Raw genomic sequence first — 72,089 nt, 5'->3', positions numbered from 1 at the left:
GATCACAGATCGCCTCATGAAAATAGAGAATAATGTTTGGCCTTTCCTTTGCCCCAAAACATTTCATTACCTCAACATACTGGAACATGATTGAGAGTATGCTGCACTCAAAATTAGGTGCCACTTCTCATCAGGTGTGTGAGTGTGTTTATAAAAATTTTTTTTTAAAAAAGCTTTTTTTTGGGGAAACAGTCCTTGAGTTTGAGAAGGTGCTATATAAATGCAAACTAATAATAATAATAATAATATATTATTATTCTTATTATTATTATTATTAATAATAACATTCAGACAGGGGTAAGTCTGTAACAAAATCTACAGCTATATGAGACAAGGTCTCTGGTACTGGAATGGGCATGAGCTTACCAGAAGTGCAGGGAGCCTTAGATTCTGCACAATCTGAACATAATGATATAAAATCATGTATGTCCTTATTCATTGTCTCCCACCAATACTTACATGACAACAACTGTTGCGTCTTGACCTCCCATGGATGACCTGAAATAAGTGATGAATGCAACCAGGTCATTAGTCTGTCCCAGAAAGCCAGCAGCATGTACAGTTCTCCTTTGGCTTGGATGGAGGTATGGTAGCAGTCCGCAGTTCGCCACTTTTCAGGTAAAATGGGTAAGGGTAAGTGTCTTTTTTCCTCATTACTCACGTCATAGATCCGGGACAGGACACCCGCCTTAGCATTCTTTGAGCCTGGTCTGAAAGTAATCAAGAAATGTAATCTTCTGAAGAATAATGACCATCTGGCTTGACAAGACACAAGTCTTTTAGCACTCTTAATGTATTTGAAGTTCTTATGATCCATTACCACAGTGAACAGATGTTTATCCCCCTCCAACCAATTCCTCCCCTCCTCCAGCACCAGCTTATCTGCCAGTAGTTCCCCATTACCCACATTGTAATTCCTCTCTGCTGGCATCAATGTCCATGAGAAGCAAAAAATACAGGTGCAGATTTAATGGCTTACCACTTCTCTGATGTGTCTACCCCTACGAAAAATGGTTCCTCTGGATCTGGATGTTGTAGCACAGGAGCTTTGGTAAATGTCTTCCTTAGAGACAGGCCTGTTCCACTTTGTGAGTCCAGTATAGTTTCTTGGGTCCCCCCCTTTAACATGGAAATCAGAGGAGAAGCCATAGTACTGAAATTGTGGATGAAACTCCTGTAAAAATGCAAAAGGTGTTCTTATTGGAAATGGAGGCCTGAATCTCCATGCTGTCACGGAATGCTCCTCTCCCCATGAGTCACGTGGAATGGCTCGCCGTGTGCAGGGGGATTCACATGTGTGTTATGTAACCACGCCCTCGGGGATTGCACACACCTGCACAGGGTTTACTGTTGTATGTTTGTCTGTCTATTTAAACCCCTGTCAGTTTGTGCACTGGTGTTGGTCATTGTCGCTACGTGTGTGTTCAATTAGATCTTTGTAGCTGTAACGTTAGTTTGTATAGTCCCATGTTAAAGTGTATGTGTTCTCCATTTAATGTTAATTGTATAGTCATGTTCATTGTAAATGTTGTATGTGAGTGCCATCTTTGTCATTCACGTTTAATGTCAATAAATGTTCTGCACTGTTGAGGAAGTCTGTACGTCTTTGCACCGCGCCCTGTGGCACTTGGCCAAAAAATGTTAGATATGCACAACTGCAAAGGCAAAGGCAGTCATCTTTCCTGCCAAGTATTACTCATCCATCTGTGTATGAAAATCATTCATATTTCTAAAATCAGATATGCTACATAATCTATCTGAACTGAGCTGAAACGCAGCAAATTGCTTAATATCTCTGGAACAATTTGATTTACAAAGCATATTAATGATGTAACATATAAGTGCAAGATACACATATAACAATGTGCATACCATTTGCATTGTAGACCAAGAACCGTCCTGCTGGTCCATCAAAAATGGCTGATCTTTTAGAAGATTCAGTAGTAAAGAAACTCTTGTCTTGGTCCACCTGCATTATTTCCATCTCAAAAAACTCCTGCATGATCAGTAAATCTGACCAGCATGTTACAGATTTCTGAATAGGTTGCACACTGGAAACATCATAAACATAGTACTCTATCCCAAACATTTGACCTTGAAATATTGAACTGGCTGACTCTTCCATGATCAATAGAATGTGACAGGTTTGTGATGATATTGGGTATATATCCCCATATTTACACAAGAGTGACCTACATTGGTGGAAATTCCAGACAGTACACAATTTGCTATTTTGCACTAAACTGATGTGCAGTACAAGGCTACTTTCACACATTATTATATAAGTAATTAAATGCTTAATCAGTAAGTGTAAAGAGAAAATCTGAGCTACCACAGTCAATAACTTATCTTACATGGTTGTGTTTGGTACTTTTAAATTTTACAGGATCAGGCTCTTTATCCACTTCAACATGAGGTGCATAAAAGTCTGTGTATTTACTGTAGCGAAATGACCATTCCTAAAGGGCTACTCCACCCATTTTACATAAAACATGATTTTTTAAAGTGTTTTGCAAAATGAGTCATCACATTTTGTCGTTTTCTTTGTGTGTGTTGTGTCCAACACCAAAGTGAAAGCAAAAAAATTTAAGTAACAATACCTGTCCGGAATTTATTGTAGAAGAATATCTCATTTAATCTAATTTAGTGCAACAGGGTATTATGGAAATAGTAAGGAAATGTTATGGTATGGTAAGCCATAATATAGATAATTTTGTAGATTTCACATTATTCTTCCTTCCTCATTTAGTCAGAAGAAAACTGGTCTCAACACAAATTCAAGCATCTGCTCCAAGCATGTAACCTCACCACATTACCATCTTATAGAAAAATTACTTACATTTACATGTTAGCACTTATACGTCATCTTTTGTTTTGTTTTTGGGCATACTTTGGTTCTTGATTATAAAAACCTGAAAGTAAAAACATAAAATTCTCAACAAATTTCTATAGCCTGTATTTTGCTTACCTTATGACATATTTACTCAGCCAGTTCATTAAAACTACCCCCATTAAAACCACCTCTCCTCTCTGGCCATCTTATCAGCTGACCAGAGGTACACTTTGTAGTTCTATAGTTACAGACTAGTCTATTTCTCTGCATACTTTGTTAGCTCCCATTTACATTGTTCTACATTGCATACATAATATGGAATATAAGTGTAATATAGTGCAAAGTGAGATGTAGTAGTACAATATAGAGTATAATACAGCAGTATAGCATATTTGCCATTGGCTAAAGTGAAAGAAAAAAATTAAAAACAACTTGAACAGGACTAAGAATCTCACAGTGTAATATACAATACATCATTAACAAAGAGCAGCACCAACAAAAACATTTTAAGTGAAGAGTGACATTGACTATCTATCAAATCCTGTATTGCCTATGACACACTTACTCATTGGGAAACTGAAGACAGAAGATTTAGCTCCATCTTAATCCTGACAGTCTCACCTGTCCTGTCAAAGTCCTCTGGCTTGAAGTATTCACTTTAGAACATGTAGGACTCACTGATGCAAAAAACCTTCACTTCTTAAAACTAGGTAGCCTCAACTCTCCTTCAGGAAATCTTCAGTTTGAGAAAAGTTAGCTAGCTGCTATTGTTACGACCCTATTACCTGCACCTTTCAAGAGTTCCAAATCTAGGTCCACAAAAGGGCACAACATAAAAAAACAAACAAACATGGAGATGCCCTCTGTACGGGATTTTCAGTGTTGTATTATTGGTTTTCTTGTTGTATGGACACACACACACACACACACACACACACACACACACACACACACACACACACACAGCATAAACTAAACCTAAACAGTAGCGTTTCTTCAGGGTGGGCTTTAGCTAGCCAGCCCTGGACGAGCATTCCTGTGGCCTTAAATAGATAAGAAACAGGTAAGGCAAACAAGGGACAGTTGAAAATGATCAGGAGATCAGGAAAAAGGAAGGTGCTGAGTGTGTGTGGCACTGTGCATATCTCTCAGGCTGTGTGCCTGGTGCACTATGAGAGTCTTATAGTTTTGTTATGGTTCTGGCTATTTATGTGGTTTTCATATTAAATTTCCATTGCTTGTATTGTTACATTTACTTTTTTGCATCTGAATAAATATCTGAACAAATCCTGTAGCTCAGAAATGGGTGGTCTAGCTAAAAATTAGATTTAGAAATGGCTTTGATATTTGAGGTATTCCATACTGAATCCATAGAGCATTAGGAAATCTCACAAAATCCAGTATATTAAAGACATCAGTCAGGAATCACTTCAAACTGTAGGCTACCATAACAAAGGAGGCTTTTAAGCACTTTTACTATGATGGTAACTTCTGATAATATATGCTGATGTTCCAAGAGCTCTGAAAACTCTCAGACACGGTGTTGGCTCATACGAGAGATTATATATCTACCTTAAGTCTACTTTGGTGTTTCAGTCACTGTCCCAGATTGCTGTATTATAAGTTGCTGCATTTATGACATCAAAAAGCTGTCGTGAGCGGCAGCTTAGGTAGGTGCAAGTTGCCAACACACTTGATTTTGGTGTTAGGCAGAATTGCACTCCATTGACAGGAAGAATGTCAGGCAAATCCAAAGAGAACTTGAAAACCAGAAACACAGAGGTGGCAAACACAAGAGGCTTCACTTGGAAAGCAGGTGTGTCAGGAGATTAAATAGGGAGGATAAAATGGGGTACAGGTGAGGGGTGTGGCTGATCAGTAAGATGAGCACTGAAGGGCAGGAGGAGCCAAGGTAGACGGTGTGACGCCAAGGATTGTTTTTACGCCTCGGTTTTGCAAATAAATAAGTCACAAGGATTACACCAAGTATGTTTGTAAATTAAATAATTTCTTATGGTTAAGTTTTTTTTTATTTAAGTTTTTTTTTTTTTTTTTTTACATTTTAGAAACACTACAAACAAAATACAAGTGAAATCCCATACCCTCCTCCATTGTGGAAATTGGCTTATTTATGTAGGGTGTGTAATTACATTAAAAATATGCTCCGATTCACTAACGTGGCAGGCAAAGTAGAATATGAACAGTGAGACTGATGGGCACCTGAAGGGGGCAATAACAAGGCATCTATATGTTGAGCTGGAGAAGTTAATGGTAAGCAGGATTAAAACACAGCTGTCTCACTATACTACCAGGTTATTGCCATGATAGTAACCCATAATAACTATGCCATTTATCTAGCCAGAAACAATCATATCAACTACTGAACACTAAATTATACAAACAGATCAATGGCGATAGCCCTGAAAGTTGGCTGAAGTTACAATTGCACTTAGTGGTGCAGTTATGCTTGTTCATAAAAGATTACTGCAGTTTAGCTGAATGTGTAATCCTAATGCAACTACACCTTGTATAGCACTGAATGAGGCAGAACAACTATGATGTCAAGGAATACATGACAATGATACAAAGGCCAGAGTAAAGGGAAGGCTCCACAAGAATGCAGGTGATGTACTCAGGCAGAGGAGTAAAGAACTAAGTCTACTCTCTTCTCAATACTACTGACTGCATCTTAAAAAATTAGAAACTGCAACCGAATTAGATTAAGATCAATCCATGATAATGATAATTCCAAAGAAATATGAAGATTTCATTCCAAACTGTTATTACTTACAACTAAAGCGGGTCTAGTAATGACATGTGGCAATCAGTCCTCTCCCAAAACTGTTAATTTGGCACTGATAGTGAGGGGACCGAAACTGGCCAGAGGCTCGCAGATAAAAGCGGTTTTATTACCCATGGGGTAATCCTAGATCATAGAGAGTACACAGGAAAAGGTCAGAATCATAACCATAACCATGATGTATCCTCAATGGAACAGCCTCTGGGGCAACAACCAGAATGACTCCATCTGGGATGGCCTCTTGGACATGATGCAGGCTTTTCTGGATGGAGCTAATGGAAGTCCACCACCAACTCAGAACCTAGGATGTCCTGTTCTAGAACCCAGCTCCTCCCCTCATGGCCATAGCCTTCCCAGTCAACCAAGTACTGCAGTCTTCCCATTATCCTCCTGGACAGACAGTGTAAACTGGGGTGCTTTCAACATTAACTGGTGTGGGTGGCACTATTTGGTGTGGCCTCATCCAATAGACCTAGGACAATAGACCTCAGAAGGAACACATGGAAGTATTGAAGATTCTAGATATTTATTGTTATAATCTTATTAGCACAGTAAAACATGCAGTCACACTGTAAAATGACATTTTTATTTTTTCTAGTCCTCCATTGACAAATATTTATAAAATGTCACCAGTGAAAAATATTTATAAAAAGTCCTAGTTAGAAAAAAAAAGGAAAAAGATATGACATATGTAATGATATCTGTATTGCAAATAGCAAACTAGACTGTTGTATTAGGAATGAGTACAACAGTGAGTTAGAGACAATAGTGACTAGGCTCATCTCATTGATCTGCTTAATAATCTTTAATGGACCAATGTACTTGGAGCTCAACTTATTATTCCCCTCAGCAGATCTGAAATCCCCAAGCGACAGCAAAACCCCGTCTCCAGGCTGGTAAATAGGAGGGTTCCCCCATGATAGCAGACAGCTTGGGCACTTTTGGGCACATTCAATATGCTGACAGACTGAGTAACAATCTTAAACAACTGCTAATTCTGCCACAGAAGTTGTCCTTGATTGCTAATCACCGTGTTCACTAGCTCCAGATCCAACTTCTACATTTTGGCAAATTATTCTGTAAAGGGACAGAAACTGACCAGATATTCGCAGATAAAAGTTGTTTTGTTAACCAAGGGGTAATCCAATATCACAGTCAAGGCACAAGCAACAATCACAGAATCACAACAAGAGGCAAGTACAGGATACATACAGGACAAGCAAATTATATGTAAGCAAATACATACAATCCAACAGCAAACGATACCAAAAGTGATTAAAAAACAAAGATGGGAGGGAAAACAGGTTGGTACACTTGCTTTGGTGTAGGTAAACACTTAAGAGACCGATCAGTACACACTGGTAAACTATGGCAATACACTGCAAAGAACCAACAGATAAGGGGCTTGGATTTAGACATTTGTAAAGCTGCTTTGTGACATCTGTTGTAGAAAGCGCTATACAAATAAATTTAGATTTGGATAAGCAGAGTATATGTAACTCAACCAAGACTGAGAACAAGTGGAAACAGTACTCGTGTTAGGGTTAAGAACTCAAACTTACAACTTTTAATTTCACCCACAACATTATACTCATACTCTGCCTGGGAGTACACATAACCTACTGTACAGTGAGAAGAGTCACACACCAGGATGGAATCACACCAGTTGCAGCTGTCGCTTCCTGATCGTCAACACCACATACAGCTGTTTCCCACAGTCATTAAGCCAGCAGTTTTTCAGCGTTGTGGGATCCTTGATCCACTCAGTGTACTTCAATAGCACAGCTGCTGTGGGACTGCGATCCCTCTGCTCACAAACCACTTCCTCTCATTCCTTCACTGGTGTACTGTTGGTTTGTTTCTCACTGGTTGCTGCACTGTCAGTTCACTCCCCAGTTACCTTGCTCACGTCATTGAGCTAGGAGCCACTATTTATCTAAAATAATCTAGGGAAACTCTACCCTCCAATGGCCAACACTGGCCTGGAGCGCTATCAAAGCAACAAGTCTAAATGAGAGTCCCTCCTAACTGGTACAAAGAGAAAGAGAAAAATCACATAAATCCAACCAGAACAAAGAGAAAACCAGACTGCCCAACTGCATACCTCTGACAATAGTTCTCTCCATTTGGTTGCTGAAGGACATGAACATATATTTCTCCATATTCCAATATCAGTCCCCTTCTGTTTCAGTGGGTTGTTAAATAATCACTGTAGGTTATTCCTATTATCTTAGATAATCTATATGTAGTCTATATAAAGATTTATTGGCCAAAATGTCACTTGCCTAACAGCCGAGTCATTATGAAAGACTATCCATGATGTTTGTGTGATGTTAGTCTACAAGCTGTGAACAGTTACAACAAAAAAACAACTAAGGGTCTAAAGTTGAAAACCTACCGGATATTTCTGCTAACAATTTGACTTAACATCTGTTACTTTGCAGCCAATAATCAGACGAATGGGGTATGTATTTTAAAACAATGGGTCTGGGTGCTATGGAGTTTTATAGTTATTCCATTCCTCAAACACACAAAAAAATGGACTTTGATAAATATCTAGAAAGCCCTAAAGATAGCTGTGGGGTTTAAGCATGGCCTCAGATTAGTGATATTTTCTTTATTTTTAAAAAATATTTGCCCTAGTGTCATCTTAGTAAATCTTAAATGAAGAGCCAGGAATACTTTATTGAAAATCACTGTGCTCTTGTTCAGAACATACATAATGTCCCACAGGGACATAAACAGCCTAAGTCCAAATGAAGATTCAAGTGACAACATAATTTTTAGTAGTTTTTCCTACACCTAACCTGTTTATAGTAAGCTATTGCTTTCTTTAAAGCTCTATTTGAGTAGGTACTAGTTAGAAATGTGTAACCATGACATACAGTATTCCTTACCTATAGCTATTTTGTTATCCTTCTCTTTAACATTATAAGTCTTTTTGTGATGGATTTATATATACTGTTATTTCTTCATGTTTACACTTTCAAGGTACCAGAGAATTGTATTGCTGTGGTTTCTTCAATTAAAGGCCTAGAAAATGTAACATTAGTGTATTTAACCTTATTCAACAACTCAGGCTGAGCAATCGGAATATGTTTTTGTTAGTCTAGTAATGTCTAATAATGATAAAATAAAAGTGTTGAATAAACAGTCCATGAAGGTGAATGAATGTTACATTAATACTTCATCACACATAGCTGTATGTGCATAATATAAAAATCACTGCAGGTCTATGTATGAATTATATGTAAATGAAGAGATGAAACAAATTTTTAAACAGCTTCAAACTCTGTTCTGTCACTGAGGACCACGGGCTGTATTCACAGCAATGACAGGCTGAAAGAAGGAACATAACACAGCAAAGTTAAGAAGCGTCACCACTGATCTTAAACTGCTGAGAAGTCTGGAATTGCACGTGAACTTTTACTGGGTTCTTACCACGCTGGTCCGTGGGGAGCAGCACTGAATGACTTTGCAGCAGAACGCAGCCAAGGTGGCTGAGAGAGCAATCTGAGCTGCCTGTGCCAGCAATTTCACTCCTATGACATGTTCATACATGTCCTGTGGAAAAACAATTAAATTAAGAAATGTATCTGTATTGTTATGTTTCTGGATATAATTATGTGCCTTAGTCTACTTCCCTCTAACCTTCCTCTCCAAAATATACACATTGTGGGTGTAGCCAGGTCTTGATTGGTTGTAAGAAACTGTGACACAACAAAAAAAATGTTCCCTACAAAAGCAGGTACCCAGGGTGGTCCTACACTCTGCATTTTTCTGAAACGATGCTCTATTTACCATTTATCTCACAAAACAGCCTAACCTGTGTTTTTGAAAGTGCAACCTGGACTGTGTCAGTAAATTAGCCCTCTTATATGTTAATGTACAGATTCACTGTATGTCTCTGTATTTATGTGATTTAGCTTCTTGAAATCACTTGGTATAACTAATTAAGAGGGTTGCAAAGAGCCAAGGAATGCTCATGACAGCGAGGCAATACTGAGCAACCAAGATTTTTCACAGATTAATAGAAAAATAAGAGCATCAGGTAATGAGATATCCAGACCACACTAAAATTAACCCTTTTTGAACCCTTTTTGCATAAATACTCTAGCCACAGTGACTAAGTATGTATGTTAAATAATGAATTATGCTTCATATTAAGAATTACAATCTGTTAGTTTTAAAAGTTTCAGAAACACAGTATGCCAAAACCCACATCATCCTGTAAATTGTTCGACTTTGTCAGTGTGTATATAATGTTGCCCAGATCACACAGACCAAATTTCCAGTAACTTAACTGGAGCATATACATTTGAAAGGGTCTACAGAGAATGTTCGAGCCAGACAATTTCTTTTCTTCTAGTACCAGGGTCAAATTTGCAGAGTACATCCTTTTTTTATGTCAGAAGTGGCATTGTGATGAATGTAAACTACTGAGCAATAGCAAAGCTATATCAATGAGCAATATCAATGATCGTGTTCTATAGCTGAAAGGGTAAGCGACAGACTGTAAGTAAAAATAAAAGTGTAGCAAGGGAACAAAATGCAATATTACCAGGAGTTTTCCACACAGGATTCTTCCCGAGGTGCTGTTTTGAGAGTCACGCCAGCAAAACCGAAAGCCTGGGCTTTCAAATTCGGTCCCAAGATTGGTGATCATGCAGAACACTGACACTACACACATCACAACCTGCACTCCCAAACAGGCCTTCAGCTGTGAGGAGACAAAACAGGCATGCACACAGACAGAGACACACACTTTTAAAACATTGCTATGACATAATCGTGTATGAGCTGTGACTGTATTCTGAATAACGGCAGCTATTGGGCAAGATGTCCAGGTGGTGTGTCAGTGCTTCCTTGCTTACTGTAGGAAGATGCAGGTTCTGAGCACCTACTGCCACACCACCAGCTATTAAGCCCTGCAGGATTGAAAACAAATACCCACTAGAAATCAGATATCAGACAGTGCATTAAAAAAATAACCAACTGCATCATATTAGGCTAGTAATGATAATGATTTAATGATTTTATTATAAAGAGATCAACTTACAAATAAAGAAAGACCTCCAAATATCAGGTGTGCCATTGACTCATTTCCCGAAATGGCATATCTGATGCTCATGAGAAAGAGACTCAGCATAATTTGCGTAATCTTTGGAGAAAGAAATAACATAGATATCATCTCTGCCTTGTGAAGAAACAGTCAAAAGATTAAAAGTAGGTCTAAAGTGAAGCGACCCACAAAGGTAGGTTCCATCTACAAACCCCTAAAGCTTTAGGTTCTGCCTCCAGGTACTTGTTTTTTTGATAGGGGTCTTTCTGAAAGGCAACCTCCACTAGGGCTCCTGTTTCAGTCATGGAGTTTTGTTTTGGGGGACCAGCATTCTGAACACCAGAGTCAATAATCTCCACCTCACCTTCTTCTATTAAACATAAAATCAAAGTAGCAGTCATTAGTGCAGCACGCACGTAGAAATATTCTTATTCCAGAAAAATTATTAAGTAGAAGTAAGCGGAAGTAAAACAGGAAACAACAGCATTACAACCATTCATAAAATAAGCACTTATCATTAGTAGAGGCCCACACTACTTTTGCTAGTATTGAACGTGAAATACGTCTTTTAGGCGAGTGTGTGTGAAAATGACCTTTGAGAGAATGTTTATTTTACTGACAGCCTCGAGTCATATAGGACATAGATATGCAGTTTTAAATGATACATGTCATCTCTGGAAGGCTTTGGTATCAATTATTACTTTTTTGTTGATTAAGGAAATTAACTTTACTGGAATTATTGTCTTATTAACGAATTCACTCAACATTCCAGCATGCCGCCTTCTAATTCGCGCAGGAATAACACCAGACAAAATTAATAGCATATGCTAAATCGTTTATTTGTCCAAAATTACGAAAATATTTGATTTACATAACTGTCTGAATTGCAGATGAGGCAAGTGATAACGTAAATCTAATGCACTTTTTTGGGGGGTCAGTCTAGCTGCTACGAATTCCGTTTTTCCGAAAAGCGCATACATGATTAGGTATCTAAAGTTGAAAAACAGTTAACATACCTGCCATGTTCCTGTCCTTGAGTCTAAACGTTGATTACCGTGTCGTAAAATATAAAAGAATAAAGAATTGTTTATGTCCGTGAAGTGGGTTTTCTTGCATGTGTTTTGCTATTTTTCAGTCCCACCCCTCACGGTGAAATTTGACGCCGATTACATCTGGAACTGCCAAGGGGATTCAAATCCGGCCCGAGCCACAGCGCCATGTCATCTTCTTATTCATACATTAATTATTTCCAGATTGGTATTACGGGAGTTTTAAAAGATTATGTTACTACTGTAAAAATAATACTCATCTGGATTACGGTTGCTATTGTTCCTTGACACTAATTTGATGCTATGAAAGTGGTGTAACTTTTACAACAATAATTGCACATTATAGTACAAGTCCATTAGAGGCTAAACAAAACACACTTACCTTGCTTACCAAGATTATGTTGCTGGAAATTCGTATGAGCAACTTAATAACGAATCTGTTCCGCAGACTGTATATAAAGTCTATGATCTGCTCGTACAAGTGGTTCTTACATGATGCTTACTGACGATGGGCTCCGTTGTCATTTGTATGTCCGTTTCAAAGCGTGTAATTAAGCCATAACTATGACTTTGTAGCGAGATGTGACGAACGTGACAGAAATATAAACTGAAATTAAATTAAATGTTAATTTATATTTTTGAATATTTGTTTCACCTAACGAGGAGGCATTAGCGTACTTGTAAACCCTTTAACTTCAACCAGTGGGCAGATAATTAGGCCACCTTTTCATGTGCAAAGATTGCTTAGATAAAGAATGCGCACAAGGCCGGGCTAAAACTGCCCGACAAAAGTCCATTTGCCCTTTTTGGCACATCTGCTTGTGTGGGTCATAGAGACGGTCAAATGCACCTGACACGTCAGACTGCAGCTAGAGCCAAACTTGACGTTGCTGACGTTGTGCAAGAGCCCCGCTGCGTTATTCTGAAGTTATGGAAATGATTAATGACAAATAACCAGTGGGATTCCTTGTGAATAAAAATCTCCACAGATGCATCAGAACAGTTCGCAGCTTGTCCCGTCAGTATCGCCTTAAATTATCACATGAACCAATGTTAGCTAGGTTAGCTAGCACAGATGACTAACATATAGGAAGCTTCATTGGCTTTTCTGATAATCATAAGATAACGCGGACGTTAGCTTAGCAGGAACCGAACACCGAACAGAAGACTGAGAACGACAAAAGGGCCGGAAGGGAGGACGAGGAGATACAACAAAAGACGACAGTTGACGAGGGACGACCGGAGGCGCAAAAGGACGAAGAAATCAAAAACGCAACACAGGCCAGAACAGGGACAAAGCGACAAGAACAAAAACAAACAGAACGGACACGCAGATGGGCACAGGGACAGAAACAAAGGGGGACACAGGAACTGGAATGGGCACAAAAACAGGCACAGGGACGGACAACACAACAGGGGTAAAAACAAAACCAGGCATGGGTGAAGGCAAAAAAAACCCCAAAGGGGCAGCAGGAACAGGCAACAAAGGAGACATGAGAGGCCCATGGGGAACAGGAGACACAGGCCAAGGCGGGACGGGTGGGAACCCCGGGACAGAGGCAGCAGGTGACGCAGACGGGGGCAGAATGAGCGGGAACGTGCATGAGACTGGCAATGAATCCAGGGAGTCCAGAGGTGCGGCTGCTGTGTCCAGCGGCGGGTCCGGGGACAGGCTGAGTAGCATCCAGTATGACGGGAACAGGAATTAGAACTGGCAGGGTGGAGTCCTTCTCGCTGGAAACTGGAACTGGAACTGGGCAGAGTCCTTCGTGCCAGGAACAGGAAGTGGCAGGGAAGCCACTTGTGGGTCAGCCACTGGTACAGGTGGGGTGACCCTGGAGGAACACACTGAAACCGAACCCTCTTGGTGCTTTTCAAAGTGCACATGGGCTATGTGGAGCACACACCAAGTACTGTAAAATGGGTTATATGAGCCTTCACTCTGCCTACTCATGTCTTGCGCTGCAGTCTGCTCCCCCCTGTAGCGATGGTCAAGACAGGCAAACTCACCTGGGACTTAACTGGGATGTCATCATCGTCGTAATATACAGGATCCTGTTTTTTCTGCGAAGGACGAGATGCCTGTGTACCTGTACCACCAGAAGATTTGCTTTCTCTGGCTTGGTGGTGCAGAGGCATAACAGGCTTGGACTGCATGGAAACAGCCAGAGTCTCATCCCAGCAGAACAAGGAAGGTGCTGTTTGTCTGTGTGGCAGGTGGCATATCAACTCAGGTTGTGTGCCTGGCACACTATGCTTATTGTTTTGTTATGGTTGTGGCTATTTATGTGGTTTCTTATGAAATTTCCATTGCTTGTATTGTGTACATTTACTTTTTTTGCAACTATCTGAATAACTCCTGTAGCTCATGAATGGGTGGTCTAGATAAAAATCAGCTTTAGAAATGGCTTTAATATTTGAGAAATTCCACAGTGAATCCATAGAGCATTAAGAAAGTTAACAAAATCCAATATATTAAAGACATCAGTCAGGAATCACTTCAAACTGTAGGTTACAACACCAAAAGAGGCTTTTAAGCACCGTTACTATGATGGTAACGTCTGATAATCTATGCTGATGTTCCAAGAGCTCCGTAAAACTCTCAGACACAGTGCTGGCTCAAGCGAGAGATTATATATCTAAATTTAAGTCTGCTTTGCTGTTTCGATCACTGTCCCACACTGCTGTATTATAAAGTATCTGGATTTAAGCTATCAGATGAGCTATCATGAACGACAAGTTATGTAGGTGCAGTTGCACACAGACTTCATTTTAACGTTAGGCAGAACTGCACTCTTTTGAGAGGAAGAAAGTCAGGTAAGCCAAAGAGAATTTGAAAAACAGAAGAGGTGGCAAACACAAGAAGATTCACTTGGAAAGCAGGTGTATCAGGGGGTTAAATAGGGAGGATAAAATGGGGTACAGGTGAGGGGTGTGGCTGATCAGTAAGATGAGCACTGAAGGGCAGGAGGAGCCAAGGTAGACGGTGTGATGCCAAGGGTTGTTTTTATGCCTCGGTTTTGCAAATAAATAAGTCACCAAGTATGCTTGTAAATTAAATAATTACTTATGGTTAAGATCATGATTTTTTTTAATTTTTTGTTAACCCTGCAGACAAAATACAAGTGAAATCCCATACCCTCCTCCATTGTGTAAATTGGTTTATTTATGTAAGGTATGTAATTACATATAAGGGAACATTAAAAATATGCAAAAATGCAGAACACCCCTGCTTCGATTCACTAACATGGCAGGCACAGTAGAATATGAACAGTGAGACTGATGGGCACCTGAAGGGGGCAACACAAGCATCTATATGTTGAGCTGAAGTTAATGGTAAGGAGGATTAAAACACAGCTGTCTCACTATACTACCAGGTATGCCATGATCGTGACCCATAATACTATGCCATTTATCTAGCCAGAAACAGTCATATCAACTACTGAACACCTTAAATTATCCAAACAGATTCAATGGCGTTAGCCCCTGAAAGACGGCTGAAGTATGGCTGGCATTAGCGGTGCAGTTCTATGCTTGTTCAGAAAAAATTACTGCAATTTAGCTGAATGCGTAATGCTAGAAATCTTCCTGTGAGCACTTTCAGCACACAGTATAACTGCAAATTAGCAATGTAGATGCCACTACACCTTGCAAAGCACTGCCTGAGGCAGAACAACTATGATTTCAAGGAATACATGACAATGATACAAAGGCCAGCGTGAAGGGAAGGCTCCACAAGAAGCAGGTGATGTACTCAGGCAGAGGAGTAAAGAACTAAGTCTACTCTCTTCTCAATACTACTGACTGCATCTTAAAAAATTAGAAAACTGCAACCGAATTAGATTAAAATCAATACAAAAATAATGATAATTCCAAAGAAATATGAAGACTTAATTCCAAACTGTTATTACTTAGAGCCAAAGCAAGTCTAGTAATGACATGTAGCAATCAGTCCTCTCCCAAAGCTGTTAATTTGCCACTGATAGTGAGGGGACTGAAACTGGTCAGAGGCTCGCAGATAAAAGCATAGAAAGTGGTTTTATTACCCATGGGGTAATCCTAGTGAGTAAACAAGCAAAGGTCAGAATCATAACCGTAACCCTGATGTATCATCACTGGAACAGACTCTGGGGCAACAACCAGAATGACTCCATCTGGGATGGCCTCTTGGACATGATGCAGGCATTTCTGGATGGAGCTAATGGAAGTCCACCACCAACTCAGAACCTAGGATGTCCTGTGCCAGAACCCAGCTCCTCCCCTCATGGCCATAGCCTTCCCAGTCAACCAAGTACTGCAGTCTTCCCATTATCCTCCCAGACAGACAGTGTAAACTGGGGTGCTTTCAACATTAACTGGTGTGGGTGGCACTATTTGGTGTGACCTCATTCAACATATCTGGGACAATAGACTTGAGAAGGAACACGTGGAAGTATTCAAGATTCAAGATATTTATTGTCGTAATTTTATTGCCACTTATACCTCTTTTGTTTTGACAACATACTGAGAAGTTTTAGGATCCAACTTGATGACTGATTTTTTTTTTTTAAATGAATGGTGGAAAGTAAGATCAGTGTGACGTTTGCCCAAGTGCCGCAGGGCGCGGAACAGGATGCACAGACTCCCTCGATCTAGTGAAACATTTAATAACACGACATGAACGACAACGGTAGCACTCACACATAGGGACTATAGTGAACATAAACATACAAACAGTTTGAACACTAACAGAGACAGGGTTATTTAACATTTACATTAACAGAAACATTTGCAACGACATTGATGTAATGGATCTGCTGGCTCGAGTGCCGATGGGCGTGGAGCATGACGCACAGACTTCCTCGCTGAGGTGACACATTTGTTAACAAAAGACAAAAACAACGGTGGCACATAGACACACACAAACACGTAATCCCGTACAGGTGTGTGCCTTCATGGGGGTGTGGTTACAAACATGGGTGAACCCCCCTGCACGCGGCAGGCCGTACCACGTGACTCGTGGGGGGGGGGGAGCATCCCATGACAGAACCCCCTCCCAAGGGGCGCGGCTCCCGACGTGTCCTTCCCAGGACTGAGAACCCCGAGCTGCTGTGTGGAAACACATACACACACGCTACGGCAATGCCCGGTGCCCATCAGGAACCGACGGCCCGGGAGACCCCTCAACAGGAGGGAGGGAGGCAGGATCTCTGCTTCCCTCAGGGCAGTCCGGTAAGCTCCTCGTGACAAGCAGGGGGGAGATATTCCCCGAAGACAACCCCTCCCGGGGTGTGAGGTTCCTGATGCTTCCCTCTCCGGGATAGCGAACTCCGGGCTGCTGTGCACAAAAACAAAATACACCCACGCCCAGTGCCCAACCAGCAACAAACAGGCGGGCTAGGAACCTCCTCCCTGGGAGACCCTCACCAGACATGGAGAGAGTGTCTGCCTCTCTCGGGTCAGTCCTTCGTTTTAGCCGTACTGTGAAGCGCTCAACAACACAGAAGCACAAACATCTCATGGTGCTGCAGCGCCTGCAATCCGTGCAGGCGCTGTTTAACGTGTCCTTGGCCTCGACGGACATGCGGGGGTGCACGTCCTCCCCGGTTCTGGCTGTGCTCCTCCCCTGAATGGTCCTCCTCTCTCCTGCCGCTTTAGGAGTGTCCCAGAGGCGATTTGTCTCGCTGGCGAGTCTGCTGATGGGAAGGGACTCAGGTTACAGCTCTGCCCTCTGAGGGTCCTGTTGGCTCCACACAACCGCCCTCTTCCTGGTTGTTGCAGGTCACATCGGTCCTCCTCGGACCAGGCTCGATAGCCATAGGCACCCCCCAAGAAATTCCTGGAGGTGTTCCCCTCCTCCTCCGGAGTGGACCCGGACACCAGTCGCGGTCCTCTCCCCACTCTCCTGGGATCCAGGAAGCGGCAGTGCGGGCAGTACCCACGCACCTTTCGCTAGAAAGTCCGTCTACAGCTGTGACAATTGACACTAACATGAACATTGTGGTGGAAATTTGAATAAACAGCAAGTCAGATGTGATTAAAAGAGTAATTTAATAAAGAAAATAGGACATATAAAACACTGCTGTGTGAGAGCTAATGCTCTAAAGCAAAAGCTCTAAAGCAATAGACTGACTCTGCTCCTTATATCTAAACTTCACATCCCGGAAGGGATGTTCTGTCATCATGTTTACCCATTTCCTGCTCCTTATCGCACTAAACACTCTTGCACATACCGGGACGCTCTGTTCCACCAGGACGGACACAGTTTGCTAGTTCCACTTTATCAGCATTAGTCGCACGACACATGCAAGATCACGAAGAAGCTGATTCAGCAGTCGTTTTGTTCACACAATATACAGAGACAGAGTGTGCAGACTAAACTATTCATACAGGATTATATGATGGAAAGGATTAACATGATTATACATGAATCATTACATATGAATCACATGATAATACATGATCGAATAATATTTTCCATCACCACTTCCCCCCTTTGATTCTTATACAATCATTTGTAATTTCATTCATCATAATGTTCTTAGTCTATAGAAGTCTTCGTCCTGCGTGTCAGGATCCTTTATACTCGTCTGCGCTGCCAGAGTCATCGCTTCGGTCATTCTGCTCTTCATGGTTACTAGTCGTTTGTAGGGCTTTTTTGCAGTGGGTATGGTGTACCCAAGTTGCTCTTCCGTTGGTTTTGACAGCAGTGTTGGTCGTCAGTAGCACTTGGAATGGCCCTCTCCACCTGGGTTGACTCCACCGCTTCCTTCTGAAGTCTTTAATCAGCACCCAATCGCCTGGCTGATGCGTATGGAGGGGAGTATCCATCACCTCAGGAAGGACTGCCTTCACCTGCTTAGACACATGGGAGAGAGATTTGTGCAGAGACACACAATACTGCAAAATGACTCATTGATCAGGTTAGTGTCCCAGTCGGGCGGTCGTACCCCTGTGTTGGGAGGCCATCCAAACACTATCTCAAAGGCTGATAAGCCTGTTTGTGCCTGCGGCCTGGTTCGACATTGCCACAGGACTAGGGGGAGGCATTTAACCCAATTCATGCCTGTTTCCTGTATCATTTTAGCTAATCCCCCTTTAATGGTTCCATTTGCCCTTTCTACCGCCCCTGCGCTAGCAGGGTGATAGCTGTAGTGTTTTCTCATATCCACTCCTAGATAACCCCCACCGGGGAATAATTTCTCTCAGTAGCGCTTTTGCTACTGCATCACTATCTTGTTTTCCCGTTAGGAAGGCCTCTACCCACTTACTAAACATGCACACACACACACAAGCATGTATCTCTTCCCTTCTGCTGGTGTTAATTCTACAAAATCTATTTGCCAAGGTTGAAATGGTTCACTAAGCGGCGGGTGTCCGGCGGGTGCATGTTTGGTATGATTGTCTCCATGCGGTGTATTTTGTGCACATACCAGTCATCGGGAACAAAAATTTTGGGTGTGTGTGTTTATTCCTGGTGCATACCAATATCTCGTTATACTCTCCACTATCCCCCCTTTGCTCATGTGACTCCTCCCATGAGCAATCTCAATTAGTCCTTTCATATAAGATGTGGGGAGACATGGTTAGTTCATGTTCGGGTATACCCATATCCCACCTTACACCCCCCTTTTTTCCATTTCGCATAGTCCTGTGGAGTGGCTTGTCTTTGGATATCTTTGGTAGTTATTCTGGTTCAGTATCTGCTTGTGCCATTTGTGGTTTTAGTGGTTGTAACGCTGTGAGTTGAGCCACTTTATCCGCATGAGCATTTCCTTGCGACACAGCGTCATCCACCTTTGTGTGTGTGGCACACTTCATAATTGCTGCTTCCTTCGCAGTTGGATTTGCTTCCAATAGTTCTGCTACCAGGCGGTGATTTTTTATCTTTGCTCCTGAGCTGGTGAAAAAGTTGCGATGTTTTCAAATGGCCCAAACTCATGTGCCACTCCCCAAGCATATCGGGAATCAGTCCAAACATTCACAGTTTTATCCTGTGCTAGCTTACATGCCTGTATGAGTGTGACAAGCTCAGCTGCCTGCGCTGAGTAGTTAGATGGGAGTGGTTCTGCTTTCACCACTTCCGTGTGTGACACAACGGCATATGCTGCTCGATTAGTGCCTTGAGAGTCACATTTGGCTGAGCCATCCACAAACAACTCCAGGTCCTCGTTAAGTATCGGTTCCTCCTTTAAATCTATTCTAGGAGATGTTGCAATTTCTAACACTTGCTGGCAGTCATGGGGTTCCCCCTCCTCCTCTATAGGCAATAGAGTGGAGGGGTTCAAGGTTGTGCATCGTTACACAGTAACGTTTGGCATGTCCAATAAAGCAGTGCAGTACTTAAGCCATCGCTGAGTGGATAAATGTGCCACCTTTTGGTCCTGCAATATTCGTGATACTGCATGGGGAACGTGTAGGGTCAGATTAGCATACCCTACTATATCTCTGGATGCTACTAGGGCCTTTTCTGCTGCGGCTACTGCTCTTATGCACAATGGCAGGCCTGCTGCAACTGCATCCAGCTTTGCTGAGAAGCAGGCTACTGGCCTCTGTTTGTCCCCGTGTTTTTGCGTTAAAACGCTTGTCATGTATTGTCCTTTCACATCCACTGTCTGTTCGAATGATTTACTGAGGTCTGGGATGCCTAAGGCGGGCATGACCTGTAATAATTGCTTCAATGCTGTAAAGGCCGCTTCAGCTTCCGGCGTCCACTGTAACTGAGAGGAATTCGACCCCTTGGTCGGTATTATATTCCTGAGTGGCCCCTCATGCTCTGCATAAGATGGTATGAACGTTCTACAATAGGAGCACATGCCTAAGAAAGACAGCAGCTGTTTTTTCGTCGTAGGCTTCGGTATAGTCAATATAGCATTCACCCGTTCTTTAGTCAGCATGCACGTTTGTTCGGTAATGTCATGTCCTAAAAAATGCACTTGCTGCTTGCAAAACTGTAATTTAGATTTGGATGCCTTGTGGCCTTGAGGTGCTGCATGTGAGACCGAATATAAAGATTTCTGTTTAGCTGAGAGCTGCACCACTCCCGCAGCCCACTCGCAGTCCCACACTATAGCTGTGATAGTCAAACTGTCGCTGCCCCCTAAGTCAAATTTCTGCTCAAAATCAACGTCTGATCCCTCATGGACCTTCATCGTACGGTGAATAGAGTCACTTTGTTTAATAATCAGCTCACCAGGTAGCGTGTTAGTAACTTCAGTCATAAAATGGGTTAGTACTTCCCCAGCAGTGCACTGCAATTCATAAACATACAAAGGGACCCCTACTTCTAACTGGACTCCCTGTGTGGGTGTTTCCCACATAACAAATAACCCCTCTGGGTTGCTGCTAATTGTGCATCCAAGTTTACACATTAGGTCTTTAGCTAACAAATTAATTGGACACGTTTCTGACACCAAAAAGCTATGTTTAAATTGGACATTTCCTAAACTACATTGGAGAGGCTCGGACATCCTTTCATCGATAGGATGGCCTCCCACTCCAGTTACTGTTATCCCATACCCTGGTCTCATTCTACATTCTAGTAAACCTTCTCTCAACACCGAGTGGGTGGCACCACTGTCAACCAAAAACTTAACATTTTTTCCCTCTACATTCACAGTTACTTCGGGGAGGCCTCTTGACCCTTTACTAATCTGCTGTAGTAATTGGTCATTTAAATTTGTTACTTCCCTTTTGTCGTCTTCCTTCAGTGGCCCGCCGCTGTCCTGCCTCTCCACCACCCGTCAATCTTTTTTAACTTCCACAGCCGTGCTGTCACTATCTTCCCCTTCTTCTTCAGGACAGTCTCTTGCAAAGTGTCCGAATTTTCCACAATTGAAGCATTCCCTTCCTCCAAACTCTTTTCCTCTCCCTCGTCCGCGTCCGCGTCCTCTGCCACGTCCGCAACCTCTTCCTCTGTCTCCTACTGCTTGGAGCATAGTCAGCATTGCCTGGTGCATGGTGTCGGCGTGCTGGCGCTCCCGTCTAGCATCCTTCTTGCCCAGATTAGTTTCGTGATGCTTGGCGTGTTCTTCAATAGTTGACAAAGGGGCTCGACTATAGCCGATGCAGTTTTTTCTGATAAGGTCGCTAATGTCCTTTCTCATATTCATAAGGAAGCTGTTTTTCAGATGAGTTTCCCAGCCCCCACTTCTCTGGGGCCCCCTGCACGTTGTGCTGGTGCATCAATTCCACAATGATCAGTATGGACGCGTGTCAAACGGACAAGGAAATCAGCCACGGGCTCGTCATCCCTTTGTTTGCATGCTGCTATCATGTCGGTGTTAATAGTTGTCGGGTATGCTGCTTCCACCCTTTCGATGAGTCTTCTTATCATATCTCTGTATGGGCCATTTAGGTCAGGCTGCCCTTGGGGCAGTGCATTCCACTCAGGCAGATGGAGATGAACATCTCCATCCACCCAGTCTCTGTCAGTGCGGTTATACTGCGGTCCAAGTCGAATCATAAGCAATCGTCTCAGTTCAGCCTGAGTTGGTCTGCAGGACTGCACGAATGCCATAAGTTCATGTCCGAAGCGTCGTCCGCAGATATTGCCTGGTTTGCTCAGGCTGTCGGCCGCTTTCATGATGTCGTCTGCAGTCCAGTGGCGGTGGGCCATAATTACTCCATCTGGTCCAGACACCTCCACCATCGGGAACTGCGGGGCGCAGCCTGCCTCAGGCTCTGCAGATGGCCTTGTAGTGGTGTGACTTCGAGTGCGATGAGCCACTGGTGAGGTTATTGCCTCCAGTTGTCGTCTTGGTTCGTCATATGGAGACGGCTTTGATGTTAGCGATGAAGTCCCTGGCTCAGGATATGGAGGTGGGTTTGTTAGCACTTGTGGCTGTTGAATCAGCTGGGGGGCTCTCGGCGGGGCGGCATCGAGGTCAGGATCAGCTAAGGAAACACACTGAGACACTTCATTATTACCTTTTCTATGCCCTACCTGCTGCTTCTATCTTTTTTCAGCCTCCTCTAACCACATTTTTGCCTTTTCCAGCATATCTTCACTGTTCTTGTCAAAATATTTCCATGCTTTCTTATCAGTCTCCCTTGGTTTAACCTTTACTCTTTCAACCAATTTAAGTAAATATGCAACACTCAAGGTCCCCAATACATTAAACCCATAGTATTTAATCCAGAACAGGACATAGTTTATTTACATGTTCCCCAACACTGAGGCACACACTGACGGGGGTTTAAATAGATGGACAAACACTTCACATTAAACCCCGTGCAGCTGCGTGCCATCACAGGGGTGTGGCTACAAACAAGGGTAAACCCCCCTGCACGTGACGTGTGGGGGGGGGGGGGCATCCCGTGACAATCAGTGATTAAATAACATCATTCATTTTCTCTCTAAAATGCAACTGCTATCTCATCAAAGAAGTGGAGCCACATGATTTAGAACAACCAATGCACTCAAATATGACGTTCTCTTTGATATAATGATGCCATCTTTCTTAAACTAATTGTTGTGATGGATTTATATATACTGTTACTTATTCATGTTTAGACTTTCAAGATACCAACTGAAGTAATATTTCAAAGAATTGTATTGTTTTGGTTTATTCAATTAAAGGCCTAAAAATGTAACATTAGTGCATTTAATCTTATCCTACAATTCAGACTGAGCAATCAGAATAATTTTTTTGTTAGTCTACTAATGTCAAATAATGATTTAAAAAAGTGCTAAATAAGCAGTCCATGAACGTGAATTCATGTTACATTTATTAATTCCTTATACATAGTACCTACAAAACTGTATGTGCATGATATAAAAATCAGGTCTATGTATGAATTATATGTAAATGAAGAGATGAAACAAATTTTTAAACAGCTTCAAACTCTGTTCTGTCACTGAGGACCACGGGCTGTATTCACAGCAATGACAGGCTGAAAGAAGGAACTTTCTGAGAAGTCTGAAGGAACTTTCTGAGAAAACTGCTGAGAAGTCTGAAATTGCATGTGTACTTTTACTGGGTTCTTACCACGCTGGTCCGTGGGGAGCAGCACTGAATGACTTTGCAGCAGAACGCAGCCAAGGTGGCTGAGAGAGCAATCTGAGCTGCCTGTGCCAGCAATTCCACTCCCATGACATGTTCATACATGTCCTGTGGAAAAACAATTAAATTAAGAAATGTATCTGTATTGTTATGTTTCTGGATATAATTATGTGCCTTAGTCTACTTCCCTCTAACCTTCCTCTCCAAAATATACACATTGTGGGTGTAGCCAGGTCTTGATTGGTTGTAAGAAACTGTGACACAACAAAAAAAAAGTTCCCTACAAAAGCAGGTACCCAGGGTGGTCCTACACTCTGCATTTTTCTGAAACGATGCTCTATTTACTATTTATCTCACAAAACAGCCTAGCCTGTGTTTTTGAAAGTGCTACCTGGACTGTGTCAGTAAATTAGCCCTCTTATATGTTAATGTACAGATTCACTGTATGTCTCTGTATTTATGTGATTTAGCTTCTTGAAATCACTTGGGATAACTAATTATGAGGGTTGCAAAGAGCCAAGGAATGCTCATGACAGCGAGGCAATACTGAGCAACCAAGATTTTTCACAGATTAATAGAAAAATAAGAGCATCAGGTAATGAGATATCCAGACCACACTAAAAGTAACCCTTTTTGAACCCTTTTTGCATAAATACTCTAGCCACAGTGACTAAGTATGTATGTTAAATAATGAATTATGCTTCAGATAAAGAGCTAACTGTTAATCTCCCTATAGTTAACAACTGCATTGCCCCCACGCAGCCATTCGCTTCCTAACCCATAAAATCCATATTGGCCTCCTGATAAAGTACATAATATTTTGGCTTCATATTTTCTTTTATCATTTAAAATTCACAGAGTATAATGCTCTGTCTAAATCTTTGTGCTATGCTCTTACCTTTTCTAAATGTTTGTCCTCACCTGACAGTCATCCTAATAAGGACAAATCTAGTCCAGGGTTAGGCGTAAAAAGGACAGAAATCATGGGGTCCTTTAGGCCTGTAGCGACGCCCATTATCCCTAGACTGACCTCTCCGAGTCAGTTCCCCTCTCCACTGGGTCCTCTCCTCCGTTGCCAAATATCTGTGAGATCTGGTTCTAAACAGGTTCTTGACAGACTACTGGTGTTTCACTTGCTCCTTGTCTTCCAACATAGATCTACAGGTAAGGGTGCCTCCCTGCCAAACAGCAGTTATAAGCATGCGCCAAACTTGGGGTCAAGTGTTCACAATTTCTATATCAGTGTGAGATTGAATTGTTCTGTCTGGGACCGCCTGAGGATGGTATAGCATTGTCCTAGACTTTTTGATACCAAGCAGATTCAGCAGATCTTTGAACAAACAACTGTCCAAGTCTCATGCCTGGTTAGACTGGATGTGGGCTGGCATGTGATCATGGCCTGCTTAAATTTTCTGATGGCTGCATTATATTCTTGTGCCCTCCTTAAATCTTCATGACAGCAGGCATGGGGCGGGCTCCTAATAGCTCTTTATAACATGGCTTATCTGTAGCGTCTGAAACACTGACCCTCTTGCAGATGGCTTTCACTGCTGACAGTGGTTTACACCCCTCATTTTCAGTGGCGTTTATGGACAGCAAATCAGCATGTTTTCTCCTGCTCAGGCCTGTGCTGGATGCTGAAATCCAGGTAGAAAGGGTTGCAAGCCAACTTTGCTTGGGGCATTCAACTTGGCTGTAGACAGGACATAAGTGTGTGGGTTGTTGTCAGTTCTTACTGTAAATTGTGCCCTGTAGAGATCCCTGAGGAATATATCTACTATTGTCCATTTTAAGGCTAAAATCCCCAGAGTCATATAAATGCAGTTTTCTGCTTTTCTGTGTCAGCCATTGCGAACTTGTAGTATTCAGTTCTCAAATCCAACACAGAAAACCTTTAGCTGCCTGGACAATAGATGAATAGATGAACCCTAAAAATACAGACAGGGACTTCAAGTCTGTGGGAGTTTTCCACTGCACTACAGCTTGGATCTTTTCAAGGTTGGACACAATGTGACTCATATACTTCAGTTGTGCTTGGAAAAACCAGGACTTATCAAGTCTTTGAGTCTATATTCTTTCAAGTGATCCAGCACTTAGAATCCTTCTCATATCTTCTAGAATAGGCATGAAACAAAAAAACACAAACATACTGGCACAAATTAACAAACTGGTGCAGACCTGTTCAGTACTTGAGTGTAGCGTGACTAATCAATTAACCTCTTCAACTGAGTGGGAAAAAAACAGTTCACTTATAGCTCAAATTACCTCAATCAGTGAAAAGTCCAATTCCTCCTCAACAGTGTTACATTGATGAAACTGATGAATCAGAGGACCCAAAATGGCTCTCCAGTCACAAAGGGGTATATCCAACCTTGGTGCTAGCAAAACAGTGCTAACAGTCCACAGCTCAGAAAACTGCTAATTTTAAACTTTTTAACATTTTAAACATTTTTTAAACATTTTAAAGTCTCATCTCACAACTTCTCGTTAACACGACTTTTTCACTTGTCCCTTGTGTCTTGTATCTGTCTTCTCGTTCCCTCTTCCCTCTCTACTAGAGCCTTCTATCCTGAAACTCCCTGACACAGTGATATGAGGGGCTGTTTAAAGCAAAATCAGTGAAACGTTTGGCAACACACACTACTTGCACATACATATGAAACCCTTGCGCATATCGATGAAGCATTTTCATATAAATTACTTACTACTTACATTAATGTATGATAGTGTATTACACTTGCATATACTGGCGCCTGCACATTAATTCACTGGTGCGTTTCACTATGCTGTGTGTATACATTTGGCCGCATGTGTGTAAATCCTCAGTGTCTGTAATTTTCAGTGTGCCCGGAATTCATTATAATGCATACTGTGTACAAAAATGTAATCCACAGATTTTAACAAACCATTTTATAATGTTCCAGAATTCATTTTTCAGAGCAGAGCTCAACAGTTCTACTGCAATCCATACTATGCATATAACAACTGTGACTGATACAGCAATGATATAGAACATTAAACCTTGAGAATTCTATTAATAGTAAATTATGTATGCTAACCACAATAGTAATTCTCTTCTATCTACTAAACACAATATTTTGATGAACGCACACAAGAAAACTTTGCTACAAATGCAATAGACTCTACATGAACCAGGTGAAACTGTACATAATGTCACACTTGAATCATCATTGTTATTGGCCTCAAGAAATGCATGCAGTTCTTGCCACTCTTGGTGAAATAAACAATTTCATTAAGCGAAGATTAGGCAAATGTTTTGGAAGACCAAGAATATCATGCCTCCTCCATGTTTGTGGATTTGTGTCATATTATGTTTAATTAAATAATCACAATACAACATTATTTATGCATTCAATATGATTTTATTACTATTAGTAATTCTCTGGAGAAATATTTTCTGTTTGTGCTAATGATCCCTTTGACAATCGATGCAGCACTGTTTGTTAGACAGAATAATTGTGCTCCTTTTTCCTTGGCATAAAAAAACATTCATTTTTTTCTGCTCAGTTCATGTGACTACATTTCTGCAGGTTGTTCATTTTCACATCCACTCCTAATTTTGCAGTTCAACAGTGAAACTTCCTAAAATGCATATTTATGAAATGAGAGGTACTAAAACCTGCAGCTCTGTAGTGACATGAAAAATAACTTTTACAGATCTTTAATAAATTAGCTTTGCATGATTATGTGCATGCAAAATGCAATAGGACATGCAAAATTCTTACTAAACCTTGGTCTGTTGCCTAGCCAACATTAGCCTGTCAATGCTAACTGACTCTGACTCTTTGAAGAACACCTATATATTCTAAAGCCTATTTATGACAACGAATGATACCGTAAAAGTGTCTGAATAAACAGTCCACGAAAGTGTTTTAAGTGAAATTGTGTATGTTTAATTATGTTTAATGTTACATTAATATTCCACTTTACAGATTAAATACCTATGCACTTTTGTAAGAGTATGTAAAGAAATCATTGTTTGTATATGTATAGATTATATGTAAATGAATTCAAGAAATTAAATACATTTTTAAACAGTGTGTAACAGTTCTGGCACTAAGGAGAATGGGGTGTGTTCACTGCAATGACAGGCTGAAAGAAGGAACATAAGACAGCACAGTTAGGAAAGCTCACTATTGATCTTAAACTGTGAAGTCTGGATTTACACGTGTACTTTTACTGGGTTCTTACCACGCTGGTCCGTGGGGAGCAGCACTGAATGACTTTGCAGCAGAACGCAGCCAAGGTGGCTGAGAGAGCAATCTGAGCTGTATGTGCCAGCATTTCCACTCCCATGACATGTTCATACGTGTCCTGTGGAAAAACAGAATTAAATGAAGAAATGTATCTGGTTTGTTACGTTTCAGGACATAATTATGTGCCTTAGTCTACTTCTAACCTTTCTCTTTAAAATGTACACATTGTGGGTGGAGCCAAGTCTTACTATTACTAGTTACTTTTATAGAGTTCCCTACAAAAGCAGGTAGCCAGGGTGGTCCTTCACTCTGGATTTTTCTGAAATGATACTCTATTTATTATAGTAGTTCACTATTAAGAGAGTTTGTTATTATTAAAATTCTACATAATACCCATAAACATAATGGGGAATGTCCTTTTAACTAATTGTAATGAAGCTGGCCTGAGTGCCGCAGGGTGCGGGGCAGGACGCACAGACTTCCTCGTTCGTGCATGACATTTATTGACATATAACACGGACAACATAAGTGGCACTCACATACAATTACAAGGGTGAACATTATTAACATTTAACACTGACGATATACAGAAACATAAACTGGTGAAAACAAACACAGACGTTACAGGCTACAGATATAATTCACACGAGCGACTCACGTAGAGACATTGGTAGCGACGATAACCAACAAAGGGAGCACACAAGGACTAATTATAATGTATGAAGTCATTTACTTAATCACACATTCTATTCTCTATTATAGTATTCTATATATTAGTGCTTGTTTTACAATATAGGGAATAGTGATTAGGGATCCATTTCATAATCGGAGCCAATGTCTAGTCATCCGACAGACCAGCCTAGTCTGTGTTTTTTGAAAGTGCTATTTGCACTGTCCCAGTAAATTAGCCATCTTTATGTTCATTTACAAATTCTGTGTATGTCTCTACATTTACAGATTCACTGTATGTCTTTGCATTTACCTCCTTTAAATCACCTGACTTTAGTGCAAAGAGAAGTAATCCTCATGGTAGTGAGGCAATGAGCAAGCTATTCTTCATAGATTAATAAATAAATAAGAGTATCTTATTTTATTAAGGGCTTGTTTTTTGCATAAATAGTCTGGCCATAGAGTTAGAATGAATTTTGTGAAGTAGGTTTATGGGCTAAATTAAATTTATTCACTATGGTTGCCATTAAATATTAAAGTCAGTAAGATTTATCAACACTTTCCTTTTGTCCTCAACCACACTTCTCTTTTGAATCCTCTCCTGTAATCTCTCAAAGTACATTTACTAGTTCCACCAGCACAGAGCCTACTTTTGTCTCTGAAACCTAATTACCAAATCTAGCTCTTCATCATGTCAGCTAGACCCTGTCCCTACCTCTCTTCTCAAGGCCCATGTACATGCCATCTCTACTTCAGTTGCTCATTTGATAAATACAAGTCTGTCTTCTAGTTTTGTTCCTTCTGCTTTCAAAATTGCAGCTGTTACTCATATTTTGAAGATTTTTACTTTATTGCTTGAATTATATAAAAACTACATGAATTCAGTTAGAATGACAAAAAACTGAAATGACAATGGTTGGACCACTTGATCTTTTGGATAACCACATTACATCACTTGGGTCGAGGGAGAAGGAAGTATATAATAGCATGTATCAATATTGCTTGTCCTGGCATCCCTTCACTGGCTTCCAGTGACATTTAGGATTCATTTTAACATTTTACTGTTAGATTTTTAAAGCTCTGAATGGGAGAGCACCATCATACATTCAGCAGGTTCATATTATGTTGAAAGCTCCTAGGTCGGTCAACCTAATGCTTTTATAGATACCCAGGTCTAAGGTCAAGGGCAGTGGTGATCGAGCCTTGACAGTACCTGCCCCAACTCTTTGGAATAACTTGAATTCCCATATTAAGACTCCTCAGTTTTTAGATATTTGTAAATCAATACTGAAGATTTTAACTCTAGCTAAGTTAGTTAACAACTGTCACTACTTTACTGTGATATATGTTTTAATATTAGGTCTTACTGCTATGATTGTAAGGTTTACCTTATGATTACTTTAATATTAAGCCTGTACAGTACTTTGGTCAACCAGCTTGTACCTCTGATGTCAAAGTCTGAATAAATGAGAATTTTCTTAAGCACTGAAAACTGAATCTATGCTATTAGGCCCCAAATCCCAAGTCTCCAAATTGTCCAGTTTTGCTTTTACAATTGTATGCTATTACAATGACTGAGAAACCTTGGCATCCTTCTTGATTCTGCATTCTACATACTGTACCTGTTTGTTCCCATATTACATATAAAATCCTCTTTCTCACATTTTAAGTTCTGCATGGCTTGCTCCTACATACCTTTCCAAAATCCTTCTTTATAACCTTTCTCATGCTCTTAGATCTATTTTGAAATCTGACTTGTAACTGGCTTAGCATACACATCCGAAAGAGGCTACAGAGAAGGTTCAATCTCTACACTTTTTCCTGCAGTATCAGGGTCAAATGTGCCGGTTACATCCTATTTTTATGTCAGAAGTGTTTATGTGATGAGCATAACATACTGAGCAATATCAAAGCATTAACTTCTCATGACTGTGCTCTTTAGCTGGAACAGTAAGGAAGTGACTCTAAGTAAATTGCTGCAATATTCGAAAAATCTGCATTACCAGGAGTCTGAGACACATGGCTTTTTCTGAACTGACAAGGAAGTACGTCCAGCACATGGAATCGAGTCGGTTCCCTATCAGTAGTCCCAAGCTGTTGATAAAGCAGACGACTGATGAGGCACACATCACAACCTGCACTCCCAAACAGGCCTTCAGCTGTTGCAAAAGAGAACAGGCATGCACACAGACAGAGGCACACACCTTTAAATCATTGCTATGAAAAAATCATGTATGTGCTGTGACTGTATTCTGAATAATGGAAGCTATGTTGTAAGGTGTCCAGGTGGTGTGTCAGTGTTTCCTTGCTTACTGTAGGAAGATGCAGGTTCTGAGCACCTACTGCCACACCACCAGCTATTAAGCCCTGCAGGATTGAAAACAAATACACACTAGAAATCAGATATCAGATACTGCATTTTAAAAAAAACAACAACAACCAACTGCACCAGAATTGGATTATGTGATCAGCCCAGATAATGATTAGATAATGATTTAATTCTATAGAGATCTGTTTTAAACTGTTAATACTTACAAATAAAGCAAGACTTCCAATGAAAATGTTTAGGCATTACTTGATTTCCCAAAGTTGCCATTCTGATGCTCATAATAAAGAGACTAAGCATAATCTGTGTAATCTATGGAAAAGGGAATAACATGGATATCATCTTAGCTTTGTGAATAAACATTTAAAACATTAAAAAGAGATCTAAAGTGATGAGACCCTCAAGTGTAGGTGTCATGTACACACCCCTAAAGCTTTAGGTTCTGCCTCCAGGTACTTGTTTTTTTGATAGGGGTCTTTCTTAAAGGCAACCTCCACTAGGGCTCCTGTTTCAGTCATGGAGCTTTGGTTTGGGGGACCAGCATTCTGAACACCAGAGTCAATAATCTCCACCTCACCTTCTTCTATTAAACATAAAATCAAAGTAGCAGTCATTAGTGCAGCACTCACGCAGAAATATTCTTATTCCAGAAAATACTTAAGTAGAAGTAAGCAGAAGTAAAACAGGAAACAACTGCACTAAAACCATTCATAAAGTAAGGACTTATCATTAGTATACACTAATGTGGTGTAGCAATGCGCTGTTATTACGTACACTAAATAATGCTGTTCAGGGCTTTTATTTTGAAATGAGCAAGCGCTCTTTTTGTTGAAGCAAACCACTGAGGACAGAGAAGGGCAAAATAAGTTCTATATGGGCAAAGTTTAGAAGTCATCATATAGATGCAAATTTGTCTCATCAGACTTTTAATTTTAAAGCCTTTGAATTTCTAACACTGATTTCATTTGCAATGAAATTATGTTTCTGAATGTTTTGCCTCTGAATTCAACTGTTGAATTTTTCAATAACTTATTTTCACTTGTATTTTTCAATGTTATTAAATTCAGAATCAAAAATTCAAGTTTTACAAATTCAAATAATATATATTCAAGTTGTCATATATGCTAGGTGGTCAGCCCTATTTCCAGTGACCAGTGTCACTCAGTGGTTTATAGTCAGCCTATTAGAGTGTGAACACTGGGGAATGTAACAGTTGTGACTGGCAGCCCTAACTAAATAATTTTCCCCATGCATACTCAAAGTGTTGTGGAATCCATGTAGTGGTTAAATTATGCTATTCATTTATCTTTATTTTTTACATTTTACTTAACAAACTTCACTTTTTGAACATTCTTTCACAATAAGAGCACATTAGATATTACATTTAAAGGAGCTTCCCCAGTATTTAGGATCAATTTAAAGTAGTTTTAATTTAATCTACTACCGTGATGTTAATAGTAGCTCTGTTGAGTTCTCCCAGTAATCTTCATTCATAGTATATCCTGTTACATTGGCCTCAGAATATATTGCTGAGACGAGTGGCGAAAGCTATTTATTACGGGTGTCATCACAACTGTTACATTCTCCAGAGTCAACACTCTAGTAGGCTGACTATAAGCTACTGAGTGAAATGGTCATACAAAGATAAATAAATAGAATCATGGTTGTACTTTAAAAGCAATACAGCTGAAATTTACATGAAGGGGTGATCACTTTTCTCAGGACTCTGAATCTGGTCCCCATCTGTACTCAGTGTAAGCGTTGTGCATCGGATGAAAGTTGCTATAGCTAGCTAAGACACACTTTGGCTGAAAATCTAGCGAAATAACTAAATTATCCAACTAACGTTTGCGCATTAAAACTTATGCTAACAATACCGTCTCAACTTTAAAGTACGCGTTTAATTGCAATCTGTTTTACACGCAAAGTTCAATTTAGCTAGAGAAACAAAACAAAATGCAAACGTTATGCGCCGTTATTAAGTCCGTTATTAAGGCGTAATGAGTCCGTATACGCACAGTAATAGGATGTGTGAGCGTCGTCGTTACAGCTCCACAACGCTAGAATTTAACGTTAACTATGTTAATCAGGCGAGTGTCAAGGCTGTGGGTAGGCTGTTTAAATGAAAAAAGCTTTCTCTGTAAAACTTTGAAACCATGTATTGCTTCCTTATTTATTGCTGGTTAAGAACTTTACTGGTATTACTGTCCCTTTCCAAAAACTCACCCAACTTTCCAACAAGTCGCCGTCCATAGAATTAGCAGTCTATGGTAGGTAAACCACTTAACTCATTGGTCAAAAAACTTTGTTTACATAACAGTCTGACTATTGGTTGCTTGAAAGTTAAGTGCTAACGTAAATCTAATGCACCTTGTGATTTGTCAGTCTATTACGTTTTTACAAAGCCTAAAGTTTAAAACATAACATACCTGCCATATTTACTGTCCCTTCGTCTATATATCGGTTAGGCTATCTCGTATAAACAGACGATTTCGGGTTTTGATATTTTTCAGTCCCACCCCACACGAAATTTGACGCCGATTAAGATTTGGATAGTACGGTGGCCGGCAAGACCCATCGCGCTGGTTCAAACACTTCTCTATTCTTACTCAACGTCTTAGTTCCAGATTGATGGTAAGGGTATTTTAAAAAGACACACTAGTAGAAAATAATATTTATCTGGATTTGTGTAATCTTTTGTGACAGTGATGTCACTTATAACTAATATGACCAATAGAGTCACAACAAAATACACGCCTTGATATGCCACACATGTAATGACATATTGATGAATTTCGGTAGATTGTTTTTAAAAAACGTTCAAATATCACTAAATATAAAATATCACTAACCAAATACAACACCTACTGCTACTGCACATTAAACAGGAATGCAAGAATCTGAATGGATTGCCAATACAGTGACTATCATCAGATAGTATGCTATCAGACATGAATGCCGTTATATGCCATTTAAGTAGATATGGTTGATACTCTAGTGTACAAAATACAAGCCACAGGCCCACACCGTGCCCCTTAGAAACAAAGGATGAAACCCAAAATAAAGACAACTCTGAATGCAAGTCAGTAAACTAACATAAACGACAGAAGGATATAAAGGTAAAAGATGATGCTTGGCTGCGAAAGAAATACAATGGGTCGTCCATAAGATCATTAAACAAGATCATTAGAAAGGCTCGCTCAGTCCTGGGGGTTAATTGAACATAGTGGATACAGTGACAGAGAGAAGGATGCTGGCAAAAGTGTCCATGATGATGAAGACCCCCATCACCCACTACACAAAACACTCCAAGGACAGTGATGATGAAGACCCCTCCCACCCACTACACAAAACACTCCAAGGAGAGTGATGATGAAAACCCCCATAACCCACTACACAAAACACTCCAAGGACAGTGATGATGAAGACCCCCATCACCCACTACACAAAACACTCCAAGGACAGTGATGATGAAGACCCCTCCCACCCACTACACAAAACACTCCAAGGACAGTGATGATGAAGACCCCTCCCACCCACTACACAAAACACTCCAAGGACAGTGATGATGAAGACCCCTCCCACCCACTACACAAAACACTCCAAGGACAGTGATGATGAAGACCCCCATCACCCACTACACAAAACACTCCAAGGACAGTGATGATGAAGACCCCTCCCACCCACTACACAAAACACTCCAAGGACAGTGATGATGAAGACCCCTCCCACCCACTACACAAAACACTCCAAGGACAGTGATGATGAAGACCCCTCCCACCCCACTACACAAAACACTCCAAGGACAGTGATGATGAAGACCCCCATCACCCACTACACAAAACACTCCAAGGACAGTGATGATGAAGACCCCCATCACCCACTACACAAAACACTCCAAGGACAGTGATGATGAAGACCCCTCCCACCCACTACACAAAACACTCCAAGGACATAGGAACAGCAGGCTGCTTCAGCCTAGCTGCAGGAATAAATGCTTTTCTGCTTTTCTGTATTTCTTGCAGCCATCAGACTTAAAAACTATGCACTGTAATTTATCTATTTTTCATGCCTCATTGTACATCTATATATCATTTGCACTGCACTTTATTAGTTATTATTCTGGTCAGGCTTTTGTATGATACTGCAGTAATGCATTGTGCAAAACTGTCTCAGACACAGAAATCCACTCGCTCATTTGAATTAATGTAAGATCTGTCCAGAGCATATTTCAGCCAGTGAATTGAACATGATTTCCGTCTATAGCTACAGTTACAATAAGAAATACAGATATTCTGTAGAAATCCGCTGTAGACCTGTGACCCATTTCTGTCTTTCTGGGATAATCTACTGTGAGTGTTCATAACTCTCCACACAACAGCAATGGGTTCAGGCATAGTGCCCATATATGTAATAAATTATTAATTGTTTTAATAAATCAGCTTGTCTGCTTTTGTGCACACAAAATGCATTAGCACATGCAAATCGCTTAGTAAATCTGGTCCTCAGTCTGTTGCCTAGCCAACATTAGCCTGTCTGCCCTGACTGAATCTGAAGGGTACCTATACATTCTATAACCTATTTATGTCAAAGAACTGAACATGAAAGTGTAAGGTTGCTGGTTCAAGTCCCACTGATGTCAAGTTGCCGTTGCCGGACTCCTAAGCAAGGTCCTTAACCTTATTCAACAACTCAGGCTGAGCAATCAGAATCATTTTTGTTAGTCTACTAATGTCTAATAATGATAAAATAAAAGTGTTGAATAAATAGCCCATGAAGGTGAATTAATGTTACATTCATACTTTATTACACATAGTATCTACATAACTGTATGTGCATAATATAAAAATCACTGCAGGTCTATGAATGAATTATATGTAAATGAAGAGATTAAGCAGATTTTTAAACAGCTTCAAACTCTGTTCTGTCACTGAGGACCACGGGCTGTATTCACAGCAATGACAGGCTGAAAGAAGGAACATAACACAGCAAAGTTAAGAAGCGTCACCACTGATCTTAAACTGCTGAGAAGTCTGGAATTGCACGTGTACTTTTACTGGGTTCTTACCACGCTGGTCCGTGGGGAGCAGCACTGAATGACTTTGCAGCAGAACGCAGCCAAGGTGGCTGAGAGAGCAATCTGAGCTGCCTGTGCCAGCAATTCCACTCCCATGATGTGGTCATACGTGTCCTGTGGGGAAACAGAATTAAATGAAGAAATGTATCTGGTTTGTTATGTTTCATTTTGTATACAGAGCCTATGTTTATTCATTTCCCAGATCAGCCTAGGCTGTGTTGTTGAATGTGCTACATGAACTTTGCCAGTAAGTTAGGTTCCTTTCATGTTCATTTATAGATTCATTCTATCAGTCTGCATTTGTGTGCTTTAGCTTCTCAAAATAAAACACACAAAAACCCCTGTACCTGTCCCATTTTCAATCACCTGAATGTTAATCATGCACACCTTTGTCAGGTTATCGCCTTTCTTCTCTCGCCTGATTTAAAGCCCACAAGGACCAAAGTCCGGGACATAGCCTGCCAAAGCCGCACTGATTACAACATTCAAGACTAAGCCTATATGTTCATCCTTTGAGCTATGACTACCTGTGTGATTTTCCTTTGCTTTTTTGCACACTTGATGCTGTGCTTTGTGTTTGCCCTTTATCACGAACAGTAAAGGCACTCATTCAGCACACTCACATCTCATTCTCTCCCTGCTACCCCCACAATTATAGTTGTCTTCAGTGCTAAGAGGCAAGGAATCCTCAGTGCAGGGACGCAATACTGAGCAAACAGGATTTTTTCACAGATTAATACATAAATAAGAGGATCTGATTTTTAGATATCAGGGCCACACTTTTAGAACCACACTAAAAATTACATAAATACTCTAGCCACAGAGATGAAATGAAGTATGCATGTAGGTGTCACGGGACGCTCCACCCCCCACAAGTCACGTGGTACGGATTGCCGCGTGCAGGGGGGGTGCACCCTCGTTTGTGGCCATTAGTGTTCGGCAGTCTATTTAAACCCCCATCGGTGCGTGCCTCAGTCTTGGTCATTGTTTGTTAGCGTCTGAAGTTGTATATTTGTATCCAGGTTTGTCTAACCCATGTTAATCATTAGCATTAAGTGTCTTTGTGTTCGTTATTGTGTTCGTTAAGTGTCTTTGTGTTTGTTATTGTGTTCGCTATGTGTGAGTGCCACCATTGTCCTGTGTGTTTAATTTCATTAGATGTTGCACAACATCAAGGGAGTCTGTGCGTCCTGTTCCACGCCCCGCGGCACTCGGACCACCGTTACAGAATGACCAACCACCACAGGACGCCAGCTCCCTCAGCGCAAAACGGACCTCCTAGCGGGAAGTGCGTAGGCACCTCCCGCGCTGCTGCCTAGATCTCTGGATATTGGGGAGAGGACCGCGACCGATGTCTGTGTCTACCCTGGAGGTGGAGGGAAAACTCCCAGAAATTTCTTGAGGGGGTTGCTGGGGGGGCTGGGGGCCAGGGCCGAGGAATACTGATGTGCTCCATGAGGACCGTAAAGATGGTCAAGGGCACGTCTACAGATCCTGCGTGGGTAGCAGGCGCTGCATCACAGCGCCTTCCATGTTTGCGTGGAGGCGCTTCTGTTTGCGTGTATTTGCGCCTTTTATGTGTCTGCAGGCACAATTGTATGAGGAGCATACCGGACTGCCCTGAGGGATTCAGGGATTCTGCCATCTTCCCTCTATTCAGGATGTCTCCCTGGCTTGCGGTTCCTAGCCCACCTCATGTTGGGTGGGCGCCAGGCAAAGCCGTACTGTCTGTATGTGTCCACGGCGGCCTGGGGCTCGCAGTCCTGGAGAAGAAAGGGGGTTCTGTAATGGGACGCCCCCCCCCCCCTCCCCCAGTCACGTGGTACAGACTGCTGCATGCGCGGGGGGGGGGGGGGGGGGGATTCACCCTTGTTTGTGGCCACACCCCCATGATGGCGCGCACCTGCATGAGGCTAATCATTAGTGTTCGTCTGTCTATTTAAACCTCCATCGGCGCATGCCTCACTGTTGGTCATTGTTTGTTACTGTCTGAAGTTGTATGTTTGCATCCAGCTTTGCGTAGCCCATGTTAATCATTAGCCTTAAGTGTATACATGTTTGCTATTAATGTTACGTGTGAGTGCCACCATTGTCCTGTGTGTTTAATGTTATTAAACATTGCACAACGTAGAGGGAGTCTGTGCGTCCTGTTCCACACCCCGTGGCACTCGGGCCCCGTTACAGTAGGTTATATTAAATAAGTCATTATGGTTGAGATTAGGAATTAAGATCTATCATCTTTTGGAACTTTTATAAACAAGCCATGCCAAATCTCAAGTCTGAACATCTGAACAGTGTGAGAAATGACATGTCAGCTTTTATTACCCAAACATGGCAAATTTCCAATAACTCTGAAATTTCCAGTACATTTCTAGAATATTTATCTGGCTTAGCTTACACATTTGAAAAGGTCTACAGAAAAACATTTATTTTTCTATAATTTCCTTTAATATAGCACCATAGTCAAAAGTGGAGGTTACATCCTGTTTTATGTTAGAAGTGGCAATGTGTTAAATGCAATCTACTGAGCAATATCAAAGCATTAACTCTTCTCGACTGTGCTCTGTAGCTAGAACCTTAAAGAAAGGATGTAAACTGCTGCAACTAGTCCAAAAAAAGTTCTATTACCTGGAGTCTGTTACACACAGTTGTTTCCAAAGTTCTATTTTGGGAGTAGGTCCAGCACATGAAACTGACGTGATATGTTACCATGCTGTTGATAAAGCAGATCACTGACACTACACACATCATAACCTGCACTCCCAAACAGGCCTTTAGCTGTGAGGAGACAAAACAGGCATGCACACAGACAGAGACACACACTTTTAAAACATTGCTATGAAAAAATCATGTATGTGCTGTGACTGTATTCTGAATAATGGAAGCTATGTTGTAAGGTGTCCAGGTGGTGTGTCAGTGTTTCCTTGCTTACTGTAGGAAGATGCAGGTTCTGAGCACCTACTGCCACACCACCAGCTATTAAGCCCTGCAGGATTGAAAACAAATACACACTAGAAATCAGATATCAGATACTGCATTAAAAAAATAACCAACTGCATCAGAATTGGATTATGTGATCAGCCCAGATTAGATAATGATTCTAAAGAGATCCACTTTAAACTGCCAATACTTACAAATAAAGCAAGACTTCCAACGAAAAAGTCTGACATCAGCTTCTTTTCTAAAGTGGCAAGTCTGATGCTCATGGTAAACAGACTGAGCATAATCTGTGTAATCTTTGGAGAAAGGAATAACAAAGATATCTCTGCCTTGTGAAGAAACAGTCCAAATATTAAAAGTAGTTCTAAAGTGAAGCGACCCACAAGGTAGGTGTCATGTACACACCCTAAAGCTTTAGGTTCTGCCTCAAGGTACTTGTTTTTTTGATAGGGTTCTTTCTGAAAGGTGACCTCCACTAGGGCTCCTGTTTCAGTCATGGACCTTTGGTTTGGGGGACCAGCATTCTGAACACCAGAGTCAATAATCTCAACCTCACCTTCTTCTATTAAACATAAAATCAAAGGTGCAGTCATTAGTGGAGCACTCACGTAGAAATACTGTTATTCCAGAAAAACACTTAAGTAGAAGTGAGCAGAAGTAAAACAGGAAACAACAGCACTACAACCATTCATAAAGTAAGGACTTATCATTAGTAGAGGCCCACACTACTTTTGCTAGTATTGAACGTTAAATACGTCTGTTAGAGTGTCTGTGAAAATGACCTTTACCTTTGAGATAATGTTTATTTTACTGACAGTCTCAGGCAATATAGGACATAGATATGCAGTTTTAAATTATACATGTCATCTCTGGAAGGCTTTGCTAACAGTTATTGCTTTTTTTGTTGGTTAAGGAAATTAACTTTCCTGGTATTATTGTCCCTTTCCAGTAATTCACTCAACTTTCCAGCAAGCCGCCTTCTAATTCGCGCAGGAATAACACTATACAAAATTAATAGCCTATGCTAAATCATTTATGTCTCCAAAACTACGAAAACGTTTGATTTACATCGTTAACTGTCTGAATTGCAGCTGAGGCAAGTGATAACATAAATCTAATGCACTTTTTGGATTGTCAGCCTAGCTGCCACGGGTTCCGTTTTTCCGGAAAGGTATCCTAAATAATAATAATAAAAAAACGTACCTGCCATTTCCTGTCCCTACGTCTAAACGTAGATTATGTCTCGTAAATGTAAAAGAAGGAAGAATTGTTTATTTCCGTGCAGTGGGTTTTCTTGCGTGGGTTTTGCTATCAGTCCTACGACACACGACGAAATTTGACGCCGATTAACATGTGGAATGGCCTGAAGTTCAAATATGTCCACAGGGCTTCTCTATTCTTATACTACTTCCAGGTTCCAGAGTGCTGTTACGGAAATTTTAAAAGACACGATCCTACTATTGTAAAAGAGTGTTAATCTGGATTTGTATAATTTGAAGATGTAATATTGAGGTCACTTTCATAAATAATAATGTGCTAATTGCCCATTATGGTTCGCGACCAACAGAGCCATATCAAACCACGTTTTGATATGTTCCACAATTAATAAAATATTGATTAATTTGGGTTGGTTGTGTTTAAAACCTTGCATGGTACATTGATTTGGGAACTAAAAAAAACTAAAAACAAAAAAACTTGCTTGAATTAATCTCCATTATTTGTTCTTGGTCGATTTAAGAACGATACTTCTCAACGAGAGACCTAAATGGAATTAATGAGTTAATTAATTAATTAATTTACAAGCCATTGTCTGTTGGCTGTTTTCCCCTGCAAATTGCAGTGCATTAGCTTACTTGACACTCATTGCCCATTTATTTTTTATGGCCTTAATTTCAGTGAATCTCTATGGAGCCAATCTTAAACATAACCCCCTAAAACACAACTCTATAAAACCGCGTAACTCTATATAAAAAAGTGAATCTCGTTTGCCTAACTGTGCAGTGACAACGTAAATTTATAAAAAGCAATGAGGCTACACGGTATCTTTTTGAAAGTTTGATAAGCTACTTATTTTAAGAAATCTTTTGTTTTGTGTACTATTTTGTAGCATCCAAATACAAAAAGGTTTTATGAAATGAGCCCCTTTGTGGTTTTAGGTTTTCCAGTTATTCAGTCCTGCCCACGCAAGAAAAAATGTGACAGCAGGAAACATCTGGCAAGACTTGCACACAGCAATGTGACTAATTCTGCTTTCACGACAACTGGGAGCTTGGATTTTTCTAACTTTAAACCTCGTACCTCGTATTTGAAATTTTTTTTAATACTTAATGCGAAAAATTCCGCCGTTAAAACTCAAGTTGGAAAGATTGAGAAGAGAGTGGATTTGGCTTGTACATTCAAACGAGCACAACTAGCAGGTCCCTCCCTCTGCAGCCCAGCCTCCAAAGCCTTCCCCTCAGAGGAGCCTGCTGTGGACGTTGTGAAATCTCAACACTGCTGGCCAACAAACAATGACAAAATAAATCTTTTAGTCATGCAAGGTAATCTTCAGCAATATTCGGTAAAAGAAATAGCATACATTATTTCAGTGGTCAGATGTTTGTTTGGTAAAAGAAACCATATTTTGAATAGCGCTAAATAAGCGACAAAACACCCTTGAGAAAATATATCTGTCAGAGCATTGGCACACAAATATTAGGACTGATACAATTGCCTGGGCTCTTCACAAAGATATGTTCAGTGACATCCAATACATTAATCAGTAGCCTTATCATTAGAAACAAGCTAAAACTAACCCGACTGCAACATCACAGTAAACAACCCCCTCCCCCCACCCCCACCCCCACCCCGTAAATAAATAAATCAAGCAGCGGCTATTTACCTGTTAAGCAGAAATGTGATTAACTCGGTACTGGTTTTGAATCCTTCTAGGTCCCCTAGCTAGATAGATAGAAAGGTCACTCTGGTGTTTATCCTTGTTTTATCTCAGGCTCTAATTCTTAATTTGTAGCTTGCTTTTCTTTATTTGTCATCTTCTGTTTACATATCTTTGTCATATGAGCTGTTGTTCACAAAGGAGAGATAGGCAGATTTTTTCAGTGAAGGTGGTTGTTAATCCAACATTGCTATTATAAAGTGTCTGAAGCCACTCATTGATTGTGCTTGATGAAGTGAAAGCATGCACATGCATAAGCAGTGATTGACACACTGTCAGAAACTCATTTTGGCTCTGATTTTTGTTGTTGTTTTGATTCTGGTGTGGTGGATTGTTGCAAATGTCATTAGAAACACTAGGTGGAGCCAGAAGAGCATAATTTTCAGACATGACTCTGTGGTCAGATTGCATATAGATCCTGATACATCTCATCTACCTGGCATGGACCACTTGCTGGTGATTAAAGTGAAAGAGATGGAGAGATGGACAAAGAGGCAGAAGCGCGAGACAGAGCTTCTTTTGGTGCAGTGTCTGAAAATCGAAGCGTATAAGGCGGTGGCATTACAGAGTGTGAGTATGGGTCCAGAGGGTCCTGTACCATGTCCCCAGAAGTCCTCCCTGACACTGGTTAGCTCATCTTGGTGCCTAAACTGTACTCTCCTAGAGCATCTACTGCTCCAGTCCATGCCACTCCTGCGGTTCACAACCAGCCTGGTGCTAGCATTCAGGAAGGTCAAGGTTGATGCATATTTTTCCATATTGGAGTGCATAGCAACAGCATAAAACTGGCCAATGGACCTATGGTCTCTTATGCTGCAATACAGAATTGTGGGAAAATCCCAAGACGTATATTCATCCCTTATCCTAGAACAGAGTTTAGACTCTAATTTATTGCATATGAGTTAGTGCCCGAGGTATAATGCCAGAACTTCAGGTACTTAGTAAAAAAGCCCACCAGACATTCACAGAGTTTGCTAGAGAAGACATTTATTTGACAAGCGGTGTATTAACTTTGGGACTTTTGAATTTTGTTTTGCTTTTATCTTCCAGTCACACTATGGGTCATCCACTCGTAGAGTCTGTGAAGACATCACACAGGCCTACCTCAAGCCCTTCTATGGAAACGCAGGAATGCTTTTACTGCCACAAGTATGGACATACCATTGCAAACTCGGTCTGCGATGAAGGTGAATGCTGTAGGTACTCTGCTCCCAGGTATGTCTGTGCTTTCTGCTATTGAGCATATTTTCCAGCCTTTTATTTTCCATGGGTTTGTTTCTCTCTTCGAAATGGACAAGAGAAAACAACCTATGATGGGATACTGGGGCAGCTGTATCACTGGTATTGGATAGTGTACTACCTTTCTCATCTAAAACATATTACGGTAACGAAGTGTTAATACAGGATGTAGAATTGAGTGTGTTTAGGCTTCCGATGCACAATCTGTATCTGTGTACTGACAGTTACACAGGATTGGTCAGGTCAGCCATTTGGTTGGAATTACCAGTCACTGGTGTTACCTTTATTGTAGACATCGATAATGCTGGGGGTGTGTTATTGATTGTACCCGAGGTCATGGAAAACCCTGTAGATGTGGATTCTGTGCTAGTGGACTCTGTTACATTTTCTACTTGCACGTTGACTCATTATGTGTGATGTGTTACATTGCAATAATGTGTCTGTGTCACTCATTATGCCTGGTATCATTGATGTGTCTGCTTTTATACCTACCACTACTGTGCCAAGTACCCCAGAACTTGTGGAGTCTTATCCCATGTGCAGTTAAGCTCTAGCTGCTGCTCAGAGATCTGACATCACACAACCAAATGGTTTTGTTTTAGCAGAAGAAGAACAAACTGGCAGGTTATGAAAGTGGATATTTAATTAAGACTGATGTTTAAATGAGAAGATTGGACCCATCAAACTCTAGCAAGAACTAGCCAAAGTGACACAGCTGGTTGTTCCAGACACATGTGCTGTTTTTAGCACATGACCACCCTCTGTCTGGCCACCTGGGAGTGAGAAAAATGACTAAGAATATACCAAGTTACTTCTTTTTGCCATCTATTTGTAATGATGCTGCAAATTACTGCTGGACATGTCAAACCTGTCAGTTGGTCAGATAACCAAATCAGGTTAATCCTTCTGTTTTTTGGACATTCAGTTCATGGATCACTAAAGGTTCTTTGCGAGAAATGGTCTCTCCTTTTATCTCAAATGTTACCCTGTGTGATTTTGTTGTCAAGCTCCCAGACAGCTCATGTTGACCTCATCGCCCTTATCAAGAGGTATCCCAAACTCTTCTCTGATTCACCTTCATGCTGCAGCACAACATTGATGTGGTTTCTCACACTCCTATAAAACAACACCCTTACCATGTTACTCTCCACAAACACTCCCTGTTCAACATAGAAACAACACATGTTAAAAACTGATCTTGCAGTATTTAGTATTAATCCTTACTGCTCCCCCCTTTCTCTTGGTGCTAAACCCTGATGGCATGCTTCATTTTTGCACAGACTATTGTAGCATAAATGCAATCACTGCCCCAGACACCTTGGATAGAAGACCATGTTGATAGAATAGGATCTGCCAGACTTATTAGTAAACTCAGCTTATCAAAAGAATATAGGTAGGTTCCTCTTACCCATCAAAGTTCTACTTTTGCTACACCGGATAATTTCACACAATACACTTGGCCATTTGGTCTCAAAAATGCACTGGTAATGTTCCAACACCTAATGACTGTTGTGCTTGGTGACATTCAAACTTGTGAGGCTTATTTAGATGATGTAGTTTATTCACATACATGGGATCAGCACATAAAACTACTAGACATAGCTTTTAGGAAGTTGCAAAATGCTTTGCTTGTTTTGAATCTTGAAACCTGTGACTTTGGCTATAGCACTGTGCACCACTTAGATCCAAAATACAAACTATTAAGGACTTGCCTCCTCATGACACAAAAAGACATGCTTTGAGACACGTCCTGGGCATGGCTGGTTTTTACCTGTGTTTTTGTAAGTTCTTTTAAGTGATTGTAGCACTACTAACTCCCACTGTGAAAAGACCCCATTTGTGTCATCCCAGGCATGTCAGAATGTGTTCTACACCATCAAGGAGATCATCATCATGCCGTGCTCCCCCAAAACAAAGTAATTTACTAAAATAAGTAGCTTATCAAACTCTAAAAAACACCTGCTGCCAAGGACAGGATGGACAGAAGGAGACACGTGCTGTCACAGAGGAGAGGACCAGTGCAGGGATGAGCACCACTCATGGGGAGTCAGAGCACCAGAGGGGACTTGGAGAGGACCTGAACTTTGCTGGAACAAAGTCTATAAACCAGCTCTGCAGTTGGGGAGTGCAGTTCCAGAAAGAAAGAGTGCTGCTCCAGAGAAGAGCCCTAGTGCTCCCGACAGGAGGAGCAGAGCCCCAGAAAGCAGCAACGTGAGAGAGAGAGAGAGAGAGAGAGAGAGAGAGAGAGAGAGAGAGAGAGAGAGAGAGAGAGAGAGTGTGCTCGCTTCCCAGCCAAGGCAAAATGCTCATTATTGTAGAGGGAGGTGTGGAGGAGAATGGAGAGAGAGGAGACCCCAGTGGTGGGAGCAGGATGACTGTGTTTAAATGAGAGAGGACGAGAGGACTGGCTGATGAGGAAATGGGTCAGCATTAAAAAGATAATAAAAATGAACAAAAGTACAGACACGCAAACACTTCAAAAACAGTAATAAACATTTACAATATATTCTGTTTGATTTTTTTTTAAATTTTTCATTAGTCAGCAACAAACGTAGGCATCACAATGTCCCACAGAGAGGACTAGCTGAGATAAATCAGCAAGAATACAAGCAAGCAAGTTAACAATCAAATGGCCCAGTGCTTTCAAATACAACATTCAGCCATTTAACTGAATAGTAATAATGATAAATGAGAGATAAACGTTTAGATATGCAATCAAAAAATACATAAAAAGCTCACTTTTTCTTTCCAAACAGTATACAAGAACCAATTCCAGATCTTCACTGTAAAGGTACAAACTTTTGGCAAGTGCTGAGTGCATCTTTCAGAGTGGCCGTGACCGTTTGGGGTCAAAGGTCACTCCTGCCTCCATAACCAAGATGCTGCTATATTCCATAGCGTGACAGAGCGTGACAGAGGACAATCACACACTTCACAAAACAAAACACATAACAGTATGCCTATATGATTTATTTTGTAATATTCAATACAGTAATTTTGAAACGTTCATATAAGTGATCAGAAAAAGATCAAAAGTTCACTTTTTCTGTTCTAACAGTATACAAGAATCATTTCCACATCTTAACTGTATGGTTATGAACTTTTGGCATGTGCTGAGTGCATTTTTCAGAGTGGCTATGACTGTTTGGGGTCTGTGGTGTGATTAGTCATAGGCATGAAATAGGAAAGGCAAGCAAGGATATCCTAAATGTAAGTGCATGTTCATATTTCTCAGTGTGGCCTATAAAATTGATCTATATTTTTAAAATTTGAAATTAGCTTCATATATGTATGTTCTGAAGGTATATACACACCTGAACATAAATATCCTTCTATGGTAGTAATTCTGTTGAATTTGAACAACAGCTTCTAATAAAAGTGTTTATTATCATAAATCAGATACATACTTTATGTAAATAATAAGATATGTAAACATAAACATTAAGAAAACCAGTACTGTACTGAGTCAAATAATCACCTAAGAGAATATAAGAAGATTGTTTTTCCAACAGTGGATTCTGGCAGACAAGCATCCTTAGTGACATCACAGCACTGACATCATCTTGCTGCTCTGGAAAACCACATTGACAGCTAGATGTCAGCATCTCACTTTGTTTGTTCCAGTGTGTCTGCTTCCTTTGTAGTGTTCTATGAAGAGACAGAGTTTGATTGTGCCTTGGAGATAGTTGTTGGAATTCTTATCTTTTGTCCTCAGCAGGGCCTAAAATACGATCAAAGTTTATTTGAAAAATGTTCAGAGGTTTTTGTTATTGTAACGGCCCGAGTGCTGCACGGCGTGGAGCAGGACACACAGACTCCCTCGACAGAGACAGACATTTATTAACATAAAACACATACAACGATAGCGCTCACACATAACATAAACGGTGAACATGAATACATATCTAACTAGCGTGAACAATGTGAACATGGTATGGCAACGTGAACAAAAACCAACAATGATGCACACACCAACAAGGGTTTAAATACACACAGACATACATAACATTACACCAGGTGCAGGTGTGTGCTGTCATGGAGGACCTGGTTACAAATAAGACAATGTGACTCCCGCTATGCATGGCGGGCTGCACCACATGACCAGTGGCAAGGGAAACGTTCTGTGACATTTAATTAGAGGCACAGTTGTACAACATTCTCACTGTATTTTTTTTTAGTTCTAGAAATGTCCTTTGACCTTGGTGTTCCCAGATTACTCATATAATTTTAAATAGAAGTCTTTATATTGACACTCATCTGCCATCTGCATATCTTTACTTCCTAGCCATAGCTCTCAGCCAGACAGAGGTGTTCCAGGTTGCAGATTGTCTCTCCCTCCCTCTCTCTCAGGTAAATGCTGGTGAAACATTGAGGCTGTCAGTGGAATCTGTGGGAATGAGCATGGGCTAGGTCTGGGACACTCCAGAAGGTTGGTCCTCTTGGCTTTAGGTTGGGCTGGTTAATATTCCACTCCAGCAGTGACCGTGAGCTTTAAATGCAATTTTAAGCAGCACTCCAGCCTCCATCTCCATCATCTCATTGATTTTCCTCCCAGAACAAAAGGTCAAAGGGGATAGATGGTGCTACCAGCAAGGCACTTTTCTCACCAACAGTCAATAAATCAGTCAGTAATGAAGGAGCAGCTACTGTCTTAATGACCTCCAGACACCCTAAACCAAATGACCTGAAGGTGCTTCAGCTATTCAGAATTAAACATTCTTCTGAAGGCCTTACAAAATGTATAATCTCAATCATAGGTCAGTATTATATTGATGAGTATTATAAAAGTCATAGCAAAAATCTGATGGTCTGATGTTGGTCATTATGTGTAAGGATAGCATTACAATCTTAGCGTATTGTTGGTATATTGTCAGTCATTTAGCATTGGTCATAAAGAGCAAGATTAATATTTTATGGTTATTTGTTGACAGTTGGTGATAACTTCCCAGTAATTAGCAATAAGCATTGCTCTAATTGGTCTAACAGCGCAGGTGAGGTCTATGAGGTTCGCTCACTCTTCTCTCTGCATTCAGACAAACCCAATTCTCGGAGTTGTGGTGGCACTGAGAAATTAGTCACGTCACACATAGCAGATTGGCTCTGTTTTCCAACATGACTTGGGGCCAAGGTAGTGATGGAAACTGCCACTCAGTGCTATGTGTGAATATATCTTGTGCAATCTACCGATGAATGTCACAGGAAGGGGGAAGAGAGGAAAAAAGAGCAAAGGAGAGAGGGGAAAGAGCAGGAGGAAGATGGACATTGGAATTCTCTCCTCTAGGTTGTCTGGTTCTGCTCCCAAAGAGATAACAGAGATGTAGACCCATGAACATGGGTTCTAATAGATTTGCCTGTACATTTTTTCATTAAATGCTGTCATAGATGAGCCGTCAGTCACACGGGGCAGAGGCCACAGGAATGGTGATGGAGGAGCAAATTGAAATCGTTCTCATGGGATGGGATAGCAGTGATGTTTCTGATGTGTTTGTGACATGGATTCTATGAAGCAATAGGGAGCTGGAGCTGTCTAATATATCTGACTATTAAAGTAATAAAATGATATTATTAAAGTAATAAAATGATGGTATACAGCAGGAAATGTGGATGATCAAAAATAACTGTGTTTAGGTCTCTGTGACCAGTCTGGGACTCACGCCAGGGACTTACCAACATATATAAGGTTATTGTGATGGCCAGCAGGTTGAATGTATGAGGTCGTTATTTTTAAAAAATATTACAACTTGTGATTTGGAGATAATGATGTAAAATAGGATCATTGCTTTTTTATTTATTTTGGACATATTTGGTAGAAACTTTGGAAAATACCGTGTAATAAAAAAAAATGGTCATGTAACTGACCTTGAAGAAAGTATATAAAGATTGAAGACTCCTGAGACTGTTAGATATATTCCAGACTAGGCCTCATTTATACATTACATTAAGCTCAGAACAAAACAATTGGATTTTGGGGAATATTAAGGAACCACAACTATGATTCCTACCTTCATGAGACGATTTACTAATTACTATGTTTTTATTACCTTCATGAGACAATTTATTAATTACTATTACTGCACAACAGTCACAGCTATTTATAAGTATATTGTGTCTAGTCCATATTGTAATGCTGGAGGTTCAAGCAGGATGCGGGAACAAGTCGTGTGGAACATAAACATATGTTATTTTGTACATATAACATTAATGTCTCAACACACACACACTAATTGGGTCATTGACAGACTTTTATACATATATGATAACGACACAATGAGGAGCAGGCGTGAGACATAGGGAAGCCGTGGCCACAATGACGAACACACACACACACACACACACACACACACAAGGAGACGTTCGGGGGGAGGGGCCATACCGTGACAGAGCCCCTCCCCAATGGCGTGCCAGGAATACCCAGGAAATACTTGCAATTACTGTTATTACCATGTAGATATTACCAGGGCATTACTTTGTTATTACTGAGCTATATGATTCCATAAAACTACTCAGTAACTGAATATAGTAGTGTAACATTTTAATGTTCCAAGAAAGAGAAGCTCCAGTGAAAGAGCTTTACATTTAGCAGATGCTTTTATCTAAAGCAACTTATGATTTTGACAACACAACTTGAGGGTTAAGAGTCAAAGGATTATCAAAGGATTAGAAATGTGTGTTTTGATATCGTCACGGAACGCTCGCCTCCCGCTAGTCACGTGGTTTGGCCCGCCACGTGCAGTGGGAGGGTTGTTTTTTTGTAACCACACCTGCGCCTTGTTCGTCTTTATGTATATAAACCCGTGTCAAAGTGTGCACTGTGTTGGTCATTGTTCAAGGTAGTCGTGTTCATCATTTTGTTCAGTGTTAGCCGTTAAGTGTTCACGTTTATTGCTCGTGTTATATGTGAGTGCCGTTTTGTGTTATGTAAATAAATGTTCGTCCATGTCGAGGAAGTCTGTTCATCATGCTCCACGCACTTCGGCACTCGGGTTACACCGTTACAGATACATAAAATAAAAATGCAGACTTCAGAATTAGTAGAAGAAAATAGCTGTTAACCGTCCTTTATTGCATGTCAGCGTTAACAAGCATTATTGAGGCACCCTCCTGAAAATGTCTGTTTTTCAGAAGTGATTCACCGAACCTTCTTTTACTGACTAGTGTTTGCCTTCTTCACCATTATATCCATACATTAGTCAGAATTTGCAAGCCCGTTACCACTACATTCCAAGAAAAGATTTCTCTTGACCGTTTTTCTATACCGTCCTGAGCCTGGTGGATAGATACACTGAGGTCTGCTGAAGCCTATCCAAGGTCCTCTGCAGAAACCAAGCGGGAGGGAGCAAGAGGCAATAGTATAAAGTAAAAGAGTCTTTATTATCCATGACTCAGGCGAACAATAAAAAAAAAAACAAGCAGTAAAGCAGCTGTAAGAAAAAAGAACTAATGTTGTAAAACGGCTTGCACACGAACAAGCTCCAACAGTGGCTTGGCTTGGAATAGCAATGTGCAGCACTGACGATAAAAAACAAACAAACCTGTGTGCTTAAAAAGTGCTGAACAACAGAGGGAGAAAAACAAGGAACAGGTATGGTGATTGCTAATAAGCAGGATATTGGGACCAGGGCGACAAATCAATCAAATATATAATCTCAGCAGGAGTCTGCTATTTCTTACTGATAGGCTGACGATTTGTGGCAGTGTTGTAGCGCTGAAAACTCTAAAAGATTTCGTGAGCGTACAGGTCGACTCTGAATGCACACGCAAGCCCCACAGAACAGAAGAAGAGCAAATTCGGGTGAGAGCAGGGTATATCTAAGCGAACGAGCAGTTTTATTTTAGCAGAGCAAAGTGAATCTGAGCGAGAGCAGAGTAAATATGAGTGAACACATGTTATGTTTTGCATGCGAGCAAAGGAAATCCGCGAGTGCTGCATGTCCTCTCGAGTATTGGCAGTAAAATAACTCAATAATTATCGTAAAAAATGTAATTTTTTATTTTATTTTTTATGGTTGCAATGTTCTGCCAGTGTTAATTCTGTCTTAACGACCCTATTTATGGATTTGCCCTTATTAAATCTCTCTCTTCTTAGCGTTTGCGTCTACCTCGTACCTCGACATTAAAATGTTCAGTACTCCAAGAGTATGATTTGCAAACAATAGGGTAGTGTGCTTACCTACAACATTTAGAGAGTAACTACTCCCGATCTTATTCAACTGCCATAATCCTTGCATTAACATGTATTTTGTACCGAGACAGTGCTTATATCTATGGCTGTATCAATACAGAATATCTAGTTTTTTCACATTCAAGTGTTCATCTTAATTTTGAATGATGGTATGCATTTTTTTTCCATGTAATAATTAGATTAATATAGTAATATAATATAGGTGGCCAAAAATGGAAAAGAACAGAAACGGGCTGGCAGAACTCACCGCGGTCACGTCACTTCGTACAAGATCGGTCGCGCTATCTACACTGAAGTCCTGATTGCGCGCCTACATTTTGTATCACGGTAGCCAGTTTGGGAAGATTTATCGCACTTTTAGTCCATACACTGAAAATCTAAAAGAAATGCGTTCTTCAGTATAATTAAATATATTTAAACATCACACTACTATATTCTTGAAGAACACTTGCCCTCATAGTCAGTGTATAGACAGCGTAGACAAAACGCCTACTACATCTGAGAAATAATGTAATTTTGAATGCAAAATATGATCAGGTCTAAGATAACTATGGTCAACCATAGCTGTAGGTTCACCCGACTTGGTAACAAGGTACCATTAGAAACTATGCTTGCAGATATGGATGAAGCAATAAGCCCAACAACCTGTATAACTGAAACCAAAAAACTGGTATATGCCACTGCAGTATTCATGCTTGAGACCCTAGGCTATAAAACACAAGGCACAGGCCACTCCCACTGGCTCCTTTGGAAATAGAGACCAGGAATAAGGACAACTCAGAAGTAAGTCAGAAAATGTACAGAGCTCCAGAAGGGCATAAAGATCAAACATGGACCCTGGCTACAGAAGAAATACAATGGGCAGCTCTTAATTTAAGATATACATTCTGTTAAACAAAGGTTATCAGCAATGGCATCAAGACTGCAGAGATAAACAAAAGAAGCAGCAGCCAAAAGAGTAAATGCCTTCCTCACCACTGAGACAACCAAAGCATACTTTCAGTTGCAGTGCATCATAACCCTGAGTGTGGATCCACCCAGAGCTGAAAGATAACAGTAAAGAAAGCATATATGGGAAAATGAATCATCACATAACACCAGTGCTCATTGGTTAAAAGATCTTAAAGCAGAGCACCACAATATCCCAGAGCAGGAAACAGCATTACAAAAGCGGATATCCAAGAGTGGGTCAAAAACATAAAGAACATGCTGGCCCTGACATGATCAACACCTACAGGATAAATACAATTATAGCTTTGCATGGATGTCTAGCAGAACAAATGAACCACCTGCTCCCATCTTGGCTGGCTAACAGAAGAACCCCCACAAGGGCCAAACACCATCCATCTACAGACCAATAACCTGCCTGTCCACAACATGGAAGTTCCAATCAGGAATACTAGCCACCAAGCTGAATGAGCATATATGCAAGTATGTGAAGGTAACAACACCAGAGGCTCAAAGCACCACCTACTAGCAGACCTAACACCAGAGGCTCAAAGCACCGCCTATGGGCAAACCAACCTAAGTGTTACCTGGATTGACTGCAAGCATACAATTCAATGCCACACACCTGAATACTTGAATGCCTTTCTCTGTATAAAGTCAATAAGACCATAAGGGACTTCAGCCAGAACTCAGTGGAACACTGGAGGACAACACTAGAAGCTAACCTGAAGACAACTGCCCAGATCAGCATAAAGTGTGATATATATACCAGGGAGATGCAGTTACCTCACTGCTGTTCTGCATAGGCCTGAATCCTCTCAACCAGATCAATAAGTGTGAACTGTAGCCACCTCCTGTACATAGATGACATCAAGTTACATGTCAAGACTGAAAGAGACATGAATTCAGCAATGCCACCTATCAAGGACCTACAGCAAGAACATATAAATGTCATTTGGTCTGGAAATGTGGTTGGCTGATAGTACAAATAGAAAATGTGATCAGGGCAGGGGAATTGAACTTGCACAAGGCCATATAACAAACCTGGAGGACACCTACAAATACCCAAGGATTCTCAAATCACACAAATCATGAGGCAGTAATGGGAAGGACAGCAACATGCAAGTACTTCTGTAGGGTAAGGTAAGTCCTCAAGAGTCAGTTGAATGGGAACAATAAGCTCAAGACCATAACACGTAGCCAGTCATCAGCTAACCATCAAGCATGATAAGCTGGCAAAGAGAAGAACTTCAAACTGCCGACATCAAGGACAGGAAACAATGCATGGGGCACTCCTCCCAAAAGCTGTACAGCAACCAGAATGATGGCAAAGTTGCCTACTAAATCCACTGTCCAGGGTGAGACACAAAACATCTATGTTTGCATTCAAGCAATGGCCCCCAAGGATGAGCAGATGAAGTGCCTCAGTCAGATGGCAGATGGGTTCACCATGAAAGTAGAGAAGGTTCCATGGAAAGAAAAGCCCCACAATGATATATACCACCAAGTGATAGCGAAAGTTGATGACTTCAGACAATCCTTCCAGTGGATGGAAAAGGCATGACTGAATTAAAGCAAAGAGTCAGTAATTATGCCCACACAAGATCAAGCACTAAGCACTAGGCAAATGAAGCAGGAGTGTGTCACACCAGAGAAGACTCAAGATGCAGACTGTGCATATGAGCCTCTGAGATGATCTAGCACCTAGTACCAGGATGCAAGATGCTGGCAGAGAAAGCATACATTTGAGATAGACATCCAAGTGGCAATTCACATACAGGAACATATGCATATGAGCTGGACACCAAATGTGAAGAACCACAGAGTGATGGAGAACAACAAGATTAATATCCCATGAGACCATGAGATCTAGATAGATAAACAGGAAGTAGTCAAGAAACCAGATATTGTGTTAGTGGGCAAGATGCAGAAAACAGCAGTGGTAATAAATGTTACAGTCCCAATTGATGGAAACATTCAATAGAAGGAATATAGGAAGTTGGAAAAATAGCAGGGAAACAGAAGAAATAAAGAAAATGTTGAAATTAACACCAAGGTTGTGCCAGTTGTGATATGAGCAGTTGGGGCTGTGACCCCTAAGCTGTAGAACAGCCTCCAACAGATCCCAGACAGGACATCCTCAACCTCAGTGCAGAAGAGCGCAATAGGAACAGTAAAAATACTGCACTACATCCTCACACTCTCAGGCCTCTGGTAGCAGGCCCGAATGTAAGGAACACGATATAACCACACTCTAGAAGGGTTATTTCAAATATATTTTCCATTCAATTACTCCAAATTCCTGCAGTAATGACACTTTAAAGTAAACAAAAAAAATAATAAAAAATCATGAGCATATAAGGAAATGTTCTTAAAGAACTGGATTGTCTGAATAACAATTTGATTAGATTTTATAAGTTGTATATAAGGAAACAAATGTATTTAACATGAGTTTGTCATCCCATTTCTGAGAATTACTACAGTAAAAAAATTGAAAGTCATAGAATGGGTACACGAGAAAGTGTTTTTGAAAAATTTTGGTGAAGTGATCTGATAACAATGTGACTGGTGTATTTTATAGAGATTCTAAAGTTGCACATGTAGAACCGAATAGACATTTTACATGATTGTGCTGTCCTGCTACTCCAAGTTCCTAAAGTTAAAATGACTGAAAGACTAACATGAGTACATAAGGAAGTGTAGTTCAGGAATAGAGTGGAGTGATTTGATAACAATTTGATTTGTTTATTTTATATTGCTTCAAAAAGTGACATATAGTAACCGAATAGACATTTTCCAATAGTTTGCCATCTCAGTGCTCCAAATTCCTACAATAAGAATGACTGAAAGTTATACCATGTGTACAAGAGAAAATTTGTTTCAAAAATAAAGTGGAGTGATCTGATTTGTTTAGGATATAGAGCTTCAAATCTTACATTAATAAAACTGGAAATACATTTGATAGGATTTTGCTCCAAATTCCAAATGTGCAGTTCCATTACTCCAAATTCCTACAGTAAAAATGACTGAAAGTCATACCATGGATACAAGAGAAAGTGTATTTTCAGAATATAGTGGAAAGATCTGATAATTTGATTTGTGAATTTTATAGAGCTTCATATTTTGCATATAAGGAACCAAATAGACAATTAACAGAAATTTTCCATCTTGTTATTGGAAATTTCATACAGTAAAATTGATTGAAAGTCATACCATAGGTACATGAGTAAAGGTATTTCAAGAATCTAGTGGACTGATATGATAACAATTTGATTTGTTTAGTTTAATAAGCTTCAAATATTGCATTTATGGAACCGAATGCACATTTAACATGATTTTGCCATTCTATTAGTCCAAGTTTATACAATAAAAACACTTGAAAGTCATACCATGGGTACAAGAGAAAGTGTATTTAAAAAATTTAATGGAGTGATTTGATAACAATTAGATTATTTTTATTTTATCGAGTTTCAAATATTGTATATATGGAACTGAATAGAAATTTAAGAGAATTTTGCCATCCCATTACTCAAAATTCCTAGAGTAAAAATGACTGAGAATATATCATTACTAGAGGAGTAAGTGTCCTTCAAGAATATAGTGGAGTGATCTGATATCAATTCGATTTGTGTATTTTATAGACACAAAGTCATACCATGGGTACAAAATAAAGTGTATTTCAAGAATATAGTGTACTTATCTGATTATGTGAATTGTGTATTTTATAGAGCTTCAAATATTACATATATGGAACCAAATAGACAGTCAACAGAAATGTGCCATCCTATTATTCCAGATTCCAAAAATGACTATGAATCATGCCATGGGTATAGGAGTAAGTGTACTTCAAGAATTTGATTTATGTATTTTATAGAGCTTTAAGTAGTGATATACAGTGAACTGAACAGACATCTAAGAGGATTTTGGCATCCCATTACCACCAAATGCCTACAGTAAAAACACTTGAAACTCATACCCTGGGTACATGAGAGAGTGTTTTAAAGAATTTAGTGGAGTGATCTGATAACAATTTGATTTGTTTATTTTATAGAGCTTCAAATATTAAATATATGGAACCAAACATATTTAACAGGATTTTGCCATCCCATTACTCCAAATTCCTACAGTAAAAATGACTGAAAGTCATTCATGGGTACAGGAGAAACTGAATTTCAAGAAAATAGTGGAGTGATGTGATAACAATTAGATTTTTGTATTTTCTAGAGCTTCAGGTAGTGATATATAGTGAACCGAATAGACATGTAAGAGGATTTTGCCATCCCATTACTCTAAAGTGCTACAGTAAAAACACTTCAAGATCATATTCGGAATATGTTAGAAAGTGTTCTCCAAAAATATAGAGGAGTGAATTGAATTGACAGTTTGCTTAGTGTTTTTTTTAATGGAATTTTATAATATATTCTAGTGAAATAATTAACAATTGCACAATTTTGCTATTATATCTGTCAACCTTTTCACAGTAAAAACAATGTAATCTTAACATGAGTAGCTAAGAAAGTAATCTTTATAAATATAGTGGATTTAAGTGAAAATAAATACATTTTAACCAAATGTCATTCATATGTTCTTTTGAATTCCCAACAAATGTTTGACTTTTCTCTCCTACATATGTTTTAACATGTTTTTTCAATGCATTAGACCTCAGTAAGATATGTTTAATTAAGATGGAGATTAGGGTGATAAATGTATGTTATGCAATGATGCATTAGATAGCGTGACCAAGCTTTTGCAACGTGCAGATGGCGTGACCACGGTGTAGAACTTTGGGTGTTAGAGACACAGTAGAGCAAGCAGAACAACGATTACACACTCAGGGTGTCTTCCATGAATGCAGCAGTGAGGAACAATGCGCAGCACTGGACGAGCATTCCTGTGGCCTTAAATACGGCAGAAACAAAAAGGCAAACAAGGGACAGATGAAAGCAATCAGTAATCAGGTGGGTTGGGAATGGGGATAGTACAGCGTGTGTGGCTGTGGCAGTGGACGTGTCCCTCTGGCTGGGTGCCTGATGCATCGTGAACATATTCCATGTTATTGTCCTCACAGGCAATCATCAGTGTAAACCAGGCATCTGTTTGGCATCAGCGAGATGAAGCAAAAACATCTCAGCAATTCACTTTTTTTTTTTTAGAAGGATGAGAAATATGTCTTCATTCATCTCTTCGCTCAAATGGACAAGGCTTCTGACCAGCTGATCAAAGACAGAACTGGATTTATCTTGGTCATGCTGTTCCCAGTGGTATAGATTTTAAATAATAGTTTAAGTTTTGTATGTCATGTTCTATTTTAGTTTTTCCTCATTCCATATAGGCTACCATTTGTGTACTTTAAGCCCAAATCATGACACTCGAGAAAACAGAAAAAGCTCTCTTGAGAAGCCATGGAATTAGCCAAAGGGACCTATTACGTTTAAATGTATGCACTTGGCAGACACGCGTATGTATCTATTATGACTTACAATTTCAATCATGTTGCATAGTGGTCTACTAAAACAGGAAGTATTATAATGAATACTGAAAACCACTCGGCAGTACTGGGCTAAGGGACTTAACTGCATCACAGCAGGTGATTTACTAATTTCCTTTTTCTCTGTTTATTGTCATCTGTGAATAGTGCTAGAATGCTATCCACACACACAGGGAATACTGAGGGAATAAAATTTCAAAAATCAAATTACACCCATTAAACTAAATAAAACTGTCAGGCCTATGATCACTTTAGGTAATAGTAGCATTTTACCAGTAACCAATGAATGAAAAGTTGGCCCATTACTTCCAACCGTGTACATATCCCCTTGAATAGCAGTTTAGAGTCGCATGTGAGCATAATTCAAAGAATCTTGATATGAGATGCATATGTTGTTCCATCTGAAATGGCAATGGTCTTTTGAGAATATATGAGTCCACTCCTGTTTCTTAAAATGATAACCACATAACATTATGACCTCATTTATTAGCGCCTCAAAAGCATGATCTGGAAAGTTCGGCAAAAAGTCAGCTGCACACAGTTAGCAGTCAGCACAATTTTCTGCTATGTTTGATATTTTCTCTTGTCTGACCATGGGGCTATACCTATGACTCCTAAGGAAAAAATGACTACCGATTATTTTTTTAAAGATGTTTATTTGGACACAAAATGGAAACAAAATTTTATTTGGAAACAAAATGTTTTACAATATATTCCCTTTTATCCTTTTCTAGTTTTTCTTATTAAAGATACCAAGAGTTCCCATTCATTATTTGAGAAAAGATAAAATAAAATATCATCAAAACTTATGTGTGGTCTCTTCACTGGCTTTCTGAAAAGAGGACTTCTGACAAATGAATGATACTTAGTGGAACAGAGCTACAGCAGCATCTGCTGGGGGAAAAAAAAAACTCAATTAGTCTGTTTAAAAAAATAACCATATTTTTTAGGATACAACCATTCAGAGTAAATAGAGATCAAAGTCAGATACAAAATCATCTGCCAGTTTATCCAGTTAGCTGTAACAAAACTGAAAATCACGTCTATAACCACTGAAAAACTAATAAAACATTAATTCCTTTAACATGCATTATCACTTTTTAGCTTGAAGAAGTAAATATGCATTTTAAAAAGGAACAAATGCCTCCTATTAAAAAAGCACCAAATTCTTTCCCTTAGTTACCATAAGTCTGAAACCCTTCTAATATTATCTGTTCGAATAATATCTGTTCTAGAGGCTAAATAATATGTAATATTTACATAACTTAAAATCTATATCACTGCATGAAGGGAAAATAAGCCAGGTTGTGCACTTGATGTTGACTGCTGGCAGATTCCATTGCTTCCTCATGGAGCTACACTGAGCCATCCCTCCTTTGCTAGGGCTCTATATGGACATGCTGCACCACCAAACTAGGATAAGCCTTCCAGTTTGGACAAAGGAGAGCATGTTTTAAATAAAGGTAAGTGATTTAATTACACTGATTCTGCCACAGGTGTTTATGTAGTCAATATTTACTACTGTAAGTCAAGCCTCATTTCTATTCAGACTTGCATTAGCAGATTCCTAAGTAATTGTACTGCATATAGTCATTGGGATTCTCACAAATGCTAGCATAAAGACTGGGGTGTTTTAGGGAAATAAACTCTGATCAGATTCATAAAAGTAAAAATGGACTAAACAGAGGGCCAATTTAAGCATACAAAGGTTGAATGGAAATTAATAGGACATAGGATACTTAAACACAGTGAAAAAAGCACAGGGAAGCTTGAGCTTGGATGCATTAAAGTGATAAAACAAATCTCTTTGATGGATAAAATTGTCAGCTACAGAAGCAGCAGAAACTGGTGCCTAAATTTAAGGATTTTAATGACAGACAAAAGAAATCACTTGTCTGAAGTATTTAACAATGACAATCTTTGCTTCCCAAAGTATCACAGTGTACCATGCTTGCTGGAACCTGCATGGAATGGTCTTATCTGTGAACTGTTGGATGTCTTTCACAGAGACTGGTAACCGTCTGTTCTCTTCCTCCTGCTAATGAGGTAAGCTAGTACCACGATGACGATGAGGATGATTAGGACAATGCCAACAGCAATGGCCACTTTGTAGTTAGGCCGGTCAGCCTTGCACAGGTCAGCTACAACAGACAAGACATGGAGACTGGGTTACTAACATCTCCTTCTCCAGGGCACCAATGAACAACATACATTGTATATAGTATACGAAAACAAACTCATGTTTGCTTATACTTTTTTTTTTCAGAAGAATTGGAACCTTCACTAGGAAACAAGAATAAGAACATACCAGAACATTCTTACAGGTAAATCACATTTTGACAGGTTATGCAGGTACGCATTAGACTACACAGTATATACCTGTGAAAGCACAGTGTACTTAGCTGGACCAGTGATGCTAATATTGTTATTTCTGCTGTAAGAGATTTTGATAATGGTTGTAAATATGAATATGGCAAACCTTTTTATTTCTGGGTCTTTTTAGTAAGAATGGGCTTTGGGACAAATGCATTTAAAGTTAATCAGTATCATATAAGTTCCTGCTGATTGCATAGCCTTGTCTACAATACTCCTTTATGTCTGTTGGTTTCTTCCCTTGGCTTCTCTTTTAAGTCAGTATGCATAAGCATTTGAGAACTGAAAGGGAACTGAAATGAAAGGGAACCAATGACACTGATAATCTATATGACCACAATAATTGAGTCAGTTGCACAGGGCCTGTGGCAAAATGCAAAGTACAGCTTGAGTTTGTATAAAACTGCCAACACAAAGAGAGTGTTCTCTGTATTAGGTTAAATTGTTAAAATCACATTTAGAGTGTCCTGTTAGCTGGTGTGTCTTCATGAGTTCCATCCATCCATCCCATTTAGATTTTGGAGTATATGACAACAGTTTGCAAAATATGCTATTTGATTTTCAGAACCACTAGAGTGCAGGAGTTACCTGCTTTAAGCAGGATGCATTTCCTTCCCAGAAGAAGTAGGAACAAAACTTATCAAGCCAGAATAGCCAGATTATAGTAGGCTGCAAATCACACTGTCAACATAGACAAAAACTTACAATGCCTGCAGAAGAGGCTTGGCAAACCATTTCACAAAAAAGATTGTAGGCAAGTGACTTGTAGTGACTTCAGAACATGGAAACAAACACTTCTGTAAGTATTTGTTTATGCCCAAATACCCATGCTAACATAAGATACCAGTAAGAATTATTTGCAATATCTGAGTGCTATATATGAAAGCAATAATGCATGCATATCCAGAAATATCCCAATTTTTAAAGTGTGATTCTATAATTCTATCACATACTTGTTTTATAATCATCCAGCCTAAGGACAGCAATACACAGCACATATTAGGATATTGTCCCAGTTGTTTTGTCAGGCACTGCAGTTTAAAAGCACAGTTGGATAGCTAAGTCACTTGATGTGCTTAACAAATATCATTTTCACCCTTGTGCCTGCCCAACCACTCGTTCGATTTTTTATTCATCTTCCTCAATAGAGTTGATACCTACAACTAGCTCCATCAAAACCACCGTGCATAGACCTGCAGAGGTTCAAGATCTGTAGGCCTGCACAGTTCGGTGTAGTCTGGAGCCAAAAAAACAGGCATGCAGTGCTTCTGTCACTTACAAATCATTCCATGCCAAATCACCATTTCACCACCGTCCATCAAGCTGATCAATTCCATTAGAAAGTAAAGGCAAACCTACTTACTGAGTTTGTTTTGTAAAAATAGATATGCATTTTTTTTTTTTTTTTTTGTAAGAAGCTACAACCCCACAACAGGGAAACATCATGATAGTACTTTTAGTTGCTTTCAGGGACATTCCTGTAAGGCTTTAGTTGTCATTCTGGATTCCTTTGACATTCCATAAATGAAAATCTAAGCCAACTGTTACACCTTGTCTGGTACCCATCCAGCCCTCTCATTCCACACTCACCTGTCCTGACAGTCATTCATGTCCCGGCTCTCAATCACCCAATTTATTTTCTTCCCCATGTCCCTATTTTAGCTCCCAGGGGTGCTCGAGTCTAGTGCTTCACATTTATGGTCTCAAACCCACCACTGCAGACTCTGCTAAGCCTGTTGGCTACCAAGCCACCCAGCCTAGCAGATTCAATGTTTCTCTTTGACTGTCCACTCAGAACTCCTCCTTATGTGTTTTTACATTCAGTAAACACTCTGGATACAGTTTACTCGCACTTTGTACTATCTAAGAGACATCACACCAGCAGTATTTTAAAATGTGTTGCATAATATAATAGCAGCCTCTGGTATATTTCAGCAAAACTGTACTGGTAATTTGAGCTTATAGGGGCACTGAGTTCTTGGGTGCCATTTGCTCACTGCAGTTTTGTAACATCTAGGTGACTCACTCAGTGTCTTCTAGATGTTCCAATATTTAGGTGATTTATTTCACTCAGTGTCATCTAGATGATCTAGATGTTATCTTACTCAAGAAAAAAAACAAAGCTTTAAAAACAAAACAGTCACGGTGGTCAGAAGGTGGTCATCTTTATATGAAGAAATGTAATAGATGAATAGATTTTATACAAAGTTAATGTTTTTTTTTCCATATAAAATTAAGAACAGTAGTAAATGGTTTTGATGTATTTTACAATCTGAGACCTGAAAAAAATATCCATTGCAACCCTTCCATCAGTGAACCATAGGATACTTTCAGATCATCTAAACGTTTTCTGTTTACTGTGATGGCTACTTACGCAGACCAAACTGGTTATTGGTGAAGTTGAAGGCCTGCATCTTGTCATGGCTGAACTCCAGGAAGACACCTTCACCCATGTAGATAGACTCCGACTTGCAGGAGTATGAGTGACCCACTGTCATAGTGAAAAGCTGCACCGAGTTATTATTTTTATTGATCGTGTATGAAACTGCAACCAAAGAAAGAAAGATCACATTAATTTATGCACAGTGCAGGCCTTTATGTCAGTGCTGCACACTAAACACTCCATGCTAAGGGTTTGCAGCTGCAGTCGCTGTAGTGCAGGAATGTAATATTTTATTGTACTGTTAGATCTTGTGTGCTGTAATGCATTACACTTTTGTCTAGTTCTGCAATCCGTGCAGATTCTTCTCGAGTGCTGTGACCCAGCTGAAAACCATGCACCTTTTCATTTTAAAAAGAATACATTCCTGCAGCAAATGGAGCATTCCTTCAAATCACTTGCTGTTTGATAGCAGTGAAAGTTTAAGTTGTTTGTAATTGTTTCTTTGGAGTTGCTAGTACAGTAGACCTACCACAGGATTAACTTTGAACCATTAAACTACACTGTATGTCTTTGTGAGGTTATTTGTCATGTGGCGTAGTGGGGTTTCACTGTCACATGATAGTTCTTGCTTCCTTGTTTCTCCCCACATGCAGCTAAGTTACAGTACATGTACTGACAAACTGGCTAATCCACATTGCATGGCTAATTTACACCACACTCTTCATATCTTCATAGATCAGGACTACATTCTAAACTACATAAAATGCATAAAGAGGTCACATTTTCTACATCCTGCAAGATCAATGTCAGTTTTCTTCCACATCTTCCATATATAGTACAGAAAAATTCCCAGATATGGAAAGGAAAATATTCTTTTAGGCCTTTAGACCTACCTCCAGACTTAAAGGCGTAGGTCAAGTTGACTTGCAAAGAGCTGACATAGACCATCTTTGTTGTGTCATTCTGGAAAAAAACACAAGGATATGATTACAAAATAGACACACACACACACACACACACACACACACACACACACACACACACACACAGAGTGATTCATGAGGATGATTCATGTCAGGAAAATATTTCATGACATGTGAGTAAGTTCCATCCATCTGAACCATTTCTACACTACAAGGCAAAGTATAAGATATATATTTTGTGTGCATTAAGAGTGACGAATAACAAAATATGAATAGATCAGTAAAACTCACCAGCAAATTAATTACAAGAATTACTGACTTTTAAAATGGCAAAATACATTACAACTGAAACTCTAGCCTCATGAAAACATAGAGGCAAGCTATAGTATGATAAATACATATATATGCTGTCTCTGCAATGCTCAGCTAGTTTCTAGGAGGTTGCTAAGGGTTTTATAACACATAAATAAAACTGCTATCAGTCCCCTTCAAGGGCAAAGTTCCTTTTCTATTGCAGAGTCTATCAGCAACAAACTACAGCTACAGTATTCAATATGCACATCTACTGAAGTTTCAATTTTCTTCTCTTGAACAGAGTATCCCTTTCTTTTGTTCTATTAAGCGGACAACTATGCCAATAGGATGAAGAGTCAATCCCTATTTAAAATTATTTCCTGTTCAAACTAAATAAAACAATTAAATCAGTTTCACTTTATATTATTCTGCTTTGTTTGCAAAAAAAAAAAAGAGGTTTATAACCAAATTAATTATTCTACAATTGTATACATTAATGTCAGCATATCATATTAGAGGCTGTACCCTCCAAAATATAGCAAGTTCTATATGTTTTGAATACAAATGTTTCTCCGAAGACCTGTTGACACCCCAAATTCTGAGAACATGCACTACCCTACCTTACGGAAAAGCATAGTGATGGATCCATCTCTGAAGTTAACATTGAGACTGGCAGAACTGCTGTTACACTTCCCAGTTGTGGTGGCTAATGCTGGCTGAATGATATATTTGCCTTCAGCCTAGAAAGATGGACACATAAGATTTTTGAAGGTCTTTTTGTTAAATGAATCTGCTTGATTAACCTGTAATGCTGATTAATTTCACAGAGGACAAAGCATAGAACAGCAAGCACAGTCACATAATACTGTTATCCACAGTCTGTATCTCAAGTACAGACAAGCTACTTACTTTATTGTTGTTCACATAGACCTGGATAGCAGCCTGGACCATAACACACAGTTTGTCTCCAACGGCCACAGTGTAGTTCCCTACCGTGAGATTGGTTTTTGGTGTTGGTTCAGGTTTTGCGGTGACTGGTGTTGTTGTTTGAGTAGTCGTAGTATTTTGGGTAGTTGGGGCATGAGTAGTTATGTTTTTGGGGGTAGTTGGGGCATGAGTAGTTACGTTTTTGGGGGTAGTTGGGGCATGAGTAGTTACATTTTTGGGGGTAGTTGGGGCATGAGTAGTTACATTTTTGGGGGTAGTTGGGGCATGAGTAGTTACGTTTTTGGGGGTAATTGGGGCATGAGTAGAGGTAGTTGCTACAGTTTGCACGTGATCTGTAGAATTGTCGAACTGAGAAGGGGGCTGTAGCGAGGCTGGAGGTTTAGAAATACCAGCTTTCAGAGGCAAAGCAGGACCAGCTTCCAGAGCTAAAGCAAGAGGGAAAGAAAATCAGTTAAAGCTGCAGTTTTTTTTCCTTTTGCAAATAACACATCTTCACAGGTAACACCTGCACTTAACCATGCACACGCGCGCACACATACACAAAGTCTTAGCCCTCAGATTCACAATACAAGGTTTGATGCCAGGCACATGACAGTAATGATCCTAGCTATAAAAAAAAAAAAAAACCAAGAAACGTGTCCTTCTTACGTTTACTGATTTATTTTTTGATACTTTTGATACTTCTGCAATCATTTGAAGAAATGTAGCAGCGTAGATCTATCATGTGAAAATCCAGCACATGACGAAAACCGAAACTTGACAGTCCTACTGCTGCAAAAACGATTTTAGCCTTGTGTATAATGGGCTCAGTCAAACTAATTTATTTATTTGTGTTTTATGTGCAACTAACTTTTATTTATGTAATTTATTAACGTAAATGTTTATGCCTATCGAAGCAGATTATATTAAAACAGGTTATTGCTACTATTTTCTCTCGTTATTAAGGAACTAAAGTATCGGTATTCACCATACGTTTCCGTATTCACGGTAAACGTCAGTTCACATAGCGTTGTTAGATTTTCTTTGCCCGCTCAGCCAGACGTTAGTACGATCACAGTATCACGGCGGCTATGTTCTGGCGCAGCACACGTTAAAATAAGCACTGTCGCTGTGACATCTACTTGCCTTTTTAGAAAAAAGGCCCAAGTCTATTTTAAATTCTTTCATTATTACTAGATAAGATACTATGGTCAAAGAGTAAATAAATCAATAAAATAAAAGTAATAACAGTAATAATCATAGGCATAATAGAAGTTAAGATCCGATTGTTCTGCAAATTCTCTTCCGTTTTTGTAAAAATTTGTTTACCTGCTGCCAGGAAGAACGTTGCCACTAGTAATCCTGCTGATCCAAGTTTTATTTCTGCCATAGTTTCCCTAGTTAGTCGCGTATGTTTTCAATAACTCCTCGATTCAATAAGTCCTTTATTTCGGACAGTAGGGAAGAAGATATGTGAAGGTCGTCTACAAGCTACCAGGATCTGTCGCAGAAACGAAACTAAAAGGGATTAAGGAAGTAGAGATTACAGCTACGAATTAGAGTATCATAAGTGTGATAACGGAGTAGCAGTAAACTGCTCATCATGCCGTTTACAGGGAAAGTTATACTCCCTGAGTAGCTATAAAGACGCGGTTTTATGTCGACAGTTAGGTTTTATATTCAAAACATTTACTTTAATTTGGGAGAAAGAGACATTCTTTATTTTAACGGTCTGAAAGCATGTGAGCAAAAAATAGTTGGGCCTATTTAGTTATGGAAACTGCTCCTGTCCGCAGTACTGATTTATTTAATCATCTTAATCACGTCCCAATTCTCACATTAGGCTTGTGTCTTACTAGGCTATTCATATTCTAACTCAAGTTGTGGATGGGCTATTTAGTTAAAGTTATAGAATGATATGAGTTTACTAGATATGAGTTTATGGGCTACTATTGTACATTATACGTTAAAATCTAACTTTATAATTATATGAAAATAAGCTTGAAATATAAAGTATGATTTAAATGTAGGATATTTACGCATTCAGGCACTAAGCAGGAAACTGCATGATGTCTCTTGACAAAAAACGAGAATTTTGAAAAACGTAGGCACAAATGAATAAGCACACACACACATTTATTCACTAGAGTGACTCAGCTATAAATGGATTTTATTATTCAGCCAATACTTATTTTGTACTAAATGCTCTACAGATTTAACCCAAAATCTGTTACATCTGTTACATCATCATGTTATATACAAATAATCAAAACCTTTAGATGATGAATTCAGGTTACACACCATGGTTCAGTAATAATAACATTTTCCACAACATGAAATGATTTACTAGCTGAGGTTTGTAGTTTCATTACAACTTTGTGACCTTGTGATTGACAAACAAAACTGGCTAGTACACATGATGAGGCGTACCATTGCTGACAAAAGACTCTTCACTGTGATACATTTACTTCCTCAAATGACTCAGCTATGAAGGACTTTTATAATTCAGTCTGTGATTTGTTTACTAAATATTCTGCACATTTTAACCCAAGACAATTCTTCATCTGACCCCGTTCTTTTCTCCACCCTCCTCCTCCTCACTGCTGCTGGACTCTCCGAACGCTTTGACATGGTGAGCGGGCACAGTGACATTCTGCCTGGTGAGGGTCATGCAGACCAGCGTGGGGGTGTCACTGAAGCCCAGCAGGAGAGCACACCGCTCCTCGTCCAACACGGACACACACAGGATCCTCGAGTCTGGCGTGAACACAGACAGCACCACCCCTGCCTCCAGGTCCCAAACACTCACTTCATCTGCAGGAAGGTCCACATATGCTCCTTTTATGATTTTTTTCTTTTTAAGTCTACAAAAGATACAACTTGGGCATGCAGCTTTCAGCTTATTCTTTGCATGTTGGTAGTTGCAAATATGGGGACTGGGTCTGTCTGCCTTAGGATAGTGCTTGAAACTTGTCATGCTTGAAGGGGAAACAGTAAACATTCCAAAGCTATGTGGCCTTGTGGAAACAACTTTAGACCTATTAAAGAACGTTTAGATACAGACAAAGGCCTGAACTTGTCATGCCAACATTGTCTCATGACAACCGGGGCAATCAATTATATCTACCTTAGGGTCCAAAGCAGTGAGGTGTTTATTACAAATGGGTAAAAAAAAAAAAAAAAAAACACAGTAGATAAAGGACGACTAATAAAAGACTAATCCAAAGGCCACTCTTAACACTCCTGAAAATACCTGCTAGCAGAATGGCTTTGACTCCTCTTTCAGTGACACACAGCTGGCTGCAGACACCCAGCTTCAGGCTCCCATATCCTGAGATGGTTTTGTGCTTTCGTCTCCACGGCTCCCACACTTTTAATCTGAAACATAACAAATCAGTTAATTTCACCTAACCTAGATTTTAGACTTTTAAACAGCATATGGGCATGTGACATTTTGCCACACAATGAATGCTCAATGATTTTAAAAGTACATGTAATATTACATCAATCACTCCACATAACACAATCACTGACAGGTGTAATGTCAAAATGTACACTGTAGAGGGAGATGTATCTTTAGAAACTTTACCCACTTGGCTCTGTTAGCTTTTCTGCAGTGTGTATTTACTGAATAAATGTTTAATCACACTGAGACAAGTGGTCTATATTACATACTTGTTACATTCTGCAATGCCAAAGACAATTCTGCTAGCATCATTTGTGATGGCCACACAACAAACTCCAGGCTCATTCTTCAGCCTCTTTTGTACCTAGAACAAAATACATAATTGTTTTGTACATTTGTTTTTGTACAGTTTTTTTACATTAAGTTTATAAATATTAAAAGCCCCTAGAATGAGAATGCCATGCAAATACTGTTAAATACAATTTAATTTGTGGCCATGTCTTCAATAGACTTGTTCCAAGCATTAGCTTACCCTGCCTTGCTTTGTATCCCACAGAGTGAGATAAGGAGAATGCTGGGCTTCACTGTAGTTGCAGATCACCAAATGGCCTCCCGAGTGTGTAAGAGCCGCAGTACGGAGACCCAGCAGGGACCACCGATCTTCCAGTGTGTGCAGATGCTCCAAGGAGACCACACTAAACACATTCAGATGATGGGCAAAGTAGGAGCACACTACTACCTGGATGAGAGAATAGGTGCACACAAAGAGCATGTGTGTAGAAACAGAAAGAAACAATAGTCCACTGTTGCCACTGTATGTCCTGGCCCTGATTTCCAGTACAACACTTATGGAAGAAGAAACTGTTACTAGTCTCAGGAGTCCAGAACTGTGCAGAACGGCCTGACACGGCCTTAGTAACAGTTTTTTTCACTACGGTGGAAAAAAGGTTAACTGGTTGAACACACTAAGGTGGGGAGGTAAGGTAACTGCCCAGACCTTTGATTTTACAAACATTCCTACATGGCTGAAGAGGAGTTTCAAACAGAGTCATAGAAGTTGGTTTTTGACAGTACTTTTTCATCTCCGCTGAGGAGATACTGGTCCACGGCATTGTGCTTCTCTCTCTCTAAGCACCGCTGCTCCTCTTTTGCCCTGTGAACCTTGCCCTTCTGCCTCCTCTTCCTGGCCGTCCGGCTCCCTGTGTGCCTGTCCCATGGCATTGCCAGACCTGCAGCGTGACACCAGTGGCCACACAGCACAAAGCTTTAAAGTCTGTAGGACTTGGATGGAGCCAATTTTAGGGGCCACAGCAGTAAATCAAAAGGCTTCAAGGCATCATGCAATAAACAATAATTTTGTCACTTTGGGTCAAAGTGCAGCAGAGAGTACAATGTTAGTGTAGGTATATAAATAAAGTTTGAAATGTCAGTCGTGTGTGTGGGTTTTCTGCTTTTGTTCCAGTGTGAGTCTTGTGAATGGTTCTGGACATAGAGATCAACCCATACCTTTCTTATCTCCAGGGGGCACACTCTGGGACTGGTCATCTTTGACCGGAATGGTGTACAGTAGATACTCTTTATGATGTGTTTTAATCCGCCCTTTAATGTAGCCAGAGTCTAGGTCCCACAGTATCAGATGGTCACTATGATCAAATCCACATATAATCTATTATATACCTTCTACAAAATACTACCATGGCATACCACACTGACATGTTCAAATCATTTAATATTTAATATAATAGTCATTTAATAATTTAATATGATTGCACTGAGATGTAATTTAATAAGACAGCGCTCTCGTCACTCAAATAAATCATGGGAAAAGAAATACACCACTTCTGGAATTCCTGGAATATGAAAAATCTACGAAGGTGATGAAGAGTTCTGACCGGGTCTCGGACAAGCCGAGGAGCAGCTCCCCCCTCAGGACCCGGTAGTCCTGCTGGGGACAGGAGACAATGAAGAGGCCCGACTGCTTCTTAATGTAGCTCCTTGTCGCAAGATCATACACCAGCAGTGTCTACATTAGTTCAAAAATGGAAGAAAAATATTATTTGAAGCAGATTGCCAAAATTTGACATGTGCACTGCAGTACACATATAGTAAAGTGTTCTAAACTAACCAAATTAGGGGAGGAGCTTGCTCCTAACTGCCCAAATGTTTCAAGCAGTTTCAATTTTAGAGTTCCAGTAAAAGGTGTGAGAGTGTAATTTACAGAAATTAATTACTCTTTTCATTAACTACACATTTATCTTATGATGATGATTCCATGCAGTGGCATATGTGTATATACATATGTTACATATATACATATGTTACATATGTATATATGTGAAATGCTTCTTACTGCACTAATAGGTAGGATTTTCCTATTTAAATCATGACTGTGTTAGTCATATTGGCTGCCATCTAAACCCACATCCTCTGTCCCTAAAGATCCTTGAGGTTTCCCAGAGTTGGATATATTTTTGTTCCCTCTTTTCCATTACATTGCACATTTCAGGTTTAGCCAGTTAAGGCTAGCGTCACTGTACCTGGTACATGGGCGTGGGTGTGTCAGTGAACTTGGCCGTCCCGCGGTCAGTCAGTATATACAGCCTAAGGTCGCGGGCCAACGCGACATCGGAGCTGGAGAACAGACCATGCTCCACCCGTACGGGCCGCCCCCAGAAGCGCCGTCGGCTCACGTTCCACACCCGCACTGTGCCAACACGTAGACCCCGGCAAACCACATAGCTGCACACAGCATAGCGCAGCCTTCATGCAGCTTGAAAGCCAGTGTTGGTTATTGTTGAGCTTGTCAGGGGATAAGCTTGGTCATAACTGCCCAAATGTTTCAAGCAATATCAGTTTTCCCTACTTTTAGAGTTACAGTAAAAAGCAAGTTATCTAAAATCTTAAGAAAGACTACTCATATCTTTAAAGAGTCTGCCAAAAGTGCAATGTGCGAGCTTCCTGGAACGCCATCACAAGGTCAAGGTGGACAGCAGTAACAGTATTATTAGGATTATACCAGCAGCCATAATTGTTACTGTATATGTTTGTCTACCTGGGATATTTTTCCATAGGTATAATCTCCTGGGTGCCATCACTTTGTACACTGTGGATGTTATATGTGAGAGTCTGGTCATTGATTCTTGATGCCAGACTCCACAGTCGCAGGTACTGCTCTCCCGCACAGAACCCCACACAGAAGCGCAGGTCAGGACATATACCTACAGGTACAAGCAGCCACAAACAATGAGTTTGTTGCTGCTGTAGGTGAAGTTGTTTGTTGTCTTCAATGTGGCTTTATTGAACAATATACCAGCAATACTAGCATGTTAATTCAGGACTACAGCATACTAGGAAAAAATGGATCCACCTGAGCAGTATAAAAGAACTAAAAGAATCCAGTCATTTACTTGGCAGTCTGCCAAGTTTGCTCCAATATCTAAATATATACATAATATAAATATAATAAATAAACATGTTCCATGATCTCAGTACAGCGTTTGTAATTCATAACATCGTGAAAATTAACTTGCACATTTGGCATTAGATAAATAGTGAATAACCATAGACTGTATGTTTAGCATACATACTGCAAAAAGGGTCACGTTCCCTAACTAACCTGCCGTCAGAAGGCCTGTGAAGCGGGCCATGTGTTTATGATCCTCCGTCTCTATATTCCAGGTGATGATCTCTGTGGTGACACTACGGGGCGACAGGCAAAAGGCCACAGCGTGGGTCCCACTCCTATTAATAGTGACCTGGGAAATGTAGTCCTGACCGCAGCCCAGGATAGAGCGTAGGTACCGGAAACAAGCTGTGCTGAAGAGTTCGATGTGTATGATGTCACTGTGTCTTTTATAGGGATACCTTGGGTTAGAGAGGAGAGAGAGGATTTGAGCTTTACCTGCTGCAAACTGTGAGAATGGAACTATGACTTATTCAGACTCAACAAAAGAAGATATTATATATGTCCAGAGGACTCTTCCAAGGGCTATAAATAAACTGCTTACTGAGACATATAAATTGTATCACTGATA

General features: G+C 40.1%; 3 protein-coding genes across 7 annotated transcripts; all 3 read right to left on the bottom strand.

The window, feature by feature from the left end:
• Nucleotides 1-278: 278 nt before the first annotated feature.
• On the bottom strand, nt 279-11,830 carry LOC113584716. 3 transcript variants are annotated; one of them, XM_035519724.1, is made up of 8 exons: nt 11,712-11,830; nt 10,908-11,065; nt 10,693-10,794; nt 10,508-10,561; nt 10,195-10,353; nt 980-1,119; nt 662-710; nt 279-498 (listed from the first exon to the last, which is right to left on the bottom strand). In XM_035519724.1, coding segments are annotated over exons 1-7 (621 nt in total). In that variant the 5' UTR covers nt 11,719-11,830; the 3' UTR covers nt 279-498; nt 662-709. The 3 variants fall into 3 exon arrangements, with proteins under 3 accessions (XP_035375617.1, XP_035375616.1, XP_035375615.1); XM_035519722.1 differs by lacking the exons at nt 279-498; nt 662-710; nt 980-1,119 and adding exons at nt 6,143-8,972; nt 9,075-9,197; XM_035519723.1 differs by lacking the exons at nt 279-498; nt 662-710 and having other exon boundaries at nt 909-1,119.
• Nucleotides 11,831-27,805: 15,975 nt separating this feature from the next.
• LOC113584699 lies at nt 27,806-40,333 on the bottom strand. The gene is made up of 13 exons (XM_035519971.1): nt 40,161-40,333; nt 39,363-39,519; nt 39,152-39,254; nt 38,950-39,003; nt 38,646-38,795; nt 36,009-36,131; nt 35,879-35,906; nt 31,366-31,523; nt 31,150-31,182; nt 30,928-30,981; nt 30,618-30,773; nt 27,941-28,063; nt 27,806-27,841 (listed from the first exon to the last, which is right to left on the bottom strand). Exons 1-13 carry the CDS (start codon nt 40,165-40,167, stop codon nt 27,806-27,808), a joined length of 1,182 nt encoding a protein of 393 aa, XP_035375864.1. The 5' UTR covers nt 40,168-40,333.
• An 18,055-nt stretch (nt 40,334-58,388) lies between these two features.
• On the bottom strand, nt 58,389-66,180 carry si:ch211-212k18.7 (macrosialin). 3 transcript variants are annotated; one of them, XR_003411428.2, is made up of 7 exons: nt 65,979-66,180; nt 64,632-65,095; nt 64,343-64,462; nt 63,399-63,468; nt 62,497-62,667; nt 59,696-59,890; nt 58,389-58,640 (listed from the first exon to the last, which is right to left on the bottom strand). XR_003411428.2 is itself a non-coding variant. In XM_035519939.1 (7 exons), the coding sequence occupies exons 1-7, from the start codon at nt 66,037-66,039 to the stop codon at nt 59,751-59,753; spliced, it is 927 nt and encodes a 308-aa protein (XP_035375832.1). In that variant the 5' UTR covers nt 66,040-66,180; the 3' UTR covers nt 58,389-59,750. The 3 variants fall into 3 exon arrangements, 2 of the variants coding, with proteins under 2 accessions (XP_035375832.1, XP_026877595.2); XM_035519939.1 differs by having other exon boundaries at nt 58,389-59,890; nt 64,632-64,816; nt 64,916-65,095; XM_027021794.2 differs by having other exon boundaries at nt 58,389-59,890.
• Between the last annotated feature and the right edge of the window lie 5,909 nt (nt 66,181-72,089).

This window comes from Electrophorus electricus, chromosome 19 (genome assembly GCF_013358815.1).
Source record: "Electrophorus electricus isolate fEleEle1 chromosome 19, fEleEle1.pri, whole genome shotgun sequence".
Taxonomy (NCBI): Eukaryota; Metazoa; Chordata; class Actinopteri; order Gymnotiformes; family Gymnotidae; genus Electrophorus; species Electrophorus electricus.
Note: the sequence above shows the minus strand (reverse complement) of the source record. Positions and strands in the feature narration are given on the sequence as shown.

Bases quoted from the DNA above. Each gene is read 5' to 3' on its own strand.
- si:ch211-212k18.7 (XM_027021794.2), bottom strand. From the start codon at position 66,039: ATGGCAGAAATAAAACTTGGATCAGCAGGATTACTAGTGGCAACGTTC. The intron at 64,463-64,631 runs GTAAGTAGCTTG...CCATCTTTCTAG, and splicing joins TCTATGTGAACAACAATAAA to GCTGAAGGCAAATATATCAT. The intron at 63,469-64,342 runs GTAGGGTAGTGC...GTTTTTTTCCAG, and splicing joins TCACTATGCTTTTCCGTAAG to AATGACACAACAAAGATGGT.
- LOC113584699 (XM_035519971.1), bottom strand. The intron at 39,004-39,151 runs GTAAGTATTGGC...TCAATCCTGCAG, and splicing joins TTGGAAGTCTTGCTTTATTT to GGCTTAATAGCTGGTGGTGT. The intron at 36,132-38,645 runs GTAATAGAACTT...GTTTCCCCACAG, and splicing joins CTGTGTGTAACAGACTCCAG to GACACGTATGACCACATCAT.
- LOC113584716 (XM_035519722.1), bottom strand. The intron at 9,198-10,194 runs GTAATATTGCAT...GTTTTTCCACAG, and splicing joins TCCTGTGTGGAAAACTCCTG to GACATGTATGAACATGTCAT. The intron at 8,973-9,074 runs GTAAGAACCCAG...TCCTTCTTTCAG, and splicing joins GCTCCCCACGGACCAGCGTG to CCTGTCATTGCTGTGAATAC.